Source organism: Diplotaxodon limnothrissa, linkage group LG1 (genome assembly GCF_057381915.1).
Source record: "Diplotaxodon limnothrissa isolate DT_005_m linkage group LG1, D_limnothrissa_male_GT1.1, whole genome shotgun sequence".
Classification (NCBI taxonomy): Eukaryota; Metazoa; Chordata; class Actinopteri; order Cichliformes; family Cichlidae; genus Diplotaxodon; species Diplotaxodon limnothrissa.
Window position 1 is genome coordinate 20,622,758 of NC_140596.1, and position 59,548 is coordinate 20,682,305.

At 39.6% G+C, this 59,548-nt stretch overlaps 3 protein-coding genes and 1 non-coding gene across 5 annotated transcripts; all 4 read right to left on the bottom strand.

Annotated features, from left to right (window-relative positions):
• Window positions 1–6,849: 6,849 nt before the first annotated feature.
• Window positions 6,850–37,467, bottom strand: cpne7 (copine VII). 2 transcript variants are annotated; one of them, XM_085354773.1, is made up of 15 exons: window positions 37,294–37,467; window positions 31,317–31,499; window positions 30,981–31,055; window positions 26,167–26,241; window positions 21,659–21,742; window positions 21,474–21,563; window positions 21,154–21,252; window positions 20,860–20,946; window positions 20,508–20,567; window positions 19,764–19,897; window positions 12,574–12,628; window positions 9,632–9,683; window positions 9,144–9,277; window positions 8,052–8,288; window positions 6,850–7,002 (listed from the first exon to the last, which is right to left on the bottom strand). In XM_085354773.1, exons 1-15 carry the CDS (start codon window positions 37,465–37,467, stop codon window positions 6,850–6,852), a joined length of 1,692 nt encoding a protein of 563 aa, XP_085210899.1. The 2 variants fall into 2 exon arrangements, with proteins under 2 accessions (XP_085210899.1, XP_085210894.1); XM_085354768.1 differs by having other exon boundaries at window positions 20,860–21,252.
• A 6,170-nt stretch (window positions 37,468–43,637) lies between these two features.
• Window positions 43,638–48,678, bottom strand: rpl13 (ribosomal protein L13). Its single transcript, XM_085354782.1, has 6 exons — window positions 48,635–48,678; window positions 48,087–48,204; window positions 47,113–47,254; window positions 45,028–45,201; window positions 44,243–44,299; window positions 43,638–43,838 (listed from the first exon to the last, which is right to left on the bottom strand). Exons 2-6 carry the CDS (start codon window positions 48,188–48,190, stop codon window positions 43,680–43,682), a joined length of 636 nt encoding a protein of 211 aa, XP_085210908.1. The 5' UTR covers window positions 48,191–48,204; window positions 48,635–48,678; the 3' UTR covers window positions 43,638–43,679.
• LOC146639717 (small nucleolar RNA MBII-202) lies at window positions 43,987–44,061 on the bottom strand. Its single transcript, XR_014906402.1, has one exon. It is a non-coding gene; the product is annotated as a small nucleolar RNA MBII-202 (small nucleolar RNA).
• Window positions 48,679–54,703: 6,025 nt separating the features above from the next.
• gcshb (glycine cleavage system protein H (aminomethyl carrier), b) lies at window positions 54,704–58,786 on the bottom strand. Its single transcript, XM_085354793.1, has 5 exons — window positions 58,645–58,786; window positions 57,552–57,631; window positions 55,209–55,272; window positions 54,982–55,113; window positions 54,704–54,804 (listed from the first exon to the last, which is right to left on the bottom strand). Exons 1-5 carry the CDS (start codon window positions 58,784–58,786, stop codon window positions 54,710–54,712), a joined length of 513 nt encoding a protein of 170 aa, XP_085210919.1. The 3' UTR covers window positions 54,704–54,709.
• Window positions 58,787–59,548: the final 762 nt, after the last annotated feature.

Consider the following 59,548-nt stretch of genomic DNA (forward strand, 5'->3'; position numbering starts at 1 on the left):
AAAGTTGTGATTTTATGAGGGAGTCTAATTTATACGACTATATCTGTTGGTGTCAGAGGTGTAGATGGATCTAGGGCTGTGGCACGGAGACACTGTACTTTTGTATAATGAGCTTCCTTCTTGGGGCATTTTGCCTAGACGGAGATGATTTATAGGCATGTATCCTCTTAACATCTTATGTGTCTTACACCTGACAATGCCTACAGTACATATCATCTCATTACATATAATTACATTAGGTGGGCTTCGCTTAAAGAGAGATGTGAGAGTCACTGGCACCAGTCCCTACTGGAAAATTAAAACGTCACCTTTCAGATTCTTCTTAGCTCTGAACATGAAGAGGCTGCTTTTAATTTCGTTTCTCCCGACTCCAGTAGGAAAAATACAAAACCCAATACACTCAAACCTTTTACAAATGTGATTTTCTTTTAAGTTTTTGTTTTTTAAATCAGGGCACCTCTACTAGTTTCACGCCACTGTATTTTATTTCACATTTTAATTACCTCGTTTATCAGTCGAATATTTACTTCTTCCGCACAGTACAAAGACAGCCTGTTGGGTTCATTGGTGATTCTAAATTGGACATGGGTGTAAAAATGAGCGCTGGCGACCTGTCCACGGTGTACCCAGGCTCTCGGTTGGGATAGGCTCCAGCAACGGATAAGCAGAAACAAAAAAAGTGGATGGGTGGAATATTTATTTTATTTGCAATTTGTTATGGTTACTCATATTAATTTGCATTTTAATTATCTTGTCTAACTGACCATGTTGAGTAAACGGAAAGTTTTCCGTGATTTTTATTTAACCAGCTGTGATAATGCCTCTTCTCTTTGTGCTTTATCTCCTTTCTTTTTGTGTTGACAGATGTCACTGAACAAAAAAGGACTGTCCACACATGATTTCTTCAGATTGAATAAGGGTCGACTGGATAGATGAAAGTGTAATAACTTTAGTGATCCCTTAACTTTAAATCTCCCGCAATTGTCATCATTGCAGTTTTCTCATTTGATTTATTGCAAACACACCTGCGAAATTAATGACCTACCCATCCAATTCACCTGCATCTTTTTGTTTAATTTGCATATTTAGTATGAAAATGCAAACAAAGAGGATGAACCTAGTAAACATTTCTTGCTAAAAGTATATTAGCATTGTCACCATGACTGTATTGTCATCCTTGCATTAGCATTTATCTCAAGCACGCAGCCTCCTAAGGTCTCACAGTATTATGATGAGGGGTTTCACATTAAGTGTTTGTGTTATGGGAAAACTTACACTGAATGCTGATAGTTTCTGAATGCTGAACGTTTTTTGTTTTCTCCCAAGCAGTAACAATGGCTCTTGAATTGCAAAATAAATGTGAAAATTGAAATGAGCTCAGAGCAGTCTGACCAAAAGAGAGAATGTCAGTGGACGGCACAAGGGTGCGGGAGAGTGCGATAACAAATGAGGCACGATTCAGGACCACGGGATGACATTGCTTGACTGCACAACATTTTCTCAAAGTGAATTTAATTGAACTCGGAATCCAAACTTCATTCTCCTCTGTGGCGCTGTGTCTTTTCTTCTTCCTTATCAGGATGCTTGAATCCTGATTCCAGATGACTCATCTATTGACATGTTTGAAGAGACTCGCTTCAATCAGGCTCTCTGCATGCATGATCGACCAAGGGTGCTGAGAAAGCTGCTGGTGCCCGAGAACACGGCATCATTTGACGATAATATAATGTAATCGTAGGAATTGCTTTTCCTTTTTGTAACTTGCACAGGTGCTCCTCACAAAAGCATTATTAACAGCTTTATTCTTTAACTTGTGTCTATGTCTATGCGTAAACATACATGTATGTGCACAAAGTAACAGGAGAATAACGGGCATGTGAGCGATAACACTGGGTAAGCTTACTGGAAGCATTTCAAAGGTGTGTACTGTTCCCTCGGGGAAGGGGGAGTAGCTAATTACTACAGAGATTTCCCATTCTCCATCACTTATTAGTCATTTCCTCATTATAGGCAACCAGCCACTGAGAATAAAACCAACCAATGAGTCCTCCTCCTGTCCTTACTTCTTTTGCAGCACCTCCAGATAGACCTCCAAGTAATACCAGGGCGAGGGAAGCCCAGCTGAGTTTAAAGGCATTAAAAGTAATGTGATAACATGGAGGCAATGAGCTGCTTTCACTAAACAACAGCACCTTGTCCCAGGGTGCAAGCCTGTTGTTGATTTTATTGCCAGTGAATGTTAAGCGATGGTGAGTGTTCTTTAATTGTGGCCATAAATCAGTCAACCAGGCACAAAAAGGGCTGCAGAAGAGAGCCCGACAGCGAGAGAAGGAAAAGCCGTCTATACTGGACTCAGAGCCCACCTGAGGCTCAAAGCCATCCTGGACATTTAGTGGCCTTGATAAAAACAGTTTTCATCACAATCAAACCCCTCCTTCGTTCATAAAACATGTGCAGATGACCTCCTGCCAGAGTCCTCGCCACATCCTGCATCTTTGTCCCTGAATCTGACAAAAATGAAGGTCTACGTCTCCCCACAAGTAGGTGTCACCATGGAAACAACCGTTATTCAGTGCTCTCAACAATAGCCGTTAAATGAAAGGAGCTGTCTGATGGAATTAAAGAGTAGGCTTAGTCCCTCTTTCCATGCAAGGTACTCACAGCATCGGCAAACCACACAAAGCAAATGTGTAGCTGATAGCCTAACCTACTTTTTACCAAGCACATCAGTATCGCTTTTTCTTTTCATCCTGCTTGTGTGGCAGCGTGAGGCGAGGAAATGTTTTGTGAGATGATCACTGGAATATATGAGTAGGATCAGAAGAAGCTAGATGACAAAAGAAACAGATTAATGCTGATTCGAGATTTGAATCATTCAGTAATTAATCGTTTATTTAATTACAATAAACCCCAGAGACATTTTCACTTAAATGATGAGATTTATTTACCTAACTGCAAGACAAAGAGCATAAACTACAGGAACAGAGGTTTGTGCAAATGCAGGCTTGCATATTAGCATATCATAAAATCCAAAGGAATGACTGTACAGCACAGCGTAACAATAAAAGTATGCATGCAATAAATCCCTTTTTTCCCTTTAAAGAAATCAAATATTTACTAATGATGCATGGGATCCTTGTTGGCCACGGGGCCGGCAGTTACACCAGGTTCATATTACAGTTATGGACTGTAAACCCTACTCTGCTGAGCAGGGGAAAGATAGAGAGAAAGAGAGAGAGTGCATGGGAAATTTCCGATACAACGAGGAGGTGTAAAACCTATGACTTGTTAATTTTGTCTGACAATAGTGCAAGAATAGATAAGGGAGAATAAGTAGCTCAGTGAATTCCTCACAGCTTTTTTTTTTTCCAATCTGCAGAGCAAGATGGGTACATGCACTGCGGTCTTACTGCTTTAGTTAACTCTTGATTGCACCATTATGGTGCAGTAGATAAATTCTCATTAGAATAAGAATGCCGTTTATTTTATTTAAAAAAAAAAAAATCGAATTAAGTTTGTTGAGCCTTGATGATGCCTGGGTTCAGGGCAGTTCTTGCAAACAAGCGCACAATTATTATTTCAGCATTCCATATTTGAATCATTGTAGTTAAAAGGAAATGGAAACAGAATAGGATCTTTAATTGATTTGAGTAAAGATTTCGAAGATTTGTTTGCGGAAAATCTGGTGAAGCATAGAAGACCCATCCATCACTGCTGTACAACCATCAAACACCCCTTGTAATTTAGATAAGCCATGAAGCATTGTTGATGATAAAAGCAAACTAAAGTTGCTTATAAGGGATAACGTTTAGCCTGAATTCTGTGGTTAATTACTGATCATTTTTAAAATCCCATCCCATGCAAATGTTAAAGATATAAGGGAATGAACCATTTGAGCCGGAGCAGCTCATAACCTGAGGCAGAGTCGCGTAGAGTGAGATACTGTAAGTTACAGGGGACAAAAAGCGTATTGCCACGTTAAGGCACAAATCACAGAATGAACATGGATGTCTTCTAGTTATTAATAAGGGAGCTGGTTTGCCCTCAAGGAACAGAAATACTAGTTGATATCTGCACTTCCTGCCATATTTCATTAGAATAAGTGGCAGCTAAAGGATTATGATAAAGTACAAAGCTTGCTTCATTGACAAAATCTCTTAAAAAATGCTTTTTGTTACAGTAATTATCCAAGAATGGCAACATTTTCTGTGCTGTAAATCGTTCACAGGAGAATAATAAGGACTGTATTAAGATGCATGAACAGCAAAACAATTATTCATCATGCAGGAAAGTCAAAACTTCTGAATAACCAGCCAAAATCTTCAGATGCTGATTATTCCAGCCGAGAATTTCCTCATTTTTGCATTTATTCCTACCCCGCTGTAAACTGGTAACATGGCTCTACGCTTCAGCTGTGAGACGCAATTCCCTCCAGGATTATTTACATTCGAGTAACCGAGTACGGCTCTGAATCAAGGCCTGCTGAATCAATAGGTCTCATCCTGTGATCCACAGTGACAGAAGAATCCTCAATAGCTGATCATCAAAGTTCAAAAAGCAGCTGACAGCAGAGGTAGCTGTGTTTAGGTGCTTTCATGGGAAGTCAATAATCTGTGTCTGGGGAAGGGTGGTTAAACTCTAGAGGACAAATCAAAGTCTGACTAGTATTTGTAGTTTGGAGTGGATATGTGCATGATGGAGTAGCTGTAAAGACTTAATTTGCTTCCTGTACATTTATTGGCAGTGACAGAGTGGTTTCTTTCCAAGTGCATTTGTCACCATTCAGAATCATTCACAGTGCAAATGCACCATTGTAGATAAATATACGAAGTACAGGGTCAAATAAAGAAGAGCCAAACCGTGTTAGAGTATAATTTGCACATTATCCAGCTTGACAGTCGTGGAGCGCTCATGTTATTTATTTTTACTGAAACTCACTACTGTATGATCACGTTTTTAAGCAATGGTCATCAGATGATTAATGAGGAATTTAACACTTTCTGTGGGGCTTAAACTTGTAATTATTAACACTGTCATTAAAGCAAACCTTGCATATGCAACTGAATACCAAAGGAGAACACAATACTAAGAAAAATATAGGATTTCTTTAGTTCAGGGAGAGATTTCATTCAAAACGTAAAAATCTTTTGAATGAGTGTTGATCAGTAAAAATGTAATGCTGAGGTGAAATCTGCATTCTTGGAAATAGTTACTTGATTAGGCAAAAGTTTTTGTTGTCAAGGTTATTTGTACACTTGAAAATTAATTAAATGCCAAGAGGACGCCTTTTGAAGGACTATCTGGTGCTGTTGACTTTTTGCACACTCGTTGAAAAATAATTGCCGGTAGCTTAAACACACAGTCTCTCTTTTCTTCTTTAGATTGCAATATCCACACAGGTATTCACAGAACAATAATAATATATATATATTTTTAAAAAACAGCAACTTGTTTTTCTGCTGCAAAGCGTTTCAGTTTAGAGACTGTGCTTTAAGCACTGTAGCATTAGTAATAAGGGTAAAACATGACAGCTTTTTCTGACTGACACGGGTTACGGGCTACACTCTGAACAATATGAAGACAATCTGACAAAGCTCAGGCAGGATAAATAAAAATGAAGGTTATGTATTTTATATACTGAACATTGTGAAGCTCAATAGAACAGCAAAATCAAAGGTCTCCATCCAGTAAACGGGAAACCTTCAGGCAAATAGGGCGCAGTCATCGATTAGCTCTTTGAGAGTATGTTACTCGAGCTTTGCTCACGGATACCCGCAGAAAAGGCAGCGCCTTACAACCTTTCGCTACTACACAACCACCCAAACACATCTTCCGTTCCTGTCTTGCTCTGTCTTTTCGGCTCCCTGTTACAACTGAAAAAGCACACCAAGAGCTGAAGCTGTAGCAAATATTGCAGATTGCTGAAGTTATTATGTCGCTTGCAGTTTCACAGAAGTTCAAGATGAACAAGTCTGGCATGAGAGCGCTCAACAAAGATATTTCCATTGCTGCTGTTTTTTCATCAGGTTTTCTTGGAAAATGGTTCAGAGCTGTTATTTAGACGCTTATTTTACACAGGATACATACATTTGGCAACCTGTACAGTCCAACTGTCAATCACACATGGCACTAATTGTTTTTGTTTGCCAAGAAGTAGTAGTGCCAGTTCTTGCATTTGCAATGAGGGCTGCTCTTGATTTGTTGATTATGGTTGCTGCCTTTTGGAAGAAAAAAAAAAGCTTTTAAGCCTTAGCAACCGTTTTCATTTATTCCAATGTCAGGTCATGGGTTGTTTGGCCAATTCTGCAGACAGATTTTGATTTGCAGGGCAAATTGTTTATTTGTTATTAACTATTTTAAACCATCCACACGTCCATACTTAAGTTAAAACAATCAAATTGCGATGAAATCATCTGGTATAGTACCTCTCCAAAACAATATCTGAACACACTGTATGTATAAGGGGAAAAAGCTGAACTTCATGGGCAACAAAGAATATTAAGCCTGCCGCGATCAGTAGATCGTCACTAAGGGATTTGTCTGCATGCATAAAAATCATGGGGGGAAAAAATCCTCCAGGACTCCTGATGCTGAAACAGCTGGATGGTCGATTTGCACAGTCAGAGACGAGTGCTCAATCCGCACTGAGCGCAGAAATATAACCCACAATCTCTGTAGTACCGTCCTTGTGTAAACACTTTGCTTGTTTTGAAAAATGAAATACACGAGCGACAACACATTTAGAAGGTTTTTTTTCTCCAGTTTATGTCCAAAGTGAGACAAGCATCCTTCTCAGTTTGCCAGACTGATGCTGTGGTCAAAGCTTGGTCGCGGGAACAGGGTGTGCAGTTATTCTGTTGGAGTGGTGGCAACTGGGCTGAGGATGGGAGTCGGTAAGTCCCTCATAGGACTCATAGGAGAGATGGCCTTGTGGCTGAAGTACTCTACTACTTGGCTGGGCACCTCTGCCAGAACACATTTGGCCAGGGCGGCAGGTGATGCCTGCAACAAAGTTAGAGAACAGCTGGAGTTGTTAAGACAATTGTTAAATATTGTTTTAATCTGTGATAAGGAACATAAAGGTTATAAGGTTTCTCATCTACATCTAGAGCCTCTGGTGGCAATAATGATGTTCTTTGTTTCAGACAAATTTTTAAAAGTACGTCAGAGTAAGACCTCTATTAGATGGCACCTGTTGTGTGCATTACTCTGTACAAAGTCTGTTCTGTCTCACTCCCAGGAGTTACATCAACCAAAATAATAAGTCCTGCAGTGTTTGTTTTACTGTATTGCCACTGATTTATTCGTGTTTTTCTTACTATTAAGGGGCAATCTACAGTTGCACAGTAGCATAAAGTTATACATATACATTACAGGAACATAAATGTGGCAACATATCTTATAATTCATTTTCAACTTAAGTGACTTGCATGAACTGATAGTTTCAGACTGAAACACTAACCTAATATGCAGTAAGTAAATTAAAATGAATCTGATTCATCAGAAGTGGCCAGAACAGCTTTAGGTCTTCTTGCATTGACTGTCCGAATCTCTGTAATTCCAGCAAAGCAATGAACAACATTACTTTGAAATGTGTTCACTGATATGGCGTTTTGATGGTTGTGGCTGAATTGGCTGATGTGTACTATCAGATGAATGCAGAGTCAGGAAAAGATTTTATTTAGTTTATGCATTAACTCGTTATTCCGTGTATTCTGTGCATATTTTCAGAAAATAGGGAGACATGAACAAGGATCTATAACAGACGGTGCAATTATACATCGGAAAAATTACTAATTGGATGTAACAACATTAAGAAACCGTTCTCGTGTGTGCACATTTCTGGATTTCCTCCAGTCCATGATGGCCATCTGTAGCAGTTGAAAAACCAGCAAAAGCTGCCTGTTTATTCTTTTAAATGACAAGGGCTTAATAAAATTATAATAATTATTATTTTTGAGAGCATCCCATGCTAAGCAGTCACACAGAGCAGGATTGAAAGGAATCCTGAACAAGTCAACAAAAGCAGACAGATGGAGAGAAGGACTGACCGTTTTGAAGTCTCTGAAGGGCACAAACTGCACAATGTCTCTGAGGACCGGCTCGCCCTTCGGTGAGCGTAGGACTCCATCGTCTCCATCCAAAATTTGCATGTCTGTGAAGTCGGCATTGCCCACACCAACAATGATTATGGAGAGAGGCTGGTAGGAGGCTCGTACAATGGCTTCACGTGTGTCTGCCATGTCAGTCACTACACCATCCGTGAGGATGAGCAGGATGTGGTATCGCTGGAAGAAGATAAAACCTTTCACTGTGAATTAATCCATGCTAACGTTAACCCATTTCAACCGCAACATGTGGTTCTAAGCTCAGTGTGCGCTGTCATCTGAAGGAGGCCTTTCATGCTGTTCTGGATCATTTTACAGCCTCTGCTGAGTAGAAAAGATTATGTGTTTGTGTTAGTTAGTCAAAAATGTTACATAGAAAACAACAGAGTCCAAAACAAATAATAATAAAAAAAAAGAGCATAAGATAAAGAACAACTAGATCACAAGCAGAGACACCACATGTGTGTCCGTGTGCGCAAAATTAATTTCAAGTGTGTAATTACTTGAGCAGCATGGACCCAGGATATTAACATGGAACAATGTACTGTAAACACTTCGGATTGGTCCAATGAGTCGAAGTTTGTTTGCTGTTACTGTTCAAAAGGCAGACTGACATTTAGGAATAAATTATAATGAAGGTCAGTGCAATCACAGTATGTGTAATAGTTCAGAACACAATGTCTGTGCAGGCGGTGGATCAAAATCCTGAGTCTTTACTCTCAGCATTAGGAAACATGAGCAGCAAGTAACTCTATTAGACACACTTTAACTGCTGTACAAAAAAGGAAATGATATCAAAATATGTTGAATGAAATATTGTCAATACAGCTCTGTATGATTTAAAAAGTACTACTTGTTTTATAATGGGCTCCTACTTCTTTTGGACCAAAGGAAATTACTACTATTAGCAATGCTGTCTTGAGGAATTTCACTGGGAGGCAAAAAGAAACCCCGGGAAAAACAAAAAGGCCGTATAAAATAAAGAACCAAATATTTCTGAGGAAAAAGAAAAAAAGAGTAAAAATGTGCACTCACAGAAGCATCTTTAATGTTGCCGTCACCTGCCGCCACCTTGGCTAGCCTGTTAATGATCGGAGCAACGTTGGTAGGGCCGTACAACTGGATCTTAGGAAGGCAGTTCTGGTATGCCTCAACCACTCCTTGGATCTCTGATCAAAGCAAGAGCGGATTGAAGAAAACATCATCACAGGTACCTACACCTGTCAGTTAACAAGTCCAGGCTGAAGTGTACAGTCAGATGACTCATTTGCTGAATACTAACAAACTTGGCCTGAATTATTTTTGTTGTTGTTTTTCACAATTTGAAGACGGACACTTTAGGTTTCAACCAATCAGTTATGAAATCCATGAATATTATCACATTAAAACACTAACTTTTAAGTAAGTACAAAATTACAGAGAGACAGAAATGGTTGCACCTAATTAGTTTGTGTTATTTTACCGGTGGTGTAGATGCTGTTTCTACTACTATCAGTGGAGGTAAACAAAGCCCTTCAACCTACCTTCACATTCATCATCCTCTGGGTTGAAATTAATGGCAAAGTCATGGGACACCTGTGAGTGGGGAACGAGAGGAGAAAGTGTGAAAGGCTTCCAATTTAGGATTTGGTGAAGAAATCGAACCTTTTTTTACTTCCATGTTTTGTTTTTTACTGCAATTCTGTTAAAAAATGTTAGGTGAATACAAACGTTTGATCTAAATAGAATCAAAAAGAGCAGTTGACCAAAACTGAAGACAAGTTTTCTGTGTGCTCATGTTATTCCAGTAAAAATTACAGTTTTTCAAATGGACCAACTGGCTGACTGGACTGGACTGGACTGGGAAACACACATTTGGCTTAGAAAATTACAAGATAACGAACTGATTGAAACTAAGCAGTTAAATACCCGGGACGACAATGATGATGATAAGAAACAGGTGAGTACATGGCTGAACTAAATCTAACTAATGACACAGGAAGTGAAACAAAACATAATGCACACAGTAAAACAGGAAACACATGGAAAAGTCATATAAGGTAAACACAAGACAGCAGGATAATAAGACACAGGGTAAATATAATAGTGACTCACATCGCGTGGTTGTCCAACAAGAGGATTAGGTTTTGGGGTTTTTTTTTAACTAATCAAGGGGAAATACTGCATTTCCTAAGATTAGTCAAAGGCAAACTAGATCAGATCAGGTGGTAAACAGACAACAACATCAAGAGTTGTGATTAAAATGTTCATCAAATATTGCCGAAATTTGACACGTATTGTTTTTTTAACGAGGCTTGCGTATGTCCCATAATGGTGCAGTCTATCTATGCTATTTGTATACATATCCCGAACCAATTATTCGTCACACTATACAGTAATGAGCATAAAGCATGTATTACGTGCTTAATATCTGTTTTTTTTAAAACAGGCTTTGCACCCACTCTTCTTTTAAATGTTTTTTTCCCTGCAATCCAAATGTCAGATACATTTTGTTTATCTCAAAGCTGTTTAATTGGCAAAAATAAAATCCCCCTCTCAATCCATCCTCTCACAAGAAACTGTTTTTTTTTTTCCCCACAGGCACCAACTGTCAGCCAGATCAGTGACAACTGACTCTTCTCCAGCTGGCTACTTTTTTTTAACGTCACTTTTGTAAATCACGTCTATAACGTGATTTACAGCCTGAAGTGAGTCACAGTGTAGAGTGTTTAACAACAGACTTTCTCACATGACGCAGCAGTACAACACCCAAGTGTAACATTAATGACATTATAATGTCTAATAATGCTATTAACAGCCGTCTCCCTTTTAAATGGTCCATTTGTGTGCTTCTGATTGTGCCTCTGGTTCACATATAGCTTTCAGAGACACTTAGATGGAACAGAGCATTTTTAGGCACTGGTAATATTATTAGTTTCATTTGAGCTATTCCAACTGTTGTATGACAGTCAGACATTAATATTACAATCTTAAAGAAACTGTAGTGTTCGTAACATTTTTTTTGTTCCTTTGATCGTATAAAATACTGCACTAGTTGTTGTGAATGTGCCTCTGTGGTCAGGAGATTATTTGCATGAATATGTGCCACACTCACTCCTGAGCAGTTTGCATTCAGCAGGTGGCTCTAATGGCAGTCACAATCAAGCTAAAAATCAAGGATACTTTCCGGCCACCTGGGAAGCACATAAGAGGTCACTTGGAAGAAAACAACTGGCCCAAGACCAGATGCAAATGAAGATCGTGGTTGTTTGAAAGGCAAACCAAGGAGACGTACGTGCAAAAACAATCCTAATTTCATTATTGACTAAACCTTTGGAAGTTTTTTTTCTTCTGTATTTAAGATTTAAATAACACACATTTAATCACGAGTATCAGCAGTTACAGCCAAGAAAGGCTTCATAGTAAAATGAAAAAGGTCAAAGATTTTGCAATGAAATGTGTAGAAATAATACAACTCAACTACTTGTTACTTGTTTTGTATTATTTGTGCTGTGTTAGAAAAAATTATTTATTCTTTTTTTATTCATTAATTCCCACAGCTCATACTGTATGTGATAAATCTTTAGCATTAAATTAACATCTTTAATACTTATGCATAATGCATAATAAATGGTACCGCGGTCAGAAGAGCCCTCGCACTTCTGGCACCTAGTACAGTCCCTAACCTATGAGTCCACAGATGCACTTTATGATTTATCGAATAGCTTAATTTAGAATCACCTGCGCCACCAGCGACAATAGATCAACAGGACACGGTTTAAATAAAATTGGCTCCTGTGAGGAAATCACTGCTATGGCAAATTCAGAAATTAATAGTTTGCATTATTGAGCTGCAAAGCTGAGCATGATTGAAATGATAATTATGAGTGTTTCCTACTGAAGAATAGCACATTACAATCTTACATTAAACACAGGCCCTTCTGGTCTGATAGACTATGTGAGGATGGTGTTTCGTCCGTGTGTGTGTGTGTGTGTGTGTGTGTGTGTGTGTGTGTGTGTGTGTGTGTGTGTGTGTGTGTGTGCTCACTGTTCACATGACAGACATCTCCCAGGGGCTCTATTTAGAATCACCGAGGGCTTTCGGTTCCCAAAGTCTAATTTGCTTAAACAAATGCTCTCACACTCATGAATTCTTATGTAAATTGAGCATCAACACTCTGGGGCTTCTGTGTCATTGTAACGTGATATTTTCTCGAGACAAGTGGATATTTTAAGACGAGGGGCTTATGAATAAAAATACCCTCGGTAATTAGTTTTAAATGTGAAATTTTGAATGACAAATTGTGTCCTGGAACAGGTCATGAAAAATGGCTCACGTAACGTCAAATCCCAGATTAGTGGAAAATACCTGGTTTCGGTAAGAGCACACTTCTATACAGCACACATCATTATCACTGGAAGAAGCACAGTGTTTAGAACAGAGGAGTAAAAAGGGAGAACAGAGATGCACACAAAAAATACTCACCTCATAATTCGGAGGGATTCTGGCGCCGAACCCCAAAGCTGAAAATCGCTTGTCACTGAAACGATAAGCAAATTAATCAGTTACAAATTAAAGCAACTGCATTTTAATCTGTGGTTGCCTTTTGATTGCAATCTGGAAAATATTGATGGCTTATCCATCTGTTTGTATTTCTGAGGGCATACCTCATGCTTGTTTGCATTTTAGAACGTGTTAAAAGCTTGAATTACAATTTGAAATCTGTCCCACAGTCAGTGCAGACAGCATTTGCACCTGTTCACAGAGCTTCTAACAATTTTTAGCCTCTTCATTTTTCACTGTACCATTTAGATGGGAAGATATTACTTCAAAAGTCTGTTAAGCTGGATTCGCTGCCTCCAGTCAGAGGCCAGGGTGCACAGTTTGTATGAATAACAAGATAGTACACTCCAGATAAAGTGTATTATATTTGCCCACTACAATTTTATTTGCGTGTCTGAATTCTAAGTATGGATATCCTTTATGAAATGAAAAAGCAACGTCCTGTTCAGCTTTAAAGTAAACTTGAACCTGACCCTGAACCCCACACCTCAGCTGTAGACAGCAAGTGTTTGCAGCACACTAATGGGATTCAGTGCCTGTAACTCCACTGCACAGCAATGCTGGAAAGTTACTCACAGTTACACAGTACCTGTGTGGAATATCTTCCTCTAGCATTCACTCAGACATTCAAACATGAAATGCACAACAAATGCACACTACCTACAATACAAGACATGATTTTTATATCTTCATGACATATCTTACAGCTCAGCTTTGTTCTCGTTGTCCTGTTTCCATTTTTGCTCTTTTGATTTGATCTGTTTTGAAAGCCATGGGTTTAACCAGGCGGGATAGGAGCAAAAGACACATTTGGGTTGCATTATGGAAACTGAAGGATATTGTTTTGGTCACTCACTTTCTGTTACACCCCATTAGAGCATCCTGTTCATTAGCTTTATTGAAAAAAACTACTGTATATGCAGTATACAAATACATACAGTAATGCCTGTAAAGTAATCTAATGTATTCCGGCAAACAAAAAGTATTTACAGTAATATTTTGGGAATTTCTGGGCATTTAGAGTAAGCACTGGAGCTGTCACGACTTGTTTTCAGTCACATCAGGGACTCTTTGCCTACAGACAGCTTTGTCTAATGGCCGCTTCTGTTATCAGGACATTTATCGATTTCATGCCTTCATCACTGACAAGCCAACCCAGCTCCGTGCAATCGCAAACAACATCTTCAGCTCTTGGTTTGGGGTTGAACAAACATTTTGAGATCATGTCTTTTATTCATTTATTCAGGACATGGTGTGGGTGCCTCAGAGGGTGGCCAGCAAACTGCACAGTGTTAGGAAGTTGTGTTATTTGGTGCATGGACAAGTGTTGATTGGAGAGCCTTTTATCCACTTATAGTGGCTAATGTGGCTTTGAGGCAGCTTTTCAGAGCTATCAGAAGTGTTTGATTAACTGGTGTTTGTGGACTTACATAAACACTGGCACAGAGATGATTTTCACACTTTCAGAGGGAGCAATAACTCTTAACTGCCTGATAACTATTGAAAGAACTAACTTCGGCTTGACAAGTTTTAGTTGTACTGCAATTAGTAATAGCTGTACCAGGATTGTTATTTTACTACCACAGAAATGACTGGTTATAAGGGCCTGAGCAGTAACAGTGGGAAGGCCCCATTGTATTTGCGCCATTTGTTATTATTTATGAAGTAATGAAGCCTAAAAGTACTCAAAATTAGCACATGTGTAAAGTCTGGTGAAAAGTTACATATTTTATGGTTTCAAAAAAGTTTTGCTCTATAGCGCCACCTAACACATCTTTAATGAAGTACTACCAAGACATAGTTCGAGCTACTTGAATGAAGTTTGTTACACACGAGTGGGGTCCACTCATGGAAACCCAACAGGAAGTCCACCAGGCCTTATACTTTTTTGAACTTTTGACTTTGTCCAAACAACTTCCTCTTTGGCCAGTTTAAACTTCAGATGTTGCCTATATTAAAGTGTGGCGCTTTTGATTGTTGTTGAAGGGCATGTTGGTGAATTCCAATAATTTGCCATGAAATTTTGATTGTACTATTCCTCTCAGGCTGATTGCATTCACCTTAAAACCAATGTGGTGATGCATGCCATGGTGCCATGCCTATTCTGCATGAAAGAGGAAATTGTTGTTGAAGTGCTTGGCAAGCTTGAAAAGTCAAGAAATTTGCCCCACTTCTCAAGCCTAATGACAGCTTTCTTGTTTTTTGGGGGGGGGGGGCTCTGATCACTGAATATGGTAAAACGGCTCCACAGCACCACCTACAACATTTCAAAAAATCATCCCCTGCACTGCATTTCATCTATCTGTCTGAAATTTGGCAGCCTCGTGCAGTGTCCTGAGATCTCTTGGAACCATAACCAAAATCCAACAGGAACTCAGCCATTTTGGATTTAAAGTGTAATTTCAGTGCAATTTATTTATTTATTTATTTTGCCATTTTCAGGCCTTTTACATTAAAAAAATCCTGCTAAAGATATTTTCAGACATGATCTTTGGTGAGTCCAATCTAAAGACCTTAGTAACATTAAATTGCAAAGCTTTTGAATTTTCGTAAAAGGTCATGTCTGTTGTGACCAGAGATGGGCAGTAGCGCGTTACTTGTAACACGTTACTGTAATCTGATTACTTTTTAAAGTAACGAGTAAAGTACGTGCGTGTGCTACGATGTAATGGGAAATTCACCGAGAAACGCGCAGATTCTTTCACTGACCGCTGCGGCACACCTGCACCAGGGCAAACCTCCGCCTACCCCACTCCTGCTTTACAGGTGAAAATAGAGCAAAATGACCGCTAGTCTTTGACTTTATTTATTTTCTGCTGTGTTTCACTTGCATCTATTTGAAAGAGTGAGTGTAAACACAAAAAATATTTTATTTTATGTGCTGGAATGTGCAGAAAATAGGTTTAAATGTTAAACAAATTTCTTCCAGTCAGAGAATGTTGCATATAATAAAATTTTTACTTGATGCATAAAGTTAAAAGATTAAAACTGATAAAACAAGTTTTTAAAAAAAAGAGACTTTTCCATTTGATTACATTTTGTATGATGGATTATGCAGAAAAAGCAGAATTGGGCTGAAAGATCTATCGCTTTATTACCTATTCAGGTTGTAAATCGTGTTTTTAAAAAGTAACTAAGTAACTAAGTAATTAATTACTTTTGAAAATAAGTAATCAGTAAAGTAATGGGATTACTTTTTTGGGGAAGTAATCAGTAATTAGTTACTGATTACTTTTTTCAAGTAACTTGACCAACACTGGTTGTGACTCGCCAAATGTATTCGCCACAGGAAACACCAGAAACTCAGTTGTACATTGTCCAGTCTCTTCCAAACTTGACGTTTGATGGGACTCTGGAGACATCTATGTGCCTATATTACGCTGCACTTATGGCGCCGCCAAGTGGCAACAGGAAATACGCGGTGTGTGATAACTGGCAGTTCCACGCATGATATACATAAAATAGTTAATGGGTATTATGCATCTCCAAGGTACTCATTATTGTTGTTGTTACAATCTAAGGACTTTGCCATAATCTGGGACTATAATAAATTATCAGCTTGTAGTTTCAAGGCATCACTGATTATGGCTCACAAGGCAAACAGGTGCCCGTGTAACATTAATGTATTCTTATTTTTGAATACGTATTCCAGCTAATGCGCTAAAATACTCCAGTAACAGTGCTCCACTGACATTTATAGACTTCCTGTTCAATAGATTGGGCAAGTGATACCACAGTATGAAAGCAGCTCTAATATCCCCTTTAACAATTAAATGTTTTCAACTGAAGTTAAATCCATTTTCATCGAGGAAAAAAAAACAGCCTTCCTTTCCAACTGAATACAGGCTTTACTCCCACGATTTTGACCTTTCAAACACATCGAGGCATTCTGTATCAATGCAAGATAATAGGAAAGAAAAAATGTTTTGGGTTTTGTATTGGTTTTTACCAGCTTTGCCAGTGTAAAGAAAGAGCTTTAATGAAAATATTTTAATGTGGAAGCAGTTATTCAAGCTGAGCCAATTTTGCTTTGGCGTGTATTCTGTTCCTGTTATTGTTTACATAGAAAACTGATTATCCTGGCCCCGGGACTGTTGTGATAACACAGCAAATACATTTCATGAAACTTATTAAATATGATATGACATAGGATCGGCCCAGACGAGAGAACAGAGGAGACTGGCCACAAGTCATTTTCATCATATGAATTTTGCCCAAAGTCCACGGAGGTCACAGTTTTCTCCTCTTCATCAGCACACGTGAGGAGCCACAGGGCGATGTGCCCGGTGTAATAGCCCTCTCAGCAAGGTAAACGAGCCTCTACCCACACAGACAAAAGCTAGTCACTCCAGCTCTGTAATGCACTCCTCTGCACGGACTCTAAAATCCCACATCACCTATATTCACTAAAGGCTAAAAGGTTTGCTTGCCCACATTTTACACCTCAATAACAATTCCAAGGGAAGGGCTGCCTACACTTGCAGCCGCTGTTGGCCCAGAGACATGTTTCCATGTATGATGCTGGTGTGCATCAGTGTAAACATGGATGCAATAAAGCCACAAAGATGAACTGAAAATTCACAGGCAGGATTTCAGTGTCTCCGGCGCTATCGCTTGCATGCTATAATTAGCCAGACAGTGCTCCTGATATTCAATAGGAGGATCTGCATAAATCAGGAGTTGGGGTGTTAATCCTCATCTGGCTTACTTTTGACAGATGAGAGGGTCTTTCTCCAAAACAGATAATATCACAAATTATTTTTCATTAATTAGCAAATACCTGCAAGTATCCTAAAGATATTTTTTTACACATCGATACTGTAATATTTGTGCTCTGTTGGCCAATCATTAAAAATACATGTGACTGAAGTCAAACATTATAACTACAGTACATCAGCCAGTATTTACAGTAAGAGGAATCCTCAGAGGAAAACAGGCTTCATGCTGCACCACCTCTGTCTTTACATCAGATTCTACACCATGCTGTTATTTCTCCAGCCATAATGCCTCCCACTTCTTTTTGAAGTGCCTGCTATCCTGGTGTCAGCCCCTATCTCAGCATGTGTTCGTCTGTATCAGGGTAATGAGCCTGTGCGAGCTAAGAAGGAGGACCAATCGCTGCAACAGATGCTGAGAAGAAACTGTATCAGTCAGCTATCCACAGGAGAAGCAGCCACATGCAGCTTCCTATGAGAGCAAAGAAACTATGACAGACATGTAAAACAGCACGACAGCAAGAAGCGCCACATACTCGCAGGTAGAGTTAGGCTACTACCTGTGACACGCAAGACTAAAAATATTTAGCAGCTACGCGGCAGGAAATGAAAGTTACATAAGAATGATTATGATTTGATCAACATGGCAGGAACAACATAGCACTGTATAGAAAATAATGAAATAACAGAAGGTACACACGGAGATGTCTTTAGTTTTTCGTTTTTTTGATAAAAGTTTTCTTGGCTGCACATCCATGATGACAATCTCCTGTTCCATAACATCTTAAAATGTGAACTTGCTGCCATGTTCCAGAAACCAGTCTGAGCTAATCTGAGCTTTGTGACATTGTGTTTTATCCTCAGAAGATGGGTACACTGTGGTCATAAAGGGATGGACATGGTCAGCTATAGTACTCGGGTGGTGCTCAGTTGGGACTAAGAGGCCCAAAGTGTGCTGAGAAAATATCCCCCAAACCATTACACCCCCACCAGGAGCTTGAAATGTTGGCACAAGGCAGGATGGGTCCATGCTTTCATGTTGTTTACATCAAATTCTGACTCTGCCATCTGAATGTTGCATTAAAAATAGAGACTCGTCAGACCAGGCAACATTTCTCCAGTCTTCTATTATCCAATTTTGTGCAAATTGTAGCCTCAGTTTCCTGTTCTTTGAGACACGAGTGGTACCTGGTGTCCTGTTTGAAGGGTTCCTGTTGCATTCCTATCAGCTGGAAGCACTCTGGCTATTCATCAATAAAGCATTTTCACCCAGAGAACTGCCCTTGACTGGATATTTTGGACCATTCAAATTCCAATAAATCAGTATTTTCTTAAATACTCAACAGCAACAAACATGCCAGGTTTAGAGTCACTTCCTCACTTCCCACTTCCCCATTTTAATGTTTGGTTAGAATTTCAGCAGCTTGTCTTGACCACATCTATATACTTGAATGAGGTGCTACCATGTGATTGGCTAATTAGATATTCGCATTGCCAGAACAAGTGTGCCTAAACTGGGTGCCAGTTTAGTTTACAGGGTGCTCAGGCTAAATCCAATGGCCCGGGTTCAACTCTAACCCAAACACTTTAGTCTCACTTCATTTTATTTATTTTTCAATCTACGACGCCTGAATGGATTCGAAAGAAATCCCCATATTTGATAATTACTCTCTGTCCATCAAAATCTGATGTCTGCAAGATTTAAATGCCGGTGGCTGACAGGGTGAAAAAGGTCAGAATGTCACCTATCTCGCACACAGGCAGAGGGAAGAAAACTAATGTTTACTTTGAAATTGCCTGATGTAAAATGACCGTAAAGGAGTACATCCACAAAACTGCATAAGTGTCCTTGACTGCTGCCACCAAGACCCATCTTCAAGCCCCAGATTAGCCTCATGCATAAATAATGCCAGCAGAGGCAAAACTTTACTTGCTCTAGTTTTTCCAGGTACAAACAGTTTTCTCATCTATAAGAAGATTAAAATGTATTTACTATCGTGAACGACGGTGTTTAAGCTGCAAGTTACCGCTGACTTTTTTCTTAAAACTGCAACCCGTCTGTTAGAGAAAATTAAAAGTGCCAAATTCATTTCAATGAAGGAATAAATGCGAGGGAAAGGAGCCGGTGGTCAATAGCTCGGTTCCCATAGTGTCACAAAAAACTGGCGAGCAAAGCTATAATGACCTGCAGGGTTCTCTGCCCTTCTGTTTCAACACTGCACTGTTTCCATTACAGTCCTAATGCTGTGGATCAGATGGAGTGGCTCCTTTCACTGGCAGAGATTCCACTGAAATGGCATGTGAGGAGCACTCTGCAGCTCTGCTTCACAACAGGAGACAGTGACAGTCCCTGTAGGCCACAAAAAGCCTTTTCTGAGAAACAAAAGATTGACAAACCTGTCATAGTCTTGACAGATCTCCCCCACAGCTATCAGAGCCTTTAGGTACTCGTTGGGCTGGTAAGGGTTGATGTAGTGCAAGGAGCAGCTGTTCCTGGGGTCTCCATTGGAGGCTGTGAAGTCAATGGCAACCTGGTGGGAAGAGAAAGAAATTGCAAAGTGTGCAACATGAACAGTTCATCAGAATCAGTTAAGCTTTTCTTTTGGCACTTGACTTCCTGCAAAGACTTTTACTTGGTTGCTTGAATGCTTATTATATTCCGAGCCATTATGAGTGAGGGAGCCTGAAATAAACCTAATGGCAGTATAAATTACATGATCAGAGGTAAGAACTTGCTTCTTTTTTTTACGCCCACATAGACTGAAGCAGCATCACCTCCCATACACAGTAGATCCAAGCAGCTAGCTATTTCAACAAGGGAGGACTGCATCTACCACAGCAGTCCTCATGATTAACATGCATTGCTTCTCTGATCCAGCCAGAAAGCGAGAATGTGCACTACAGAGGGCAAACCAAAGGGCAAGAGTTACAGAACATTTGAATTTATTTCATGAAACTGCCTCCAAGAAAGCTATGTGTGCACAAACAAAAAGGTCAGGAAAGAAGGAAACATACCAAAGTCTTCATCGAGTAGCAACATGATCGGTGTGCCGAGCACAATATGTAAGTCATGAAACTAGGCTGCAGTTAACAGCATTCAGTGACAGCGAAGCGTCATTAAAGACAGTCGGTTTAATTTACCGTAAAGTGAATTTGGCATCCTCCCATGATGTAGTCTAAGAAGGAGTAGACTCTGTGAAGCTGCGAGGCAGAAAAACACAAATCTTTCAGGCAAAACCGCAGAAGTTATGATGTCACCAGGTCATTAAAGCACACCAAATCTGTTCGCTATAAAGGTAAGAAAAAAATGTTGTGCTGTATGCTGAAAATGTAGTGGAGACTAAAAATGCTCTGGAAAGTCTTCCCTTTATAAAACAATAACAGAAACAGCAGCAGTGTCTATACCGCTTTGTAAACTGAGACAATGAAACACTGACTGATTCTCTCTAGGGTGTTGCTTCTTCTGAAGCATGTTTCTGCAGGAGTTTCCTACCTTGAGGTCAGTGAGAATGACAACTCCTGAATTTTTATAGTTTCTCTTCTTCTGTTTGTACTTAGGATTCATACAGTCCCACGACACCTTGAACAAAAGCAAGTGAAAGACAAAGAACAAAAGCAACAACCTGTGGCATTTTGAACATATCAAAGCAGCCTGACATTGTTTTTTCCTTCCATGTGTGCTGGATTTCAGCAGAGAAAAATCAGAGGCACACTGGGAAAGGATAAAATTGTTACACAGCTGTCTCTCCCCTCCCCTCCGCTCTGCTCCACCTCTCCATTCACTGACCTTATTTCCACTGGAAATTTTCTGCATTTCCCTGAAACTGGCGTAGAATTCGCCAATGAAGTCATGCTTCCCCCTGGAGTCATGATCCCACACTAGGCACTGTGGCGCACACACACATACAGACATTGTTTACTACTTTTGACATACAACAACTCATTCATATATCCCAGGTATACTCATAGAAAATCCATATACAAATCAAAGTGATGTATTTTCAGTGTTCTGCCCTGTTTGCTGACCCCAGCTGAATCACGCTGGTCATGCAGTTTCTGACTCACTGACTGTGGTTTTTGCAGTCACAGTTCTAAAACGTTCCCTACCTTGAGCTTCCGGTCTTCATCGCAGCTGCACAGGGATATGAGTGACACTTTGAAGGGCTCCCACACTGGATTCAGGTTGTTTTTAATCACCTGTTAGAGAACAAGTACAATAACAACAGAAGTAAAGTGTTAGAAACACATTAAAAGCTGTCGATGAAACCGGGGTGGGAATGTGGTAAGGTTACCTCAGTTCTGTAAACAAGTTGCTCGGTTTCATCGTCATTGATTCGATAGATTTCCAAAAATGGGTCCGACTTGCTGAAGAGATCCTGCAGAAACAGAGAAGACAAAACTGACTAACCCACTAGATCTGGAGGTGAGAAACAACCAGTTTCAGGAAAGATTTTTCTTCCTTTACTTGCTGTAAATCAGAAAAGGAAAAGTCTATAAAACTAGTATTTCTCTGGTTTTCTTTTTTAGCTTTATTCATTCATGGACTCTCGCAGAGGTCAATGTCTGTTAGATCAAAAGATATGAAATATCACATTTAACAGAAAGGATTTGGTTTAATTCAATTTGCAGTCTCTTCAAGCGTTTGCTAGCGTTTACAATGAAGCTGTGACGATTTCCACCCGGGCTTGGGTGCTTGTGATATCTCAGTATGCTTTTAGTATTTGTCCAGGTGATTTGTACAAATGTCTGCAGACACTAATTCATCGTTTGCTGATTGCAGGAGGAATAATTGTCAGGTAACTGTCTGCATGATTAAAGGACAGGAAGACGCAGCGTGGTGGAATTTTTGAATAAGACATCATTGAGGAAAGGGTTGATCTTTTATAAGCTTCTAAGTCATGCCATAGATTTTTCACTCAAGTATTGACATTTTCCTTCAGCAAATAGCTTGTACATGCTACGGCTGAAGTTCATTAGCAAAGTATTTGCGCTTTCCTTTGCGTGTTGCAACTTGCGCAAAGTGCATTTTAAACAGCCCCGGCGATCGGCTGTAATGAACACGATGAATTCAGATCAACTCACTAGTGTTTGTGTCCATTTTCAGTGTTAGTAAATGCCCCAATTAACTGAAAACACGTGGAACATTTTGGATCTTTTATAGTTATTTGTGGTAGCCTTGAATCATCCCCTGAGTCTCAAGTTCAGGCGTCTGAGAGCAGAGGCAACACTGATTATTGAGGTCAATTGATTCTTCTGGGAGGAAAACAAATAATTACTGTGTGTGCGTCTGCGTGTCTGTGTCGTTCTGTGTGCCTGTGTCGGCTGAGTGGGTGAGGGGGAGTTTTGTGTACAGCGAATGAGACGGTTAAAGATGCATTTCCCGCTACATTAGCCAGATACATCTCCTGAGGGATAGGAGCAAAAAAAAAAAAAAAAGAGCTGTAAGATCCTTACTTTGTTGCCATGACAACCACTAGCCAGTGGCATCAGTAGCATGGACTCATGAGGCAAACATGTCAAAATTCAATTTCAGGTTTACAATAACTGTAATGTTTATCATTAGCAGTTACCACCATCTATCATGCCTCCTAATTAATCCTTCTGCTCAGCAACGTGAACGGGCTGACATTCAGTATTTACAGCAGGTTGAGGGGATGCAACTGATGAGCAGCTCATTAGAAAGAGTCATGCTTCAGTCATCATCTGTTGTCCTTGTTAGATAATTTGCTATATGCAAGATGCCTGTCACAGCTAATTTATTTTGTTAAAAAACTACTTAAGAAGACATCCTGTCACTTGTAGCAGGAGGGCACTAAGACCCAGGCACAATTCAGGGGCCCAAGGTGAGAGCACCTGACCCTTTGAGAGGCTCATTAGGTGGGTTAGTTTTATTCCTGCTGTTTTACCTTTATTAGCTTGTTTCAGCTGGGATTATTTTACCGTAGGGATGTATGTGTAACCTGGGGTGCTGGGGCGTGAATGTAATAATAATTAGTATATAAGTAGTTTCGTTTTTTTGAACTTTCATCACGATCCTGGACCAGTGGTAGTCTCAAGGTGCAGTGAAGGTTGCCCAAAGTGTTCACTTTTAATCATTTTATTTCTCGTTCTCGGTAAACTCTAGCGCAGTGCTAATAAACAGCTTCTATTTGTATTTAGTGCTGTGGCTCCTACTGTGGGAGGTTATTGTTTTCTGTTAATATTTTATGTTTATGGTGGTACTGGTATTACTTTAGGTATTTTATGCTGGAAGTTGTGGGTTTACTTTGAGTGGAGTGTGGGTCATTCAGTCCAAGTACACTCCCAGCGTATCAGTTTGCTGATTGTCACACCAACATAGCGAGACTCCTTAACTTCTGACGTTTTGTTTTTTTTATAGGCTTGGTTATACGAGCTGTAGTTACCCAGCTTGAAATAAAAACCTTTGTTACAGCATCTTGACCCATACTGATTGTTGGTTTTCTTATTGAGTCTCAACAGTGCAATTTATTCAAGTGCTCCACACTGATAAGCTGTGATAAGTTTATGGAAGTTTAAAAATCAGGGCATTCATGAGGTTCTTTTGGAGGATGCCCAGAATCTGTTTGTAGTGCCTGCATAACCTACAATATGTTGGATTACATGTGGTTAGGGACATGACTCCACATGTAAATATAAATATTACAAGTTTGCTTCTGCCACAGTTTTTGCTCTTGCCTTTCTGTGTTCACTGTTTTTCTCCTGTCATCCCAGCTGGTAGCTGTACATAGCTGCCCATCCCTGAGCCTGGTCTCTTCCTGCTAATAGCAGGAAGGGGTTTTCTTTCCAATATTTGCTTTGCAATCTTTACAGTTGCGAAGAAAATGGTTAAATGTATACATTGTGCTGATTGGGGTATCTACAGTTTCATGAATGGGAAAATTGTCTTATTAATATAAAGAAGGTTTCCAGTCGTAACTTCTTTTCTTTTTTTCTATCTAATAAAAAACACCACAATTTCAAAATAGACAACACCTCTCCTGCAGCTCTACATTGAGCATCCCCAATGAGTATCACTTAAAAAAAACATCTCTCGGGTGAAAGCCTTGAACCTATTGCACCACAACAACACTATCCTGATCTGCTCTGAAGACAGCTGGCACCGACCAAAGTCTCCATTCTCGTTCTGTCTCTGACTTGAATTACAATATGCTGAAAACTTGCTATGGATTTTTGGTTTCCACTCATGCCAACGACAGCCTGCCTACCCCAGCTTTAACACAAATATCTGCAACATTATCTCCTCCCATCTGAGCAGAGGACACTGAAGAAATGCAATTTTTTTTTAGAGATGCCAGCACTGTTCAGAGGCATGTTTTGAAAATGATGGAAAATTTCTTACAACCAGCTTGTCTCTTATATCCAAACCAAGTTATGCCCACAATCCTAAAAAATTAAGCTTATATGTAACTTCAACAAGAAAAATCTGTGATCTTTTGTCTGCTTTCCTGAGTGCTCCCCAATCCCATCCTGTCAACATCATGAGTGTAGTCAAGGGTTGTCAAACATAGGGCCCCAGGGCCAGAATCGGCCCCATAAAGACTCTAATCAGGCCCACTGGAAAATGTGAAGCAAGATGTATTGTTGGGATTTTTAACTGTATTCTTAAAAGTTTTGCAGCTTCTCTGCTGATAAAGATCTCCCCTTATCTACACCAAAGTAAATGATAAAGTGGGCTTTACGTGGCCCACAGTGTAAAATGAGTTTTACATCCCAATCCGCCATCTCTCCATCTCCACCTCACACTGGTCACTGCATCCAAGCATGTCTGTCTTCATCTTTGTCTTCACCACCATCAGCATCCAGACTCCACTGGGTCCTGTCCTATCACTGCTGGGACTACTTTCTATGATGTTTCCTCAGAGTCTAATCACCAAATAGGTTATTAATTGACTTCTGTATCTTAATAAATGATGTTCAGTTCTTTCAAAAGGTGTCTCCTCGCTAACATACAATGGGTTATTTTTGGAACCAAAATTAAATTGTCTTTGCTCCTAAATAAAATCAGTATCTAATCACAGTCTATATTGTTTGTTCAGAGCAAATGAACACTTTTGCATCTGAGTGGCAAGTGACTGCACATCATTTCTCTAAAAGTAAGTAATTTATTTGGGTTAGAGTGGTTTCTCCAGCATTTCAACAGAAACTGGAGACTTGGGGCAGCCATTACGAGGAGGAGAAAATGGACTTCACAACAAGGATTTATTTTTATTATTTTGTACTCCATGTGTTGGAGTCGGGTTCAATTTCACTGTCAGTGTGGCGGTAAAATTCAGAGTGGAATTCCAAAAATAAATGCACATGCTGTAGAAAATTTGAATTTTTTTCCAAATAGAGCTGGAAATCAAAGGGCAACCTGTGAGTCTTGAGTCCCGAGGCTCATTCCTGAAAACATGGTGTGACTACAGATCATCAGAGTTGTAACTGGATGTAAACTCCCGCTCTCTTTTTGATTGAAACATGCCTTCAGCAAAGTCTGACAGCATGAGTCCGGGAGAAGCTAAGGTCAGTGATATGCAGCTTTAAAGTAGATCAACATTTAATAACACAAATAATTCTGAATACTAATATAATTTGTATATAACAGCATGGTTTTTTGTGAGAAAATATTCCCTTCTGTGAGCATAAATTTAATGCCATTGAATTACTGTGGATGGATTTCTTAGCCTATACAGTATCATGACAGGAGGATTCTCATATTACTCACCATCTAATGCTTCTAAACCGCGTCTAATAAAACAACTGTGTTGGTGTTTCAATCAAAAACGTGTACTCCTCTCACCTTATCATCGAGCTTCTTGGCACAGAAGGAGAGTTCCACATATCCGTTGTTGCCAGAAATTTCCTCAGCGTGCACCTAGAAGGAAAAAGAATTTGGCAGTGATGTTTTTGTGTTTGCATTTCTATTATTACTGTTAAAAGAAATGTGACTTAAGACTGTGATATATATTTCCAAAACACGACCTTAAAGCTCGCAAACATGACTGTCGTGATTCAAGCTCCAGAATATCAATACAATATCATTTGTCAGCATTTATAACAAACTATCGCCAATAATTAGTGGCTCCATTTTTTTTTATTGCATTAGCTACTGGAGTGAATCGTGCTTTTATTTCAAAGTGTCCTTGAGCAAGACACCGAAGCTCAAAATCCTCCTGATGAGTAATTTTATGAAAGCTCTCTGTCATCACTGTGTGAATGTGCATAAATGTGGGAACGGGCAGACACATTGTGAGGCTCTTTGGAAAAGAGATTTTTAAAAGCTACGTAAATGCTATCCATAAAGGATAAAAGAGACGTTTACGTCAATGCAAAGTTAAACAGACAAATCCACAAATTACACGGCAAATAAAATTCCACTCTTGTAAAACTTAAATGCCCCTGTGTGACTCAAATATCTATCATCAGTTATAATGAGTATTTGTACTGTTTTGATTTTCTATTGCAAATGAAAGTGATTTTAGAGTGAAGTCCTGTAAAACGTTTAACCAGTAGGTGAAAAGAAGAATGAGTGAGTAAAAATGCAAGAAGAAAAAACATCAGAAAAATACTCCAAAGTTAGTCATCACTTAACTACAGCACTGTACAAGAGTGCAGAGCCACCCCTCATTTCTTTATTGTTTGCTAGGAAAATGAGAAGTGCCATCATTTATTGAAACACGTGCAAACAGATGTGGATATTTGGTATGAGCACCACTTATCCTTTGACGTAGTCTGAACTTTCTTAGGCAAGCTTTCCTTTCATTCCTTTAAGTAGTCTTCAGGAATAGTTCTCCGGGCTTCTTAAATGATAGTCAAAGCTCTACTTTATAAATTTTGTTCTGTTTTCTGTCACAATGATCGCACACTCCTTTAGTAATTTCTGTGGAGCTCTGGGGAGATAAATTCTTGACTGATAATTTACCCATGTCATCTTTACTGGTTGTGTGTTTGGGATGGTATTGCATGATGAAATCCAGAATCTATCCAAATCTGCCGGCACTTTTCCATCAACTTTGAAAAGATCTCAAACACCACCTAGTGAAATGCAGCCCAAACCGTGACAGAGCCTCCGCCGTGTTTTAAAGATGGCTGCAGACACTCACTGTTGTACCTCTCTCCTGAACTTCTCCATACATACTGATAATGGTTTGAAACAAAAAATTCAAATTTGGATTCATTACTCCATCAGATCTGTTGCCACTGATTTTCAATCCAATTCTTGTGTAAGTTTCATACCTCAGCCTTTGCTCCCTGTTTCCCTTCTTTAAGAATGGCTTCTTGACAGCCACCGATCCACAGAGACCATTTCTGATGAAGCTTCAGTGAAAAGCAGATGGATCACCTGAAGGGCCAGATGCATCTCTCAGGTCTTTGGAAGGACCAGACTGGAAGGTTCATCTGCTGTAGATCTTTTTTTTTTTAGACCCAAAACCTTTGATTTTGACTCCCACATGTCCAGTTTCCTTAAATCTTTTAAGGAGAAACTGCTGATGATTACAAGATATGCCAAGTTGTCTGTGTTAACCTGAGCAATGACCTTACTAGTGCAAAAATACTATTTTGTGCCTGTCAAACTTTATTATCTTTGACATTTTTAGTTGATTAAGTTACAGAAATAGAAACATTTCTTTGACTAAATGTGTTTTTGTGACAGGCTACAAGATAAAAATGGTTGGGTTCTTTTAGCTGTCTGTTATGTGTAGACAAAATATTGGTTAATCCCTTGAGTTAATCTTTTTTTGCACTTGAAAGATACAGGTCAGTGTTTATGGCTCAACAAACAAAAACAGTCCTCTGAAAATAGTTAGGTTGAACTAAAAACCAGTGGAAAAGCAGCCTCCAAAGAGAAATTGTGAAAGACCTTCAGAAAACCTGGGAAATGATTCCTCAAGACTACGTACTAACAAGAAACTCTGACTCCCTGGAAGCAAAATATAATAAAATGACTGGCTTGTAGTATAAATGATCTCTACTTTCTTTCAGAATACTCCAAAGCTAGTCTTTACTGATTTGTTTCTTATTTATTTGAAATCCTTCGAATGCTGCTACATTGTTCTACAGTGCCTACATATTTTATACTCTGTAAATGACACCTTACATTTGTAAAAAAATTACACGGTAAATGCAAATTACAGGTTGCAGTCTACCTGCTTGCTTGTAACAGTAATATTTCTGTGCACATGCATATGCACATAATTCTATGTTTTTTATTGTAAAAACAAATAGTTGAAGCTCGTTGTGATCATTAGCATTTTTTCTTGGAGTGGCTTTTACTTGGTGTAGGATTAAACCAGGGCGTGGAGAGACACCTTAGCTAGAAGCTTACTGATGTGTCAGGTTATCACCTCAACTTGTGAATTTACATTGTTATAGATGTAAACGTTACCACAACAAAACAGTAAAGTTGTGCTAGTTATCAGATTTTTTTCCACTTTCCACGTTTGTTTAGAGAGGAAGAAGTTCAGCTTGTAAGAAACACAGTGCACCTTCTGCTGCTCCCATTGTGCTGTCTGTCCACCTCACAGAACACAAGGCTTTGCTTTCTGCTTCTGTGTTAAACTGGCAGCAACATTATATCAAATTGCCAGAACTGTGGCTCTAAAGTAAGCATGCCCAGGGCTAGACAACGCTTGTGATGACAGGGAAGGAAAGGCTTCATTTTTTATTTTTTTATCACCCAGTTTGTCCTGACAAGAACAACTAGCATGTAAAATCTTTGTAAAAATGTAGGCAGGTGTGCTCTTTCCATCTTTGCCAGGGCAGCAGATTAAGTAGTATAGCGTGAGTAGATTGTGATCTATTTTAATAGCTGTTTAAGGATTATAGTATTAAAGTTAGAATGAGGATTTGCCTGTGGCTACAGACATTTTCACACCCAAAAGAGTTGAGCCTGAGACCCTAAATGTCTGAAGCAGTCGGATGCGACATTAAGCAGCCTTTACCAGCCAGCTGTCTTTACAACTGTTAAGTCCAGTTGCACTGATGAAGGCTTTCAGCTGAAACACACCTGCTCTGCCCTTTAATAAACATTAAGAAGTATGTTTGTTCAAAAGTGCAGAAGATATGTGAGAAGAGTGCACAAAAAGAAGAGTGCACTAATTGCCTGGTGAATTCACACCTCCAGGAAGGACGTTGCCCCAACATGATTCCCTGCACATTTTCTGGGAGTCATGCTTGAAAACAGCTTCTGTCTCACGCTTGAAGATATGGTTTTTGCTGCTTGTTATACATAAGGCAATAATACAGTGAGCACAGAAAGGAGCAGGCTCATGCTTTTGCATATGAAAAGCAATGAAAATATATTTGTTTGGTAAAGAATAGAGCAGGCTGTATAGCAGCAGCAAGCTGTCTGCACATTAATGGGCACACTGCAAACAGTAGATGCTAACAGGCATTTTTTGTGTGGATCTACTGAGCTCACTACCTAACTATATGGCAAAAGTATACTTTCTCAGTTCATTCTCTTACTTATCTTAACGTTGTCTGAGGTGAGATCCACGGGGTCTGACTTTGAATTTAACTAGTAATTATGCAACCTCAAATACCTGGTGCGTTACCTAATCCTGGTCCCATGGGTTTGATAATGCATCATGTCAATGGGGGTGTAGAAGTACAAATATGTGTCTATAAATCTAGGATGTTTTTTTTACAAAGAAAAAAACCTCCTACATTATCTCCATCGTGTCTCATATAATATGCTACAGTAAGAATATTTTCTGTTTTGTTTTTTTTACGCGTAGCAAGTAAAGTATAATGAAGAGCTACACTATTATAAATCGACAGAGGCATGTTTTTAATGCCATTATGCGTGTGCCACTACAGCATTACGGATAATGGTTCAGCATTGTGCTTGTGCACTGAATTCTCTGCGCTTGTGCAGATGAAATGGTCAGATTATTCCTTTGTGAGAATCCTCACCATTCCCCTCGAGAGCTTCATAATGCATTTGCTTTTTAAATAAATTCTAAATCTGGCAAAAGACTGAGTGATTCGTTTTTTTGCCTGTATTCAGTAAGTGAAGAGAACCAAGGAGGTGAAGTTTGTTGTCTGTGTGTGTAAGATGGGGCTGAATTTAAATCACGCTTTGTACTTTTGCTCACACCAAAAACATGCAGGAGACCGACGCAAACACGGGAACATCTGTACTGTGTGTGACAGTCCAGCCCGGTGATAATAACGCTGTCAGACTTTGCAGCAGCTTGTCCACCATGAATTCATTAGAGAAAGGAGAAGATGAGATTCTTTTGTGTATTTCCCGACCTGAGTGGAGGGTTGCGTGATTACCTTGTCATGTTTTGATGTGCTACCGCCACTGGCTTGTTAACTATAAGATGCTGGATAATGAACCAAGAGCTATTCTCTTCCACATTTGACACATGATTTCTTGTGCATTCATCATTTCTTATGGATTCTCTTGCTTCCCTGTGCGCTTTAGTGGGAATGCCTCTCCGTGCCACTAAAACGGACACTACCATAGAGAAGATGTCTGACTTATAAAATAAAATTACACCGCTACAGTGATACCAAGGAGCAACACAGGGCTAATGTGTTATGTGTTCAAATTAGTTCATTCATCAGAGCAGCAACATTACACACGCAATGTCAGGAACCTACTGTGATGGTGGATTTGCCGGAATATTTCCCATACTTGAGCAACAGAGGTTTCACCATCTTCTTTTGGGCCACTATCTGCAAAGAACAAGATAAACAAAACGTTTGGCCTTGAGCCCTCAGCGGCAAACAGCAGTATATAGAGATCTGAGCCTTTGCCATCACGAATAAGTATGAATCATTTACTGCAAGCGGTGCAGCAAATATACACCATTTACCAATAAAGACAAAAGGGGGCATGTTTTAGTGCTTTTACACCAACAAATCCCAGTTATTAGACCACAAATCTGGAGCTACAGCTGGCAAAAATGGGTTAGTAAGACAGCAGCATCTGTTTACCTGGCCAAGAGTGCACTCCACCCCTCCCAGAAAGTCATCATCACGGGTTCCGATGCTGTGAGTGCCGTGGATGTCGTAAACCTCAAATCGCAGTTTCTGAACCTCCTCGAAGTAGTAATCCAGCGAGAAAACCTTGCCAAAGACTGGGTGCAAGTTGCTCTTGATCACTTCTGTCCTGTCCAGCTGAAAGAGAACATGATGAATGAACTTTTGAATGTCAACACTAGTTTATCTAATGTTCCTAATTATGACAGACTGTATGCATTTGTAAAGAAATGAAGCCCCCCTTTGACAGACTGTCTTATAGTGTTTTACATCGCATGTAGGAAACAGAGTCAGCTTCTTTACAAAGAAGGGCAGACGTTATTATGTTTGTCATGAGGATGATACGAGAGATGATTGGAGGGCTCTGACATTTAATCTCAGCTTAGAGGAAACATCCATGCTTGTCTTTGACTGCCTGACAAGGAAAAGCTGATCTCTCTGGGGCCCCATCTGTTCGTGATGTAGAATTTAGCTCTCACACAGTTGCATGAACATTTCCACACTGCCCAATTTGTCACAAGGACAAATCATCATTGAGCATTTTGAAGTCAACAGCGCTTTAGTACTGGTAAATTTAACAAGAACAATAAATATACACAGGAAAAAAAATTGTCACGAATTTCCAAGATTAACCAAATGCGCGTTGATAAGCGATGTTTGGGACTTAAAGCTAAATGTGTAAATAGTTGAATGACCCAGAAGGGAAAAGACCCACCAAGGTGCATTATATGGAACTGATCTATCAGCAGCAAATGAAGGACTGAGGAAGGTTTAAGTGCTCATCCAAACGACACAGTCCAAAGTCATTTCTTCATTGTCAGCGGGGCAGGTCCACACTTTGCTTTTGATTACTTTACAAACGGTTGACAGTGTTTTCCCATTTCTCATCTCTCGCTTTGGGAGAGTCTATAAGCTGAAGGACTGAACTGGAATAAGAAGCGTGATTCCTGTATCACGCACAACATTTTATACATCTAATCTACAAATCAAAGCACAAACATCAAGCAAATATCTCAGATCACAAGCCAACAGCTTCTTGTAATCGATTTTCTTGGTCTTTTGAAAGGTATTTCTTCATTTTGTGATTTTTAGTGATGCCAGTCTTCCAAGATCTGTGGAACAATATAATATTTATCAAATCAAATCAAATCAAATCACTTTTTATTGTCACATCACATGTGCAGGCACACTGGCACAGCACATGCGAGTGAAATTCTTGTGTGCGAGCCCCACAAGCAACAGAGATGTGCAAACACAACAACACAAACGAGCAAAATACAAGAATGGCCAACCTGAAACTAATAAATATATGTACAATATATAATAGTGTATGCATTTCTGGATGTGTATACTAAATATTTTCCTACGTGTGTGTGTGTGTGTGTGTGTGTGTGTGTGTGTGTGTGTGTGTGTGTGTGTATACACATTTTTACAAATTAAATAGTAAAAAAATAAAATAAAATAATAATAATAATAATAATAATAATAATAAAATATATAAAATATACAGAGTTGAATATGTGCAAAACAAGTGGCATTTATATACAGTGTGGAGTGCATTTATACATTTAAAATGGTTATTTTCTTCCTTTTGAAGCCACTTAGGGTTTTTATAAATAATATGCCAAAGAATAATGATGCTGTCAACATAATTGGAACTGAAGCTTTCCTCTTGCATGCTATATTAAAGCATAATCTTTGCCACAGTGAATGATGGACTGTCTTCATCGTGACAAGGTGTGCATAAGCCGTGACACTTTCTTCATGGGGGAACATTATGGGAAATCATTAAAAAGCCTGCACAAGACATCAGTCAGCACTGAGGGAAGGAATTTGCTTTCACTTGGAAAGCTTCAGATCCTGCCTTTCACGAATAAACTCATACATCAACATTTAAGGTTATTCTTGGTGGCATTTCTCAGACATTTGAATGGACACCGACGATATTGAATAGAATATTGTGAAAGTTATAAAACTTCCTCGTCATCCTTTTCAGTGAATCCTCGCACGCAGTAAACAGAGTTGTTACCAACCTGGAAGAAACCCACTCATATTTGTGAATAGAAATGTTTCATTGTAGGACAATAAGGATGACTCAGAATAACTTGAGCTGAGCCCTCCCTCCAAGGAGACCCAAACCACATAAAGCCTCCCACCTACTCGGAAGCATCTTTATTGGTGCCACTTTACATGATAAAGAAGGGCATGGGCCCAAAACACCCATGCACGAATAATTCGACTGGAGTCCCTATAGTCCTGATGGGGGTTTTGTGCTTTTTTTATGTGAACAAATAAGTGCATCTAATGAAAATTGTAGGCTTTTTTGATATTTGGACAAACATAAAATGTTAAATTGTGCCTAGAGATAAAGTTAGTATTCAACCTCAACATCAATGGGCGTGCCATTCTTCTGCCAAAGAAAGAAAGAAAGAAAGAAAGAAAGAAAGAAAGAAAGAAAGAAAATGGACTCGAAATGACCTTAGGGTATTTTGCACAGTTGTGAATCAGTGTCTGAGATCAGAGTTTTTCAATGTTCAAAAAAAATTCCTTCAGCTGCAAGATGTTTTCTTGCTTGCGCTTTCTCCATTCCTTCTTTCAGAGACATTCCTTTATTGATTTGTTGGTGCATCTAGGATCATTATCCTGCTGAAAGGTCCACTTCTGGTTCAACTTCAGCTTTTGGTCTCATGTTATCTTCAAGCACTTTTTGTTATGATGCAGGATTTTTACTTGAATCAATGACTGTAAGCTGCCCATTCCCTAAGGCACCGGGGCAGCCCCACGATATAACACTTCCATCATAGTTGGTATGATGTTCTTTTTCTGAAAAGCTGTGTTTGGTCTTTGCCAAACATGTCTGTCTAGAGCATAGTCTTTCACAAAGCCCGGTGTTTGCCCTTTGTGTTCCCTCGCAAACTGCAGCTTTGCTCTAATGTACTTTATGGACAGCAAAGTGTTCATTGCATGTTTATTTGTTTTGTTTTTCCCTGCCGTGCCTCCTGGGCAGGTCAAATCTCACTGTAAATGCAGGAAGTTTTAACACAAACACTTGCAAGTGTTGTCGATCTTGTGATAACATTTAAGATGTTCTCTTAGGCTGAAATTTGCATGATGACATTTCACATTTCATGTGCATGTAAACACCAGAGTCACTGTATAACCTGTTAGCGCCCAGTGTATATGAGTTTCCACAATGTTTTAATTGTATTCTAAATTATTTTAATTGTTAATTTTAAGCAGTAATTTTTAAAAAATGCTGGATGTAGCAAATATAATACAAATTAAAACTCATATATGCAAACTTTTGTTTTAATTGTCTGAAGATTTAATTTAAAAAATCAATTTTCAAGACATTTCTGGTAATTATTTAATGTTTTGAGCTTTAAAGGCTTTAAAGGGCTATAAGTCACATTCCACCTGTTACTCCCTGTCTTGTGTACACTGTAATCATTGGAGTTTGTTCTGATACTCACATTTTCAGTGTGAATAATCGACTCTGCTTTATTCATTTACATTAATAATGTAAACATTTTGTGTTATTTTTGAGGGGTGGGGGTTTTATCTGTAGACAGAGGATTACATGAGGCCAACCATTTCCATTTTTATTTACTTACTTTTTGCACAAATATAATGTAACTGATCAATTGTCAGTTTTTATCTTATTTTCCTCTATTTTTGTAATTCAGCTCCAGGTTAGTAATTCAGGGGGGAAAAGGATGTACTTGTTTCTAAACATATGTCAGACTTCTAGATTAATAACCAGAAAAGCTGTATGGCTAACAGCAATAATAAAAAGCAGGTGTTGCTCTATTGTTTCAAAGCAAGCAATGCAAAGAAAAAAAGAATTACCAGCTCAGACTTGGCCTCCTTTGTCACATTTACTCCTATTTATTCTTTACTGGCCTTTCTTGCCTATTCTTTCTCTCTTTGTGCCATCTGGATGGACAGATTCGGGATGAGTCTGATGAGTCTGTTTGTTGATAAAGGCTCATCAGAGCTACATAGGGTAGTTTGTGCTAGTCTGTGCATGACGCCTGTTTGCTTTTGGTGTGGGGCCAGAAACTATAAAGAGATTCCTGACATGGGAAATTCATTTCTATAATCAGTGCATTATTTAGGCTGCTTTATCATAACAAATACACGCAGCTTAAATTAGAGATCGAGTTTTGGGAATAACTAGTTTTCAGAGAAGCGTACAGGGTCCAGTTTACGTAAGAAGAGGACAAAATCTGCGAAAGCAGCACATGTCATGTGATCTTCAACCTGCCTCCTAATTTGCCCCGTGAGCAGGTGGTAAAAAAAGGTAATAGTTGAAATATGTGCAGCTTAAAAAGCCACTGGGGCTTAGATGATAGGAAGAGCGTGATATGGTGGCGATATGAGTGGGCTCTGCTTCTTACTCAGTTGCTGACGTAAGTAAACAATTTGCAGACGGGATGGTGCCGCCCAGAACTGAGGGATTTGACAGCAGAGCATTGGACAACTGGTGAATACTGTTATGATTGTCAAGACTCGGGTGGATGGATGGATGGATGGATGGATAGATAGATAGATAGATAGATAGATAGATAGATAGATAGATAGATAGATAGATAGATAGATAGATAGATAGATAGATAGATAGATAGATAGATAGATAGATAGATAGATAGATAGATAGATAGATAGATAGATAGATAGATAGATAGATAGATAGAGCTGTAGTGATGGCGCTATTATTTGATTTTTTTGTCAAGCATATGCTTCAGTTAGTGCAGCTAAAAATAGCCACTCATAAATTCATGCCACATTGAACCCAGGTCAGTCATCTCATGTAACACCCTCCCATCAAATTAAATCCCAGACAACTTCAAAGCAAGTTTTTATCGTCCCCACCTAAAAATAGCATCTCGAGGTTTCCACATTCATATAGCCCAAACATTAATGTGCGCACCTCCAACAAATGACTCCCATGTGGCCGGAATCTGTCAGGGTTAATCATCTCCCATTTCCCTGAAAACAGAGGCTTTTTCTAGATGAAGGGTTGCAGGGGAAAAAAATCTATATAATTAGATATCCTCTGCCACACATTAACACATCCTCTACTTAACGGAAACCTGCCTTTTGGCTCTCCCTCATGAACTAAATGACTTAATTAACAGGGAAATGAGAGAGCCGCTGCCTACACTTCAGATCAGCTTGGGACCAAACCAAGAAAGTAAACATTTTCAGCTGGAACACATCTCATCATGCTGCAAATTACCAACCCACTGTTTACCCATGTAGACAAGTGAATTATACTGCACATAATGTGAATCCGACAGGGCAGCGAACACAATTTGTGTGCGAGTTGTTTTAATTGTGGAGACAGACAGTGATGACTGCAAATGTATACTCCATTTGACATTTTCAATTCTGAATCAGGCATCTGTTGTGTAAGCCATGCTCTTTTCCAAAAGAGCAAAGAAAAAATAAATAAATAAAAAGAAAGGAAAAAAAATAAAACAGCTGCAAGTTCACCAAACCATTAACAGATTTATCTCCCTGGTCGATCATGTATGACTACACAGATTTTGTGACGACTGGAGAGAGACAGAGAGAGCAATATCACTCCCAATCTACAACATTTCACACATGACCAATCTTTAATCTTAGGTTTGTGATTCAAGGAGGGAAGAGAGCAAGTCTCCTCTGTGTTTCCCTGTGCAATTAACATTAATAACATTAAGAACACACGTTATTTAAATCACCTCAAGAGCCTGCATTTGAATATTTCAGCTCTCTAGATGTGTGAGTCAAGACTTCAATTCTTGAAATAATGCAGATAATGACTCAGGCAGGGAGATTAATAAATGAAGGTGGACTGCTAAGTGAGGAGATATTAGTCACACTTTTCCCTCCCAGAGGCTCACCTGTATATGTGCCAGTACTGAAGAATAAAATGAGGTCTCACCTCTATCCACTGTCCATCGTTCTGTACCATGAGTATGACGCAGGGGTCAGACTTATTCAGAGTGTCTCGGTCCAGCAGAGCTTTGCAAGACACGCGCAGCTCGACTTTGGTGACACAGGTAGCTGGACCGCTGAGGCTGGTTGCAGGGGAGGTGGCCTCCAGAACATCATTCATCCTGGCTCAGGGCAAGAGAGATCTGCCAACCAGCGAAGCAGTGCGAGGTGAGGCTGTGGTGTAGCTCTGAGGGATGGAAAAATCCAGTGATAGGTTGAGGGATCTCGGTAAAGACGTGGCACTCTCACAGGAGACGGGCCCTTTTGACTTGGTACAGCTGTCAAAAAAAGAAAAACAGAGATTCTTGCTGAGTGTCAGGGGACCAAAGCAAACTCAAGCTGTTATTGCTGCCTGTCAGAGCTGTCCCCCCTCCTGAGGGTTATCATCTCACCTTGGTAACAGCGACAGAGAGGGCATGAAGATGGCAGGGTTGTGCCTTTAGGAGTCTAGTTCAAATTCCTGCAAAAATTCGTTTAAGATGATCAAGCTGAGTGCCACCTCTTATTCTAACGAGCTTTATTACAATATTTAAAGGGGAGAGAGCCCACCTGTATCAAGATTTCCCTGTATTTTCACTATTTTATCCTGTTTCAAGAACTGAATATGAGATGGCTGACGCGTTTAAAGGATTTAAAGTGCATTTCCTCCTAATAAACAACAAGCAAATACGTGAAAGTAGATGGAAAGAATCATGGATCCAAAAAGGCGATGGGTTTAGCAGGTAGTAGTCAAAGAAAGGACTTTGATGGGTTTAATGTGGGCAGCGTACGCCCTGCTTAAGTGTCCTTGAGCACGGCGGTTTCGCACAACTAATAACCCCCCCTAAATGCTTTAAAGGTGGGGCTGTAATTTCCTCTAATATCACTGTAAATGTCACATCCTTATAATTCAAACGAAGAAGTGCAGCGCACTCGGCGCTTGGCTTTCAGCACCGAGGACAGCGCCCGTACGCGTCTTTCTCAGCCAGTTGTGAAACCACATGTTATCTCAAAGCATGAATCTGAACTCCAGAAAGCTCAAAACAGAGCCAGCATCAAAGGCTCCCAAATACGACCGCGCGCGTGTTATGAATCAAACTTCTACTCAATCCACCGGTGAAATTTACACGGAAGGCGGCTAAACGGCTACTTCACACTTTATCCCGGTGAATAAACGCCACCGCTCATCTGCAAGCTTCAAAACCCAACACCGGCCAAGGCTCAGGAGGGCAAAATAACAGCAACAGTTAAATACGAGTTAAAGCGTGAAGCGAACAGTCTACTTTCACAGCCTCGTGTATCGCTGGCTCATCTGACTCACTTCCGAGACTATTTGCAGCTGATCAAAAACTCAGCGGCACTTCACCAAACCGATAAACTGCGCTTACAGTCGGGTTAAGCGGGAGACTCACTTCCTACCTGAAGCTGTTTCTCTTCTTGAGCACACTTGTTTAATCCGCTCCCATAACACACTGCTTGATTTTTGTTTTCTCCGCCGAAACTCATTGGCTTAGACTGGTGAGGAGGGAGTAGGCTCGGCTTGTAGGGATGGGGAGTGGAGAGAGTCCAGCTGCTGATGTAAGGGATGGGCTTTTCGTTGGGACTCGATTATTTTGAGTTCAGTTAGAAATCGAGTCCATAAAAGAAAGAGGTAGGGAAAAGAGGCTGTGGGAAAATGCTGGGATCTGGAAGCTCAAAACCTGAGGTGGAGGCGTGCGTAGATCTTGAGTGATTTAGTTAAATTCTTGTCTATAAACACAGACATAGCATTATTTTCATGTTTAACCCGCCTCCATAAGGTGTCGCTCATTTCTATCTGCTAATTCTCTGCTGCCTTTGTGGATTTTGGACCAGGATTTAGACAGATATGCCATTCAGATTGTTTTCCAACACAATACTACTGTTTATGACCAAATGTTCAACTAGTTATTACAGCAGCCTCCCCGCTCAGGATTAAGTTGCTTACTGAAGATTATGAGGATAGAAAGAGCAGGATGCACTGAAATATGTGCAAAAGAGAGGGGGAAAGACGCTTCTTTATGTAAGCTGAACTGCATGCAGCATTTGTGTTTTTTCTTTATTTTCTATACTGCAGTGGTAAAAATAATGTGGTTAGCATATGTGTAAGTGACCTCTGTGAGCTGAAGCTCAGGCTTCGGGCACATTACCGGTTTTATTTTTCTTTCTACTCTTTGATGCTCTGTGATGTTATTGACATCCTGAAAGTGGCCATTTCAGGCACACAGATCTGGCTTTCAGAACAGAAGCCCAATCCTCTTGCTTTTCTGTTTGGACAGGGGCTGACCGAAAGGGAAGGTGGCCTTAAGCATGTTTCAGACAGAGCATGAACTGATGGGCTGTAGCAAGGAAGAGTACATGAAATGAAAATTTTGGAGTCAACAGTGAACACAATAGTGCCCCTTTCGCCATCCTCCTCTGCGTGTTTCCCATTTACGGGACCGTCTTTCAACAGAAACCATTCATTCTGCACTGAGATTCATCCTTTTAGTAGTATTGTCAGGTTTTAAACAGACATACATAAAACTGCAAGAGGAAGTTCAAAAGAACTGCTCATCCAGCAGCAGCACATCGCAATCAAATCTCCGTGTGGAAGCTGCAGACAGCTAAAGACAGGTGACTTTTCTACCTTTGCTAAATACACACATGCACCCACAAGTAATAAACAATATGTGCTGAGTCCACGCACGCACAAATGCTCCAAGTCAAGTGTAAAGTTGCCTTCAGTAAAAATGACAATGAATTGATTCACAGAGTGGTTTTTCAATCACTTGACAGCTGTGTATGTTATATAATGTATTGTTTCTACACTGTGTCTATGCTTGGACCTTTTCACAGTCCACCCACAAATGTATTATTTTCCTGAATGTATTTCCAGATATTGCATAACATTCATACATGGCGCTGACAAAAAAACATCAGCTCTCGAGTTTCTGCAAAACAGCACTGAAGGCCGTGAGAGACAAAGCAGTTGACGAAAACAGAGAAAATGTAAGAACTCAAAGTAAGAGCTTAGTTCGAGCTGTCTGAAAGCAACTTGTGCAGCTGGCTGTTAGTCATTGTGGCAAAGTAAATGACAAAAGTAAAGTGTAGGCTTCACATTTTAACATTTTATTCCAAAAGCTTTTTAAACCTCACGGTGCTAAAATGTCCTTCGGATACGTGGAACATTCTTTGCTTTCATTTGACTTGCGCCGCATTAAAATCTGGTCTTTATATCAAGAGGATGTGAGGCTTTGAGAGGCTTTCAAAGCAGATGGGCAGGTCAATAAAATCATTCCAGCAGCATGAGATGTAAAACATTTGGCTCCCTGCTTCTAATTAACTACTCTGCTGAGATGATCACCATGTTACTCATTCAAAGTAAATAAATAAAAATGCACACGCATTGCTCTCAAGTTGATTTTACGTGTGAAGCACTTCAGACAAAAGAAGCCTGGATCAGCGGCCAGTGTTTAACGCGCGCACACTGGCTGCTTTCCGACAGAGGCAGATCTCTCCTGGAGTTTTCACCCTCACTGCCTCTTCTTCCATGGGTATTCAGAGGTGGTATTAAGCGTCTGCTTTGGGGCACACACCTGAGCCCTGTTATGCCACAGCTCCAAACAACGACCATCTGCTGCTGCTGTGTCGGTTGAGCACCTCACAGGACGTTCCCTGCGTTTACACATGGATTATCTATTCCGAGTCCCCCTGCTGCTTCTCCCCAGTCACATTCAGTGCTTGCCTTGGTGCTGCTGACCACATTGCATGTACAATAACCCAAATAGGAGGATCTCTACACATGGTCTGGTGCACTCAGTTGTTTTTTTTTAGTCTAGTCAAGCTCCCTCAGTGCATTTGTGTAAAATTTTCCACCAGCAGCTCCACTGAGTGAAGGTATTTCTGTCCACAGGAAGGTTTTTAGAGGGTTTCAAAGACATTATTGATTCTAAAGTTTTCTTACCGGTGATGGAAGCTGCAATCTCCAGGCGTCATGTTTGACTCGTTTTAACACTGTGGTCAAAAAGGTTGCAGTTCCCCTTTTACAAAGGGTAAACCATAGAGAAGCTCACACTGCCGGATGCCCGGCCTCACTGACTGCAATTGGACGTCAAACAGTCAATGTGAGATGTTTTGTTGAGCAGCAAAAAAGAAGAAGACATTCAGCTCATTCAGCTCTCCACGCTACAGTTATAGATTAAGGTGAGACAGGGATATGGATTTATTCTTTAAAAGTGTATCTGAGGTAGTGAGTGTGTGATTACTTGCTGAATAAAGGAGTTAAAGGGATTGTTAAAGTTGTTAAAAGAATTTCTGTCCATCAACTAAAAACAAAGTCACTCATCTCTGGGCGGCTTTTTTATGATCTGGGGTACATTGACTTAACAATCTTCTCCTGCCCGGTGGCTGGGCCCTCTATCCTAATCCACAGGATGGGTAAAATGCAGGGAATGAGATTCCCGGCAGAAATCAATAAGAATATCTATATTTTGTTAAGCATTTAATGCAGCATTGTAAAACAGGAAATTCATCCCAGTGGCCATTAATGAGACACGGTGATAGTTGAATGTGTCCATCCTGATTAAATGACTGCACATAAATGGCAGATAAGCCATTTAGTTGGGGTAGCAATATTTCTAAAGGCTTTTTTTCTCTGTGTATCGGTTATTTTGCAAAGCCCGATCATACGACTAACATGACCATCCATTTGAGCTCCTATCAGCCATATCAATCACCCCTGTCCAACCAACCTGACTGTCCACTTACCTTCATCAGCTGAATTATTTATGGACGTCCAGACCGCAGGACCACAGAGACACTCTAAGGAGACTCAAGGGCACGGAGTCCCCCACATCCTGCTTTTTTATTTCCAGCTTGTGTACGTTGACTTGCTGAGCATACAGAATCTTTGACACTTTCCTCACAGTGTAGTGAGTAATGCATTGGAGGCAGGAAATCTCACTCCATCAGCGAGATTTTGTGTTGTTCTGCTCCGGTGTTGTTTTGTATATTTATTCATTTCATTTTATCAGAACACCCACAGAACACAAAATGCAAAATGTGCAGAGCCTCGGCTGTAATAGCAGGGCTTTACATAAGTCTTGGTTCATGCCTGCCAGATAAAAGTCGAGAATTTAACATTCAGCTTTTTTTTCCTGCAGCGGTTCAATGTAAAACTTTCCAACTTTCTTTCTGTCTTCTATTACCGTCCACCTCTCCTGACCTTCTTTCCGGGCTTTTGTTGATATCCACTCACCTTTGCATTGCCATGCTGTAAATAATATACAGGTCTTTTAATATTTTAGCAATCAGTTTTTTCAGAGGATCTTCCTGGCTTAAACCCTGCTTTAAACTTGAGTTTTGTTTTGTTTTTGGGCCACATTAAGAAAAAACTGAAGGATTTAACTGGAGTATTTCCCACTCCTGAGTTACTGATACGCTGATTAAGAGTATTAAATTATCAAGTTTGACACATTACAAAAGATAATATTAATTTAGAACTACTCGATTTATTTGAAGTCCGCATCAATGATCTACATGTTGTACCTACAGTGCCCCCTACTGTTGTAAATGCGTCAGTTATACACGCTGAACCAAATTTAGAGCAAGTTCACAGCTGCTGCACTACAGACAGATGTGTCCCAGTGTTGTACTGGGGACTGGTCTCTCAACTTTTAACCCCACCAATCTACTCTGCAGCTGACCAGGACTCATAAATGTAATACAAAAAGTAAAATAATTGAACTTTGACACAAGTCACAGATGTGAATTAAATGCCGTGTGGGCTGTTTTTAGTATCCACATATCTGACTGCCATCCAAAGCACCTGCTGGATTAAGACCCTATCAACATGTTTTTGGATTAACTCGTGTTTTCATAGATGTTTGAATCTTAGTGCCCAAACTGGGTTTCTTTCTCCTCTCATTATAATGCAAAAACTTGGAATATATTCAGATCCAGCATATTGTCACGTATCAGACAGCAGTCGTAACCCAACAGCTATTTTAAACTGATTTTATACTATGAAATGGACTGCCGTGAAGACATCCTCCAAGGTTCTGACATTTTTTAAATATTTGATTAGAATACATTTATCTACCGAGTTCTTCCTTCACTCGTGCTCTCCAAGCACCTCTCCAGGTTTTATGAAATGCAACCTGGTGGTGTTCGTGTGTAATGTTGCTGACAGAAGCGCACGACTTGGCTCTCTCCCTGACGAAGAAATACAATTTTGCCAGCTTATCTATGATTAGCTCGTGAAAACTGCCATCTGTCAATCTAAATGAGATTCATGACATTCACACCTTACTCTTTTTAAACACTTTATTTTGCAAAGTTCCATAGTGACTATTTTCACTTCTTCTTCTCCACGTCCTGCTCAGCAGCCTCTTTGGCTCTCTTGGCACGAATGCCGAATAGACGAGCATTAGCGCGAGCCATACGCAGGCTGGCGAAAGCCTTGAAGTTCTTCTCATCCTCGGAGATAACCCTGGCCTTCTCCTTCTTGTGCACCTAAAGAAGAAAAACAAAATGAGGGTTAAGACACACACCGAATACTGCAAAATGAGGGTTTTCTCCAAATCCAAAAGCCTGAGTCTAATTTTGAGAATTTAACATTTTGTGAAAATCAGTTCAGCTTTCTAGCTGATTTTTTATTTTTGTGAACAGCAGTCATCAGAAAAAGGGTTCAAGTGTTTCATCAAAGAAATACAGAGATTCCGGAGATTTGTCATCATCTGACTGCTGTAATGCAAAATGTTCAGACGGTTAATGCATCTTTTATCAGTCATTACTTCTGTAATACTGGTCCAGGTAAAACTGGCCAATAACGTCAGTGAAAACAAATTATCATCAGCCGTCTTAATCCTCATCTATAAACAGATACACAGGGTAACCTTGCAGGAGCTGTCACTTACAGTTCTGATGGGCATGACTGGACCAGTGAGCTGAGTGGCCATCTTGAGTTCCTCCTCCTGAAATGACAAAACAGTTAAATATTTTTAAAGGGAACAGACAGCAAGACTTTTCACTAGGGCATCAAATAAATGCTTATTAAGACCGTCTGGTTTGATTTCAATCACCCCAATGGGAATTGTACTTATATATTCACATTTAAAGGTGGCAGAATGTGGGAGGGCAGCTCATCTCCAGCAGTCAGCCTGGAATTATTATACTGATGCACGGCTGATTCGGCATGTTTTAATAATGATCTAACAGAAACCTTGAATTTCATCAGTACGCTTCATTTTCCAAGCTTAACGGAATTTCATAATTAGCAGACGTGTCCCCAGGTTACCTAGGTAACCTTAAATCCCATGGAGTCTAAAGGAAGCAGCCGAAAAGGTATTCAAATATCAAATTATCCTTAACACATAAAAAACTGCTGTAGTCTCTATAATCTCTTCTGCGTCTTATTTTAAAGGCATGTGCAAGTCTTATTTTAGCCATTTTTTTAATACATTAAAATTATTTTTTAAGTAATTTTAAATAAGGAAATGATACATTCACACCAAAGAGGGCTTCCAAAACTGTGCTTTTTCAGTTTCTATATACAGCCAACTCCTACTGGTCACATGCTTTGGTTGAATGCTTCAACACTTGTTTTTTTTCCCTCAGGAAAATGAGCCAAACAAACAAAAAGTAAATTAATAACAAGGAGAAACACCAAAGTCTAATCTTTGTGTGCCATGTGAAAACTTACAGTGCTGTCTCCCTTCTTGGGGGCAGAAGCCTTCCTAGGGAACAGGATGAGCTTGGAGCGGTACTCCTTCAGGCGCTGCACATTGGCCTGAAGAGATTCTGTGGATCTGTTGCGGCGGCGAGGGTCCACTGAGATGCCAATGGTGCGGGCCGTCTTTTTGTGGATGCCAGCCGCCTGCGGGAACATTAGCACAGGAGGACTTGATCGTTTACAATTCTGATTTTGATCACGTGCCCTGTACATGATAAAACACTGATGTCAAGCTGTCAGCATAAAATCGCTTCCTTTTCAAATAACAAATCTCAGCATTCAGAAAATGCGTTCAACGTATTCATCAAGCAAATGCAGCAGGTCCAGAGATTTGTCATAATCTGAACTGCTGTGATGCAAAACAAAGTGGTTGTTACATTCCTGAACACGTCTGCCATCAATGGTTAACGCGCTTGCTGGAGACATTTTATAGTTCCATGGGATACAGGGTCACTTGCAAAAACAAGATCACTTACTAGCTAGGGCTGCCACAAACGATTATTTTGATAGTCGACTAGTCACCGATTATTTTTGCGATTAGTCGACTAATCAGATCATCATCCACTGGACGTAAAACTACAGCTTATATAACTATCATTAGCTTACAGCTTTAAGCTTTTAAGGTGCTAACTAAAAATAAAGACAAGATGATAGTTTATTCAATTTTAATGAAATTTGCAGATTGTTTCGGTAAAGTTTAATAAACTCCTTGCTATCTAAAATATAACAGGACACCGGAGTATATTCTCCAGCATCTCACACTTCTGATAATCAGCTGTCTGCTTGACGTTTATTCAGCTGTGTAAAAACTATAACTTTAATCTCAGCCAAACCGATTTACTCAGGAACAAATAAAATACTAAAAAAAAAAAAAAAGCCAAACAACAACATTTTTAATTTATCTAAGTGACTCATATATATTTAACCTGAGTCGCGAAAGACGGCGGTGGGTTTGAAAACGATTTGCGGGGAGTCCGGTGTTCTCACGGCGCTAGTGACCTAGCCCCCGGCTAGCTATCGAGCTAGTGGGTAACAGACGTCTCCGAAAACGTCGGAGCGCTTTTGAAAATATGTGGTGTCCTGATAAACTGAGCCGATATTTGAGGTTTACACAGCTACATTCTCGCCTGAAAATATGTTAAACGTTTATTTTGTGACCCAGAAAGAATAATAAGAGTAATATTAAAACTAACTAGCTACCGCCATTGTTGGAAACTAAGCTGGGCCGCGCTATGAATTCTGGGACACAGCTACTTCTTCTTCTTCGGGGTTTAACGGCAGCTGGAATCCTTGTACATGCAGTGCTGCCATCTTCTGTTTCAGTCCGTTATTACACTCTTAAATCCTGCTATTATTCCTGCGTCTTTTGCGATCTTACAAAGCTTCAAACGACACGTCGACTATTAAATCAGTCGTCGACGATTTTGATAGTCGACGTAATCGTGACTAGTCGACAAATCGTGGCAGCCCTATTACTAGCGATGGCCAATGATGAGAGCACAGCTGGCTATGACTTAAAAGTTCATGGATATTCATTACTTAGCTGATCAGACTCTTAGTTTAGCTCTCTTCATGATTAATTTTATGGCAGATAAATGATTTGATTTATACGGTTACACATGCATGAAAACACTAAAACTTGAGAAAACAAAAGTAGCCCTCGCGCTCGCAGCAGTTTCTGATTAAAGCTTATTTACTTTCTTCATACAGGGAGAACCTGATAATTTTGCCAAGGTAAAGGTTGACAAGATCATTAAGGTCTTCTACAGCCACAGTTCTTTGACTTGATAGTTTGTTCAAGTTTCCATCCACAATAACTCTAAATATCACTTCTGAAGTTTTTAGCCTCTAGCGCTTCATTTTGATATAGAAATAAACTTCCACCAGACAAAACAGTTGCCAAACATCAGTTTGCCTGCAGCACTTGTGTGCAAGTGTGCATTTTAATTAATGCCGCACTGAATGTTTCATGTAACTTTAACAGTTTTAGGTCTAAAGAAATTAAAGATATGCTTTACCTTCTAATGAAACATTTACAGAGAACTATAATCGTACCTTCAGTTCCTCGAGGGTGAAGCCACGTCCGGAACGAACCTTGGTATGGTACCTGATAGTGGGACACCTAACCTGTGGCCTCAGTGGTCCAGCGACAGGGCGAGGAGCAATGCGGCGAGCTTTAGCCTGACGAGCCTTTCGCCTGAGGACAAAGTCGGAAGTTTAGATCAACCAAAAGACCTTCTTAGACATCTGTAAGGACTCACAGTGAACAACTTCCTCGAAGGAGGATGTACTTGAGGGACAAATGTGTTTGCCTCTGAAAAGTAACTGACCCAAACAAAGACTGCCAAATAGGAAAGTAAAAAAGACACTCATAACATTCACTTCTAGGGCTGACACCACATGTAAAACACCAGGACACAATACATAGCATAACGCGCCACATAAACCATTAACTGCTAGAAAAGACTCCAGTCAGTTGTAGGGTCTACTAAGATTCACAGTAGAAAGTTACATCAGCTCTAAGACTACAGCGTCATGCTCCAACCTCAGTCTTATACCTAATCAGTGAAATATCAATATCAATTAAAAGAAGAAAAAAGCAAAACAAAAAACATTAAGTTTGCTGTATCTGCTTAGTTCAGTATAACTTTGCAGGTAAACAGATATGCCAAAATCGTAAAGACTGTCCTGCTTGACCAACAGCTTGATCAGCTGAAGTGGTGGCTCAAATCAAACAAGGTACAGTTACTTCAACCACTTTCTCAGTTTGTTTTATTTAATAGTTTAATAATGTCTCATGGGACTGAGGGACAGTTACACGCACGTTCACATAATACACGGTAACTACAGAGTATAAGAAACGTCTGTCAATGTAAATATTATATTGATGTACACATGGGATGAATCCTGGTTCCACAGGATGGTCTAGTTATCCTTTACGGGCCAAAAATTCCCACCATTTGAACCGAATTCGATGCTAACCATTTACGGGCACGCTAGCTCAAGTTAGCATACGTCCATGTCCTCACCTGCGGATCTTCCTGGCTGGCTGGTTGAACCAGGTGCGCACTCTTTTCTGCCAGTCTTTGTGAAAGTGAGGGTTCAGGATCATTCCATTCCGGCTGGGGGCCATGGTTGCCTGCTTCCCTGCAACACAGCGTGGCACATACACATGAGCGGATCGTCATGCCGGCGCACCTCCGCTTCATACAGTGCTAAGATGCTAAGCTAAAGCATTAACGAGGGGTCCGGCTACTTTCATGCCCCGATAATGTCCTTACAAACTACTACATGTAATAATCCATTTGTCATCGCCATTTCGGCATTCACGTAGGTTCATCTTTATTTAGTAGGACAGTGTTTAAACATAGCTACTGACAGCCATCGCTTCACCGGTCATCTCCATAAAAACATTAGCTACTTAGCAATTTAACACAAAAAATCATGATAATAATCACCTTATTTAAAAGATGACAAAAAGCACTTTTTCAGACTATAAGCTAAACTCACAAATACAAACAGAAAATCGAGGATTGAAACGGATTTTTGAAAATCTTTGGAGGATAACTTCACATACCTACAAGGGAGGAAAATGGCCGAAAGGAAAAAGGAAGTTGTAAGGCGGTGGATTGTGGGATATGTAACAACCAGCCAATCAAAGAGTGTGTAAAGGAGCATTCACCCCCTTAAAAACGGAAACGGAAACGTCAGTCATAAGCGGTACTTCAAGTAATCTAGTGTAGAATAATAATTTATATCGTCTTTAGATGAGCAATACTAGGCCACGGTGAACATTAAGTTTCATTTCTATACAGATAGTGAAAAATGACACTTAACAAACCGTGCAAGGATAGAAATGGGTCGTTTGAGGCTTTAGTAGCTTGAGAATCGCACTTTTCATCTTTGAAAATGAAATAATTTAACGGGTGCCTTTTGTATTCACTTGGGTTATCTTTGTCTAATATTACATTTGTTTGATTTAATGATCTGAAACTTGAGTGAAATATGCACAAAAAAACTGTTTTTTGTTTGCAGTATCTTACATACGGATCAGCAATGTCTTTGTTCTATCGATTATATTTGTAATTATAACATAAAATATCACTAATGGCAGGAACCGAGTTGTGAAAAATGTTAGGATTGAACAATTTTCCAAAACATATGAACATAACAAAGTATAGAAATTCAGTAAAAAAAAAAATGTATATTTTTAAAAATCAAAACGTATTGTATTGTGCCCACGAAACTTTCAGGGCTATACCTTAGTTCATGTCCAACCACATGTACACAGATTTAATCTTTAAACTAGTACAACTGTGTTTTAATAACAGGCTAATGAGGAGAATATACCATAATTATGAGTTATGGAACTGATGGCTGGACATTCTACTTCAGGTTTTTCTGACAGAAAATAACTGAAATCTTAATTTAAAAAAGAAAGCAAGAAGAGATTAGGAAGGGGTAAAGTGCTTTTTCACATCAGTGTATTTTCTAATACAGTTAGTATTTTTATTTTTTGGTTGAAATATCTTCAGTCGGATGCTTTTATGGTATATTCTACCTCATTAAAGCGATCAGCCTGCTATTAAAGGCTGTTAAAGAGCCTGTTTTCCTTGTAATCTTGCTATTTTCAGAACAGACCTTGTACTTGACTTTATCTAAAGCCTCATTGTAATATGTAGCATAATAAGGCATTAACATGCTAAAACCTGGGCCTGTTCAAAAAAAGGCAACTGCATCAGCACCTCATGGTGCATATGGCATATCCAACAAAGAGGTACAAGTTCAGGAACTCAGCAGTTCTGTCGGTAAATCAATTTTCAGACAGAACTGCTGAACTGCAGCAGATGCATCCAGTTAACATTTTTTTAATTAAAAAATAAATTATTAGGTATAAGCGTATGACAGTCATAATGAGCAGCATATAAGCTCCCACGAGTTTGTATAACATTATACAGTCACTCAGTGAGAAGCTTAAACCACTTGTAGTAATTTCAAGATAAAAAAAAAATAGTGTAATATGTGATTGTGTTCATTTTTTTACTATAAAGCTCTTAAATTGCATATATGTTTACTGTGAGTCTTATTAATTCTAAAATCAATGTAGTAATTCAGTGTGTGGTTTATTTAGTTCTGATTGAATTTTGCAACTGTCTATTTGGCTCTTTTACAGAAGCTATCCTATCACCATGTCAGAGAACAGCACACCCTGTATTTGGGTGTATACATATGCTCAAGTCAGTGAATGAATTTAAGTCATTGAAAGAAAGTATCATCTTATTGGAGAATGCCACCATACATAAGCTTCCCCATGAAGCTGTTGCTTGAGCATCGACAGAAATGCACTTTGGTGTGGATGTTATAATTATGAAAAGTTCCAGTCAGTTAATAAATATAATAATAAATATACAGCTGTAATATGTTCTGAGAACACCCTTGGGTTGAAATTTTGAGTTTCCTTTTATTTGAATGAGTGTCCTATAAAAGGTTAAGGTGATTTATTTACATGGGGGGAAAAAGTCACCATTTTTTTTATTTGCTTTTTCCTTTTTTGCAGTGTAAATATATGAAAATTACGGTGGCCCCTAGAAACAAAGCACGTACAAACTCCAAAACACTTGCAAACTCCAAAACACATGCGAATTCCAAAACACATGCAAACTAAAAAACACTTGCAAACTAAAAAGCACATGCAAACTCCAAAACACGTACAAACTCCAAAACACTTGCAAACTCAAAAACACATGCAAACTCCAAAACACGTACAAACTCCAAAACACTTGCAAACTCAAAAACACATGCAAACTCCAAAACACGTACAAACTCCAAAACACTTGCAAACTCAAAAACACAACGGAAGTGCTCCAGGACGCTAGGGGCAGTGTTGAGCTCTATTTGCAAAATAAACTGCAAGTTTGTCTGTATGGGACGGTCTAGTCTCTGTCGCGCTTCCCAGGTTGCCTAGCAACCATGATACTAACCGCTGGAAACGTGTCATACAACTTGGTTTGACAGAAATGAAGGAGAATATATTTTGTTCATTTGTTTGTTTGTTTCTACAAGAGCTTTGTGTGATTTGATAAGTATCTGAGGCTGAGACCACAGGACTGTAAAACATGATTTTTGGGCTTCATTTCTGTACTGAACAGTTATTTAAGATTAGTTAGTAAATAAGAATTAGCTGATGTTGTTCATGAGACTAAAGTCATATCACTTTGGTAATGTAAATATAATATGGCCAATATTATAGTTATTATATTAATCATTATTAGCTATTACAGCAGTGAACATGAACTCTGTGTCAAATACTGAGCTTCAGTACAGATTCAAGTTGCAGTTATGTCTTATCACCTTAAATCTTCACTCAAAGACAAGTATCTTTGACAGTGCATATATAGGTGTATCATATATAAGAGACAAATGTTGTTCCTTCATGTTGGCATTACTAAATTTGGCTCATTGCTTACATATATTTATAAAAAGAAAATGTACAAGCTGTGATAACTGTTTCTGATAGAATGAAGAGTAGACTGATATATGAAATATTCCTTTATTGGGTGAGAAAATCAGACCATGTCATAACTGCTTTAAATCATACAGAATAGATATCAGAGCCTTAAACAGGCTGGCTTCTGCTAAATGGGTCAAACTGGGCAGAAAGTCTACAAACACATAACATCCTTATAGAATATGATGTAACACTATAGATCAACTTACCTCAGAATATATAAAGCATATAAACAATTACAGCAATATGATGCAACAAACACAGCAGTGCTACTAATCCAAAATACTCAAAGCTTCATAGAAGTCGAACAAACATTTATTTTTAGCTCCATTCTGCTGCTGATACATACTTTAGGTTTCTGAATATTACACTTGTTGCTGCCTTTCATAGTGTGTAACTTGAAGGCCCTGAGTACTTTCTCCCACACTGAAAGCACTGGGAGGATAAAATTATTTGAACATTACCTAATAAGACTGATTCAGGACAGACAGTTATGTTAAACTTTTCTAGCAGTCCTTCACAAACAGGGAACAGTCTGTCTATTCTCTCCATCTGTCAGCTGCTGCTGGCTCTTCCTCCTCCTCTTCCTCACACACTGTTGAGTTCGGTGGATCATCAGGGATGCAAAGCCTCACAGATGATGTGCAGCAGTGGGTCCCTCAGTCTGTCCTCACTCTGGACACTTGCAGTTGTCACACATGGAAACCAAATGTGTGATAAGCTGCAGGATTCAAACACAAGTGTAACTTATAAACACATGTTCATATTTTTATTACACAATCAGAGAGAAAGAAACAGAGAGAGAGTGCAGGACAGACAGACAGGTTAAAGTCTCAGGTGTATACACTGCTACACAACAGCACAAAAGAAGGAGGATTTAGCTTGTGTTATTACAAAACAAGAAGAGTTCCCAGATGGTGCAGTGGACACATGTGTGACTGCTGTGATTAAAGCATCTTTCTTTCAGCTTAACGAGTGAACCGTCAGCTCGTTCAAACACACGTTAAAGTCCGTTTGGCTCGACACCACCGAACAGAGGCAGCAATATAACATAGCTAACGTTAACAGTGCAGTGAATCCTGCTTGTGCCGTGATATTCAGGACTGCGAACCGAGCAGCATCACTGACTTTCAGCTTGTTGTGTTTGTGGATATATGACTGACTTTAATTATCCACAAAATCATCACAATCTCTGTAAGATTAAGGTCGACTATATATATATTTATTAAAGTAAAGGCTTTAAAACCAAGTTAATTCTGAAAGTACAAACATCGCTAATGTCAACTTTCCCGACATGTGGCCAACAATAATGGTTTCATGTTCTTCATTAAAAAAATATTTGCGCATTAATAAGTGACATAATATTCAGTACTTACTTCTGAAAGTTTACTCTTCCTCCGCTCCGCTTCCACTGTTTGTTTTTTTTCGGCAAAATTATCCACACCACCACCGCACTATGAAGTCTGGGATATGTTGGGCCATGAAGGCTACACCGACCCATCCTTAAAATTCAGGGAAATTAAGGACGCATTTCAGGAATTCGGAAAGCCTTCTCTTGTCGCTGTGAGGTAATCGGCCTTAAAATGCGGCCTTTAAGGCTGCAAACCCCAAATCCGGTCATTGGTACTTCCTGGCTTGTGTAGTTACTAGGTAACAAAAGCTCAACACTGCCCCTAGCGTCCTGGAGCACTTCCGTTGTGTTTTGGAATTTGCATGTGTTTTTGAGTTTGCAAGTGTTTTGGATTTTGCAAGCGTTTTGGAGTTTGTACGTGTTTTGGAGTTTGCATGTGTTTTTTAGTTTGCAAGTGTTTTTTAGTTTGCGAGCGTTTTGGATTTTGCAAGCGTTTTGGAGTTTGTACGTGTTTTGGAGTTTGCATGTGTTTTTTAGTTTGCAAGTGTTTTTTAGTTTGCGAGTGTTTTGGATTTTGCAAGCGTTTTGGAGTTTGTACGTGTTTTGGAGTTTGCATGTGCTTTTTAGTTTGCAAGTGTTTTTTAGTTTGCATGTGTTTTGGAGTTTGCAAGTGTTTTGAAGTTTGTACGTGCTTTGTCTCTAGGGGCCACCGTAGAAAATAATATAGATTAGGCACAGGTTTCTGTAAGAGGAAACAAAGATGTTCAGGGACTACCCCACCTGCAGTCCTACAAAGGTGTTGGAGTCATTTGAAAACCAGCAGAATGACACTAATGTCCATGAAGCTAATTAAATAAAGAAAATAACCCAACAACATTACCATCTTCTGCTTTGAATTCCTCTCATTACTCAATCACAACTGTTTTTCCCAGGTTTTAAAAGCCAACTGAGGGTCAAACCGGCCTTTTCAATCCAACGGAGGAATATGAAAAATGGTTGTTACAGTCAGCAGCAGACACTGGTGGTGAACACACTGCAAGAATAAACTGAAAACAACCTATTTAGACCAATCACAGTCTTCTCATTATCAACCTGAATGTGCATGTTTTTGTTCAGTCATTGATTTTAAAACCACTGCGGCATTAATCATTGATTAACTAGCTTCGACTAACTCAGGCTATCATCACCTGAAGGCAAAGGTCAAAGTATTTTAAACTATAATAGACACACACAAAAAGCTGCAGTCTGTCCTGGCAGCTCATATGAAGCAATTTGGTTTGAATGTGTCTGTCTGAAGAGCTTCAAAAAATATTACAGCTAAAGGTGTGCTGTCACTTTTGCCCCGCAAATAGGTCCCTACATGTTCACAATACACACCTCTGTGATTACTTGCCTTGCCAAGAATGCGAGAAATGATTCATTTCCCAAGTTTGAATACAACAACCCAAACAAAATGCCCACATTTTATTAAATGGATTTGAAACAGCACGTTCAAGTTGTTTAACACATCTGTATATTGGTAATGGAGCAAAGCACCACAAACAAGACCCAATAATACGGACAGATCTTGAGATTAAGAGCCCTTTAGATGTGCTAGTTGCTTAACAAAAAGGAACTTTCTAAGTGGAAGCTGTTACTGAGCATTTGTAGTCGAGTATTTTAGTTTGAGGACACAATTCCGGTACTAGAATAAATACCACAGATGAATAAGTGTGACACACTACATGTTAGTAACCTTGCAGGGACTAATCTTTGACTGTGATTAAATTACAAAGCAAAACGAGTTTATAATTTTATTCAAGTGATGTGACAAATTTATCATATGCAGCTTGATCCATGAGGCCATCAAGTTCTTCGGGCTTTTCGATGGTCATCTTGATTATCCATCCTGAAAGATAAGAGTTTGTTTATTTCAAAATCAAGAGCTGTACTTGCTGAAAAGAACGAGCTGTAATTTTACTTCTTTGTAATACTGGTTTGGCAGGTTGTCCTCTATCCTGCAATTCTGAGAAATCACAAGGACAAGTGTACTGGCAAAGTACGACATTGGGTGGTGAATGCTCACCCTTTGCATAGCAATCTTTGTTCACAAGTCCAGGATTTTCTGCCAGCTCTGTGTTGATTTCAGTCACCTCTCCTGTTAATGGTGAGTACAGCTCGCTGGCAGCCTTTACACTTTCCAGTGCACCAAACTCATCTGCAACACACATATACACACAGAGGAAAAACACTTCTTATTTCAAGACTAGAATCAATCACTTGATAAATATGTCAAAAATTCACAGCTCTTACCCATTTGTTCAAGTCTTTGGCCGACTTCAGGGAGTCCACAGTATACCACATCACCTAATGCTTCCTAAAATGACAAAAAAAACTATATGACAAAGTATTATAGATAACCACATGGAGGTTGTCCAAGAATCTTTTTTTATTTAAGATTTAGAGAACTTCATACAGTACTTCAATATCTAACAGCACTGTAGGAATACAACGCTTATTTAGGGGGGGTCTAATACTATAATCAGTTTATTGTTTTAATAAGCAGTCAGCAACAGCAGGATGGCTCAAAGTAAAGAGTCCCTGTGTTCAATGATCACAGTACTGAAAACTGTCAGTCTGGTTTTTACTGTTCTGGATCATTTTATTGTCCCAATAGCCAGTTTACATAGCCAAGAATCAGAGCCTGGGCCTCCACCCCTGCCCACCCTGTGCCTGACCCCTACGGCACCTCCTGGGGGTGGTGGATCCACAGAAGGAAAGGGACTCAGAGTGGACTTGCTGCTCCTCCACATTGAAAGGAGCCAGTTGAGGTGATTCTGGGATCTGATTAGAATGCCTCCTGGTTGAGGTATTCCAGGCATGTCCCACCGAGAGAAGGCCCCACAGCAGGCCCAGTGTGGTGAGATTACATCTCTCACCTGGCCTGGGAACGCCTCTGTGGCTGGTGGCTGGGGAGTGGGAGGTCTGGGCATCTCTGCTTAGGCTGCTGCCACCTTAACCTAGCCCCAGATAAGCAGAAGAGGACGGATGGATCATTTTATTTTAAATTGTTCTAATGCATGCTTCATCCAGGTAAGGAAATCTCACAAATTCTTCTCTTTTCAGTGAAGGATAAACACAAAACACAACGTCCAGATGAACGGAATCAATTTCTGGGAATTACTTTTAGACAGTTCATGAAATTTGTTGCCAAAACAGTAAGATTTCACCAGATAGGTTTAAAATGCTGGCAGTCTGTAGAGGGTACTGCAACAGAACAATATACTGTAAATTTGGCTTTAGCTTTGTCACACTTTTATTAACTGCTGCCTGCCACAGTTAGCTTTAACAATGCTTTCACAGCATAAATGTGAAACTCAACCTTGTCGATGTTATACTAAATTACCTCCAGCTTATTAATACAAAATAACCCTGAAAGAATTCAAAAAACATTTTCAGGGTTGTTTCTTAGTTTAAAGACATGGATGTTTCATGGATTCATTAGTCTTTTGTAAGCCTCATCCTAAGGCTATATTGAAATAGTGAAAAAGCAAGGATGGGTAAAATGAAAAGATTTTGAATTTGATGACATTTCAGAAAGACGGCATTCTGCTGCAGTACCTCCTACTTTGAACCTCCCAATCAGCCGGGCCTTTGTGTGTGTTCTACCTGTGCCTGGCTTTCCTCCACGTGCTTCTGTTTCCTTACACAGATCACAGAAGCTTGTTAGGTTAACTAGTGACCACAGGTGTGGAAGTGAGTTTGCATTAGCCCTGTGATTGGCTGGTAATCTGCTCAGGACCCTGCCTCGCATCCTATGACTCCTGAAATAAGGCTCCAACTCCTGGACGGCGTCAGGTTCAGTGGCCTCAGGATTTCATCTCTGCTTTTTGCAGATGATGTGGTTCTGTTAAGAGTCATCGAGCGAGAACTTTCAGCTTTCACTGGGGTTGGTCTGCAAATTAGTGTGATGTGGCTGGAATGAGAATCAGGACCTCCAAGTCTAGGCCCATGGTTCAAAGCCCTCCAATGTGGCTGATTTAAAACAATTCTGAAAAGAATAGTTGTCCAAAATTCCTTCACAGTGATGTGAAAGCCTCGTGTCAGTTATTGCAAACTGATTGCAGGTGTTGCTTCCAAGGGTGGAAAAACCAGCTATAAGACTTATGGGACAATTACTTTTATTTCCACAGGTAGGTTTGGGTTGTATTTTGTCCCTTAATAAATCAAACTGCATTTAATATTTACGCAGATTGTTAGATAGTCTCAGACGTGTTGCAACTATGCAACAATAAAGAGAGGTGAAGGGGTCAGATACTTTTTCACAGCACTGTATGTCAGGTGTAAAAGGGGTAGCAGTAATAACGATTCTTTAAAAAGCTAGATTCATGTTTAAAGATATTCCAGTATACATTCAAGTCCTTGAATGTCTCCAAGTGTCTGCCCAGTCCTGCACAATGCTGGTGATCAATTGTGTCAAACATTGGCCATAAAAGCACTAAATTAGCCTGTTAAAGCACATCAGTTGAGGGCAAAGACCAGCTCTAAAGTGCACACTGCAGATTTTTCTACAGACTATTTTATTGCTATTTTTAGATAGTAATAGTTAAACCTCTGAACCACGTGAGCCATAAATTAGTAGAAAGACAAACCTACCTGGGCATAATTGCTGATACCAACAATGCCAACACCACCCTCCACTTGCACCCACTCGTGCTTATCTGTGAACTTTAATGCTACAGAGAGAAAAACAAAAGGAGAATTAGTCTGGAACAGATCAAATGATTATGTTTAAAGATGAAATTATAACAGTATGAACCAGTGGAACAGTGATGACGCTTTTGATTCGCATACGTCAATTTCTTGACAAGCTGTTACATCAATGGGAAGCCCACCAGTTGTGTGCTGTCTACAAGAGCTAACTTTGAGGCATTTGTGCGGACGTCACATCCCCGTTTTTTGGCTTGGTAAATCTTCAATTTTCACCATCACTGCTTTAACACTAACCACAGCTGACAGAGCTGCAGTTTTGAAGAGAAACACTGAACCATTTTGATTCAATGCTCCTCATGTCGCGTTTACCCTGCAGGAGAGAACTGTAATGGCTCAACAGCTTCCAGTGTTGGCACCTGACCAACACTGAAGAATACAAGTTCAAACCAGAGTGAACTATGCAAGATGATTGCTAAGGAGTACAGTAACTGCCAAGGCAAACGGCTCAAGAAACGCTTTCTGGTAACTCATTTGCTTCAGGAATATTTTTTTAAGTATGGATATCTGATAGGGTGGTGTCTGTGATTTAGAATTAATGAAAGCTACATGATAGTCACCCCTCCCCTGCCATTTGTAGCTCATGCCCAGTACCAGCACTGACTTTTGTTTAACAAGCTGCTTCTGGCTGCACGAGACTCGGGTAATTGGTCACCATCACAATTTAGAGCTCGTGCTCCTCTCACAGAGAATACGGCCGTCTGAACCCTTTAGCCAGCATAACATGTGGTGGCTAATTATCTGCACGTAAGCTTCGGTCTGTGAAGCTTCTTTAAAGTTAAAACAACGTTTTAGTTGTCTTTCCTCGCGCTTTTCTCTGCCGCCCTGTGGGAAAGTGACACAAACTGTGTGACCCCTTTTATTCCCACCCATTACAGTCAGGCAGGAATGTGTGAGCAACCCGCATGTAGTACCATTACAGCTCATTTGGCAACTCTGGGTTATTATTATTATTATTTTTTAAATGTATTATATTTACCTGCAGAGAGGACCGAGGACGTGCTCAGCGTCCGCGGGGAGCCGCTTCTCCACTGCAGCCGAGTCGCTGAAACCTGCGAGAGCTGAGGCAGTCTGGGCGAAAAGTTTGCAGACAGGCACCGCAGAGCTGCTCTCATCGCCATCTTCACTCAGTGTGAAGCCACAGTTTGATCGAAAGTGAATCACTTGACCGCGAGAGCGCGCACCATCCCACTACACGGTGTGGGAGGTGAGAGACCCGGGGCCAAAAAGCTCTCAAAAGTGAGTGAATGCACACTTAAAAAAAGAAATGCTAATTATTCAAAGTTAATGGGGTCAGAAGAAAATGCTTACATGTTCTACTTAGGTACAGTAGATAAGGCGGCACATGGCTGTTACGTTTGCTCTGTCTTTCTATTGAAAAAAATGTATAAAACGATAATATTAAAACAATAATCGCGATAACAGTAATATCAATAACTGCAATTTTCTAGTTTGAAATAAAACTGACATATTCAAGTGCCTGCGTAAAATTTACCTGTCGGATAGCAGCCTATTTAACAGGGGCGTTTCCAGGATTTATTTTATATGAGGTGGTGGTGACCCCAAGACTTTAATTTCTGAGAATTTCTTTTGCAATGGCAAAAAGAAGAAAAAAAAAAAGAGGAGAATGTCCATGAAACAAGTCCGTGAAAAAAACACGTTTTCTTTTTATATTTACTAAAATTTTATTTATAAATTACTTTAAACACCTGTTATTGAAATTAACTAACTACAACAATGAGTGCTATCTGGGAATTGTGATCACATGCTAGAAAATATCAGGCTCCTTATGTCTTACAAATTTATTACATAAAAAAGTTGTGCTTCACAACAGTGTAAATATATTTTGATTGTAAAGCCGAAGTATGATTATAACATTTTTG

Bases quoted from the DNA above. Each gene is read 5' to 3' on its own strand.
- cpne7 (XM_085354768.1), bottom strand. From the start codon at position 37,467: ATGAATGATGTTCTGGAGGCCACCTCCCCTGCAACCAGCCTCAGCGGT. The intron at 21,564-21,658 runs GTAACCTTACCA...GTTCTCTAACAG, and splicing joins AACTTGTTTACAGAACTGAG to GTGATTAAAAACAACCTGAA. The intron at 7,003-8,051 runs GTCAGTCCTTCT...ACTTTGTTGCAG, and splicing joins CCTTCAGAGACTTCAAAACG to GCATCACCTGCCGCCCTGGC.
- rpl13 (XM_085354782.1), bottom strand. From the start codon at position 48,190: ATGGCCCCCAGCCGGAATGGAATGATCCTGAACCCTCACTTTCACAAA. The intron at 47,255-48,086 runs GTGAGGACATGG...CTTTGTCCTCAG, and splicing joins CCAGCCAGGAAGATCCGCAG to GCGAAAGGCTCGTCAGGCTA. The intron at 45,202-47,112 runs GTACGATTATAG...ATGTTCCCGCAG, and splicing joins TCACCCTCGAGGAACTGAAG to GCGGCTGGCATCCACAAAAA.
- gcshb (XM_085354793.1), bottom strand. From the start codon at position 58,786: ATGGCGATGAGAGCAGCTCTGCGGTGCCTGTCTGCAAACTTTTCGCCC. The intron at 57,632-58,644 runs GTAAATATAATA...TTCTCTCTGTAG, and splicing joins GTCCTCGGTCCTCTCTGCAG to CATTAAAGTTCACAGATAAG. The intron at 54,805-54,981 runs GTGAGCATTCAC...CTTATCTTTCAG, and splicing joins CAAAGATTGCTATGCAAAGG to GATGGATAATCAAGATGACC.